Source organism: Felis catus, chromosome B4, assembly GCF_018350175.1.
Source record: "Felis catus isolate Fca126 chromosome B4, F.catus_Fca126_mat1.0, whole genome shotgun sequence".
In the NCBI taxonomy this organism is placed as follows: domain Eukaryota; kingdom Metazoa; phylum Chordata; class Mammalia; order Carnivora; family Felidae; genus Felis; species Felis catus.
Genome location: NC_058374.1, coordinates 42,210,472 through 42,275,614, shown reverse-complemented (window position 1 = coordinate 42,275,614; position 65,143 = coordinate 42,210,472). Strand labels below are relative to the sequence as shown.

At 46.1% G+C, this 65,143-nt stretch overlaps 2 protein-coding genes across 4 annotated transcripts; both read left to right on the top strand.

The window, feature by feature from the left end:
* Nucleotides 1-21,483: 21,483 nt before the first annotated feature.
* C1RL (complement C1r subcomponent like) lies at nt 21,484-35,037 on the top strand. 2 transcript variants are annotated; one of them, XM_045061322.1, is made up of 6 exons: nt 21,487-21,643; nt 22,146-22,374; nt 28,147-28,336; nt 30,273-30,386; nt 30,524-30,598; nt 33,989-35,037. In XM_045061322.1, exons 1-6 carry the CDS (start codon nt 21,561-21,563, stop codon nt 34,774-34,776), a joined length of 1,479 nt encoding a protein of 492 aa, XP_044917257.1. In that variant the 5' UTR covers nt 21,487-21,560; the 3' UTR covers nt 34,777-35,037. The 2 variants fall into 2 exon arrangements, with proteins under 2 accessions (XP_044917258.1, XP_044917257.1); XM_045061323.1 differs by lacking the exon at nt 28,147-28,336 and having other exon boundaries at nt 21,484-21,643; nt 22,146-22,384.
* Nucleotides 35,038-37,786: 2,749 nt separating this feature from the next.
* On the top strand, nt 37,787-47,915 carry C1R (complement C1r). Of its 2 annotated transcripts, none has more exons than XM_045061321.1 (11): nt 37,787-37,938; nt 38,671-38,899; nt 40,457-40,649; nt 40,974-41,120; nt 41,221-41,417; nt 41,706-41,853; nt 41,961-42,082; nt 44,040-44,118; nt 44,479-44,634; nt 46,471-46,545; nt 47,024-47,915. In XM_045061321.1, coding segments are annotated over exons 1-11 (2,127 nt in total). In that variant the 5' UTR covers nt 37,787-37,936; the 3' UTR covers nt 47,803-47,915. The 2 variants fall into 2 exon arrangements, with proteins under 2 accessions (XP_044917256.1, XP_019690013.3); XM_019834454.3 differs by lacking the exon at nt 37,787-37,938 and adding an exon at nt 38,422-38,576.
* The last annotated feature ends 17,228 nt before the right edge of the window (nt 47,916-65,143 follow it).

Below are 65,143 nucleotides of genomic sequence, written 5' to 3'. Positions count from 1 at the left end.
ACCCTTCTCTTTCCTTCACGCACACAATAGCTGTGGGTACTCATTGACCTAATCAGACCGCAAGGCAGAGCTAAAAGCACTGCCTGAGAAGTCATTATTTGTGCCTCGCTGCATGATCTCGGGGAAATTATGTCACTTCTCTGTGCCGCAGGACTGGTCCTGTTCAGCCTCAGTGTTCTATGACTGATCTATCTCGCCTTCCACACCCACACCCTCCCCTTGGATTCCTTTCTTTTCCGCCACTGTTTTTAGAAAAGCTTTGCTCCCTGCCCTTGACCCAGCAGTCAAGAAATTGTCATCCTTAATGTAACTGAAGTCTAGCCTGCAGCGTCCCCACTGGAGAGAGAACCCCAACGTGGGAAGGAACGGCTAGATCACAGAGCATTCTCTCTTTCCGTAAGGTGGCTCCCCTAATCTCTACTGCCACTCACCATCCTGTTTTGTTTCCCCTCCACTCATTTGTTACTGAGTAGCACAGACGGGACAAGGGTGCATCATTTGAACAAGGGTTTATTAAAGTCTTGGAGAAAGCAAAAGCCAAATAGAACAGAGAGTAATATAGGAGTCAATTACCTGAGGTCCAAATGCAGCCTCACCCATAAACTCATTGTGAATGGCAGGGATGGTGCAGGATATAGCAGAACTGCCTTCCTATTCACAAGCAAAGCACATACGCGGTATGTTTAAAGAGTTCTTTACTAGAGGACTTTATTTCAGGCTTGAAAGTCCACACAAAGCCCATCGGGTATGGGAGATTTCGGAACTGGAATCTCCAGCCTCTGAACTTGTCCTGTTAGACAATCTGCTGGTGTGGGACCATTGTCCTAGATTCTTAAGACTCGTGCTATGGTTACCCTCCCTTACGTTGGAAAAAGCATTCTATTTAGGGCTTCTCCTTGCTTCTCTTCCTTTATCCTTTTCAACAGCTTCTTGGTCCTTTTTTAACTCTTTGCTATCCTTCCAAAGCCTCACCTCCTCTGTGTTTGTTCTCCTGCAGGTCCTACTTTGATCTGTATGGTCCTGCTACTTGATGGGGACGAGTGAAGGAGCCCTTCAGATCTAAGCTGAAGGGGAGGGTCAGAAGCCCCCAAAGGCACTCTGGCTTTAGGGTAATGCATCTGAAATACAACCATGCCTAGCAAAAATAACATCTTACTAACTGATCTTCTGATTTATTGTACTAAAATAATATATGTCTATTTCTGTGATACCCAACCAACCTCCAAGGTGGCCCCCAATGATCCCTGCTTCTTGGCATTCCCTTCCTTGTGCATTCTCCTCCTACACTGTATCAGGGAAGGGTCCTGTGAAGAGGGTCACATGGAAGGAACTGAGGCCTCCTGCCCATAGTCCTGTAAGGGAGCCATCTTGGAAGCAGACCCTCCAGCCCCAGTCAAGCCTTCAGATGAATGCAGCCATGGCCAACACCTTGACTGAAGCCTTGTGAGAGACTTAGCCAAAATCACTCATCTAAGCTGCTTCTCACCTTCAGAAACTGTGTGAAGTGATACATATTTGCTGTTTTAAACAGCCAAATGTAAGAGTGACTTATTATACAACAGGTAACCAACACATATTCTCAGCTTTGAATTTCAGCACAAATGACCCTCCTCCTAGCACCATAGCCTTAGTATTTGCCAAGCTGGCAAAAGGATGTAGATGAGTGACTTAGGGCAGTATAAGCCTGTCCAGCCACAAAAAGATATGGCTGTACACCTAAGGGCGTTATAGGCCCTTCCATCCTAGCCCTAAGCCCAGACACCATCTGCGTGCCCAGCACCAGGGACCCACATCTCAGTGTCCCCCTGGAAGTCTAAAGAAATTGAAGTTCAGAGATAGGCAGGTGCCCCCTTTCCTTCCTCTCTTAGGCCCACCTGCCGGAGTACTTTCTGAGAACCCACCTTTTCCCTAGGTAATTGTTAAAAAGAATGCCCAAATCTTCAATAATACCCCCCCCCACTTTCACAGATGTATAAGTTTACCTTGTGGCTTTAATAGGACAAATGCAGCAGAATACAACTCAACAAATCTCATGTCAATAGAGAGAGTGCATATCCAGGGGCAGGGAGATTATCTCAGATAGCATCAGATCTTTACTGGCAGGAAGCTAATTGACAAATTCTATGATGGCAGAGCATCAGGGTCCTGAATACCAGCAGTAATGAGGGGAAGTTGGTGTCCAGACATGCAATGCAATGGAGAGCCACGCCTGCGTGGTAAGCTATCCCTCACAGAGTAAGAAATCTTTGGGGTTCTCCCCAGCCTTCCAAGGCCAGCACAGCAATACCAGAGCCAAAGATTTCTTTGTTGAAAAAGAGGGTGAAATGGAGGAACATAGATAGCAGAAGGCTCTGTGCAGAGGCCACCAGGTGTAGCCAAATCTGATGGCTAGAAAGAGGGGGACACCAGGGAAGGTGTTCTAATGGCTCTCTGCTCTGCTATACTCTCCCCAGCAATCATAGGCTATGGGCAGCCCCTGAGCCTGCCATATAATAACTTCTGCTTTCACCCAACACTCACCAGGCCCAGATCTACCACCACTGCCAGAAGCCCCATTACTTAGTGAAGATCAGAGCGGGTAGAAGCCAGGTCACCCAGGTTAGGACCAGCCAAGCCCTCTCAAGGGCATCTTGTATTCATACGCCTGCTTTCTCTACTCATATGCTCTCTTCCTCCCTGGGCACCTTCCTTGAAAACTCCAATACCTCGTCCATACTCTTCTTCTTTACCTCATCCCATGAATTCATCCTATGAATACATGTACCAGGCATCATGCTCAGTTCTGTGGATATTGAAACCTATAGAACAAGCCCTCCCTCAAGGAGCTCACAGTCTTAGAAGAAAGATAGCCAAGCGAACAGGTGGTTGTCATATATGAAGATAAGGGCTAATGTGCTGATAAGCACAGGAAAGTAATCTAACGCCGAGTCAAAGAGGGCTTCCCAGAGGAGGGGACACATGAGGAGAGAAGTCATAATATAATGGATGGCATCCATGGCATGATTACTGCATGCCAGACATTCACCTCTCAACTCATTTACTCCTCCCAAGAATCCTATGACATATTGCTATCCTTACTTTACAGGTAAGGAAACCGTATTGTCAGGATTCTCCAGAGATTAATTATAAGGTATTGGCTCAAGCGATTATAGAGGCTGAGAAGCCTCACAATCTGCCAGCTGCAAGCTAGAAATGCAGGGATGATGATGGTGTAATTGTAGTCCCAGTCTGAAAGCCTGAGAAGTAGGGGAGCTGATGGTGTAAATCCCAGTCCAAGGGCAGAAGACCAGCATCCCAACTAATCCTCCCTTCCTTTGCTTTTTGTTGTGTTCATGTCCTCAATGGATTGGATGATGCCTACCACAGCGGGGAGGCCCACCTGCTTTAGTCAGTCTACCAATTGAAATGTTAATATCTTCTGGAAACACCTCATGTACACACCAAGAAATAATGTTTAACTAGCTATCTGGACATCCCTTGGCCTGGTCAAGTTGACACATAAAGCTCACCATCACAAAAACTGAAGAACACAGAGTTCCTTAGTAATTTGCCAAAGGTCACATATCAGAGGCAGAGCCAGGATTTGAACCCAAACAAATTGGTTCCAGAATAACCTGGCCACCTAAGCCAGAGTTTCTCAACCTCAGCACTGTTGACATTTCAGGCCAGATAGTTTTTTGTTATGGGAGGTGATGTCTAAACATTATTGAATGTTTAGCCGCATCCTTGGCATCTCTCCACTAGATGCCAGTAGCATCCCTGCAGCTGTGAAAACCAAAAATTTCTAGATATTTTCAAATATCCCCTGGGGAGCAAAATTGCTTTTGGTTGAAAACCACTGACCTAACCATTTTGCTATTCTGCCTTTCTAAACAAGTAGTGATATTTATTGAGGGTTTACCAAAGGCTGGGCACTCTCCAAAGAAATTAAATGATTAGCTCACTTAATCTTCACAACACCCCTATGGAAGTGGGTACCACTGTCTTCATCTTTCTTCTATAGGTGAGGATCTTTATGGGCAAGGAGAAAGTGCATGAGCTGCCTGTGGTCCCAAACTTCTAAGAGGCAGTGCCTGGATTTGAACCTGGCGAGTCTGGTTTAGGAGCCCACTCCTTTAGCCACTGTGTTATGCTACCTTTTGGTCTCTGATGACTGAAAAACACAGAATTGGCCAAAGAGTCACATGTGCAAATGCAAGGTGTTGTTTAAGAAATAGCAAGATCACCAGTGAGGCTGGAATGCATATGAGAGGAGGAAACTGCGTGGAATAAGACAAGCAGAGCCCAATTACCAATGAAGAATCTGCCATGATGGCCAAGTAGCTTGGGCTCCATCTTGTGCATCAGAGGGTGCAGTTGTTAAAAGGTTTTAAGCTGGGGAGAAGCAAGATGCCATAGACAGATAGCTGGCAGAGTAGAGAAGGTAGACTGGAGGGCCAACAGAGGTGGCTGGCACTCCTTTGGCATTGATTTAGCCTCTGCCCAAATATCCCTAACCTATGGATATCAATGTCCTAACTTGCATACCTGAGATGACTTGGGGATAGTGGAGCTTGCAGGACAGACCCAACTCTTGATAGAGTCACTCTCATCCCCTAAATCTCTGTCCACATCTCTAGTGTCCATTAAGGATAGAAGCCCAGGATCCCAGCGCAACTGACTCAGGCCTCTTCCACTCCCTCTGCTCTCCACCTCTTTCCCGTATCTCTCCTTACCTGATGTGGGGCATAAAAGGCCCAATGTGTCCTAGCCCAGGGCAAGGTGTCTAAAGACAGGAAACTTCCCCCACTCTCTCAGCCCAGGGTCTCCCATGGCTCTTTGGATCCCAAGAGAGAGCAAACGCCTCTCTAAATTCTAGGGTCTAATGAAGGCTGCAGGAAAACCTCCCTGGTCTGGAAAACCCAGCACTATTCCTCACAGGCCCTTCCCAATGCTGGACAGCAGGTGGCATCACGAACAGGAATTTCAAAACTTAAAACTAAAACTCCAAACTGAAAATAGACTCCCGCACTCCTGCACTCACACCATGTATTCCCTCTGCTTTCTCTCGAATCCGTTCACAACTTTGTGGATTGCACCCCTCTCTGCTTCTGCGCTTTGCCCCTCCTCAGTTAAGGAGAAACAAAATTCAATGGACCCAGAAGCAGGTTCAGAAGATATAAGTGAGACAGAGATGCAGGAAGGTGTTGAGACTACAGGATATCAACCTGTGCTTAGACAGAAGCCCCCCAAGGTTGAAAGGATCTGTGCCTGGCCTGAGTTTGTATCCAAGGACAGAAAGTCCTTCTTCATTAATCACATGGATTAAAGATTCCCCCAGAGCCAGGGTCTAGCATCATCTTCAGGATCCATGGCCTCACTCTTCTAATTTTGCCTGGCCTAGAAAGAGCCATCCGGTCACAGCTATAACTCTAAATACATTTATTCTGTAATTATTAAAGTGGTTTAATAATGTTACAGAAATTTCACTACACAGAGAAACATTTCTTAAACTATCCACATCCCTCTACTCTAAGATGGCCACAGTTATGTTAGATTGTTCTTGTGAGTGTTTCCTACTTTTGTGCACATGGTGTGCTTATACTTTTGTAGCTTGCTTCCCTTCCTTCCTCTATCCTCTTACCTGTCAGGGGCCTACACATAGCACAGATGTGGTTTTGCTCTTCAGAGACTCACGTTTGGCCAAGGGAAAGGGGACAAAGTAGCTGATTGAAGGGCTAGAAATAACCAATTGTCCCAATTTGCATGGGGCTGAACCAGTTTTAGTTTTGAAAGTCCTGCATCCCAGGAAACCGCTTGGTCCCCGACCAACCAAAACGGTTTCTAATAGGTCACCCTGTTAGAAACAAGTCCTGCAAAGTAAGCCAGTTCAGAATCCAATTTCAATGTAACTGATAGATTGACCTTTAAGCTATACCTCTGTGTCTTTCTTTTTTAACAAACTATTATAGTGTGTGATAATATATTGTATTCGTTGTATTTATTGTAGAGTATTTTTAGGGGTTGGTTTAGAGAAGTTCCTCTTAAACTTTATCCCCTTAAAAATTGAGAACCCCAAAGAACTTTTGTTTATGTAGGTTATAGCTATTCATAGTCACTGTATTAGAAATTAAAACAGGGGCACCTGGGTGGCTCAGTCGGTTAAGCGTCTGATTTCGGCTCAGGTCATGATCTCGCAGTTTATGAGTCAGGCTCTGTACTGACAGCTCACAGAACCTGCTTAGGATTCTGTGTCTCCCTCTCTCTCTGCCCCCTCCCTGCTTGCCTCTGTCTCTCTCTCAAAAATAAACATTTTTTTTTAATTTTAAAGAATTTAAAACAGAACTTTTTTTATTAATTTATTTTCAAGTTAGTTAACATACAGTGTAGTCTTGGCTTCAGAAATAGAACCCAGTGGTTCATCTCTTACATATGACACCCAGTGCTCATCCCAACAAGTGCCCTCCTTAATGCTTGTCATCCATTTAACCCACCCCCCACCCCCACCCCAATCAACTCTGTTTTTTCCTCTGTATTTAAGAGTCTTGTGGTTTGCCTCCCTCTCTGTTTTCTTTCAATGTTTATTTATTTTTGAGAGAGACAGAGAGACAGCACAAGCGTAGGAGGGGCAGAGAGAAAGGGAGACACGGAACTCTAAGCAAGTTCCAGGCTCTGAGCTGTCAGCACAGTGCCCAATGTGGGGCTCAAACTCAGAAGCTGCGAGATCATGACCTGAGCTGAAGTCGGACGCTTAACCGACTGAGCCACCCAGGCGTCCTATCTCTTTTTATCTTATTTTTCCTTCCTTTCCCCTATGTTCATCTGTTGAGTTTCTCAAATTCCACATATGCATGAAATGTGAAATCATATGATATCTGTCTTTCTCTGACTGACTTATTTCGCTTAGCATAATACTCTCCAGTTCCATCCACGTTGTTGCAAACAGCAAGATTTCATTTTTTGTCATCGCCAAATAGTATTCCATTGTGTATATACACCACATCTTCTTAATCCATTCATCAGTTGATGGACATTTTGGGCTCTTTCCATAACTTGGCTATTATTGATAGAGCTTCTATAAACATGGGGGTACATGTGTCCCTTCGAATCGGCATTTTTGTCTCCTTTGGATAAATTCCTAGTAGTGTACTTGCTGGGTCATAGGGTAGTTCTATTCTTAACTTTTGGAGGAATCTCCATACTGTTTTCCAGAGTGGCTGCACCATTTGCCTTCCCACCAACAGTCCAAAAGGGTTCCTCTTTCTCCGCATCCTCTCCAATGTCTGTTGTTTCCTGAGTTGTTAATTTTAGCCATTCTGACTGGTGTGAGGTGGTAGCTCATTGTGGTTTTGATTTGTATTTCCCTGATGATGTGTGATGTTGAACATTTTTTCATGTGTCTGTTAGCCATCTGGATGTTTTCTTTGGAAAAATATATATTCATGTCTTCTGTCCATTTCTTCGCTGGATTATTTGGGGTTTTTTTTTGGGGGGGTGCTGAGTTTGGTAAGTTCTTTATAGATTTTGGATACTAACCCTTTATCCAATATGTCATTTGCAAATATCTTCTCCCATTCCATCAGTTGCCTTTTAGCTTTGTTCAAAGTTTCCTTTACTGTGCAGATGCTTTTTATCCCAATAGTTCATTTTTGCTTTTATTTCCCTTGCCTTTGGAGCCATGTCAAGTATGAAGTTGCTGTGGCCTAGGTCAAGAGGTTGCTGCCTGTTTTCTCCTGTAGGATTTTGATGGTTTCCTGTCTTACATTTAGGTCTTTTATCCACTTTGAGTTTAATTTTGTGTATGGTGTAAGAAAGGGGTCCAGGTTCATTCTTCTGCATGTTGCTGTCCCATTCTCCCAGCACCATTTGCTAAAGAGACTGTCTTTTTTTCCATTGGATACTTTTTCCTGCTTTGTCAAAGATTAGTTGGCCATATATTTGTGGATCCATTTCTGAGTTCTCTATTCTGTTCCATTGGTCTATGTGTCTGTTTTTGTGCCAATACCATACTGTCTTGATTACAGCTTTGCAGTACAGGTTAAAGTCCGAGATTGTGATGCCTCCAGCTTTGGTTTTCTTTTTCAACATTACTTTAACTATTTGGGATCTTTTGCAGTTCCATACAAATTTTAGGATTGTTTGTTCCAGCTCTGTGAAAAATGCTTGAGTTATATTGATCGGGATTGTCTTAAATGCGTAGATTACTTCGGGTAGTATCGACATTTTAACAACACTTGTTCTTTTCCAATCCATGAGCGTGGAATGTTTTTCCATTTCTTTGTGTCTTCTTCAATTTCTTTCATAAGCTTTCTGTAGTTTTCAGCATACAGGTGGTCTTTTACTTCTTTGGTAGGTTTATTCCTAGGTATTTTATGGGTTTGGGTGCAATTGTAAATGGGATCAATTCCTTGATATCGCTTTCTGTTGCTTCATTATTGGTATATAGAAATGCAAACAATTTCTGTACATTGATTTTACATCCTGCGACTTTGCTGAATTCATGTATCTGTTCTAGCAGTTTTTTGGGGTTTCCATGTGGAGTATCATATCATCTGTGAAGAGTGAAAGTTTGACTTCTTCTTTGCCAATTTGGGTGCCTTTTATTTCATTTTGTTGTCTGATTGCTGAGGCTAGGACTTCCAACACTATGTTGAACAGCAGTGGTGAGAGTGGACATCCCTGTCGTGTTCCTGATCTCAGGGGGAAAGCTCTCAGTTTTTCCCCACTGAGGATGATATTAGCTGTGGGCCTTTCATATATGGCTTTTATGATGTTAAGGGATGTTCCTTCTATCCCAACCTTCTTGGTTGGGATGCTGTATTTTGTCAAATGCTTTTTCTGCATCGATTGACAGGATCATATGGTTCTTATCCTTTCTTCTATTAATGTGATGTATCACACTGATTGATTTGTGAATATCGAACCAACCCTACAGTCCAGGAATGAATGTCACTTGATCATGGTGAATAATTCTTTTAATGTACTGTTGAATTCATTTTGCTAGTATCTTGTTGAGACTTTTTGCATCCAGATTCATCAGGGATATTGGCCTGTAATTCTCTTTTTAGTGGGGTCTCTGTCTGGTTTTGGAATCAAGGTAATGCTGGCTTCCTAGGATGAGTTTGGAAGCTTTCCTTCCATTTCTATTTTTGGAACCGTTTGAGAAGGATAAGTATTCACTATGCTTTAAATGTCTGGTAGAATTCCCCTGGGAAGTCGTCTGGCCCAGGACTCTTATTTGTTGAGATTTTTTTTTAAATTTTTTTTAAAGTTTATTTTTATTTTTGAGACAGAGAGAGACAGAGCATGAATGGGGGAGGGGCAGAGAGAGAGGGAGACACAGAATCAGAGCAGGCTCCAGGCTCTGAGCCATCAGCCCAGAGCCCGACTCGAGGCTCGAACTCACGGACCGTGAGATCGTGACCTGAGTTGAAGTCGGAGGCTTAACCGACTGAGCCACCCAGGCGCCCCTGTTGAGATATTTTTAATAACTGATTCAGCTTCTTTGCTAATTATGGATCTGTTCAAATTTTCTATTTCTTCACATTTGAATTGTGGTAGTGTGTGCGTGTCTAGGAATTTTCCCATTTCTTCCAGATTGTCCAGTTTGTTGGCAAATAATTTTTCATAGTATTCTCTAATAATTGTTGGTATTTCTGTGTTATTGGTTATGATCTCTCCTCTTTCATTTGTGATTTTATCTTTTTGGGTCCTCTCTCTTCTTTTTGCGAAGTCTGGCTAGGGGGTTATCAATTTTGTTTATTCTTTCAAAAAACAAGCTCTTAGTTTCATTGATCTGTTCTACTGGTTTTTTTTTTTTTTTTTTTTTGGATTCTGCATTATTTATTTCTGCTCTAATCTTTATTATTTCCCTTCTTCTACTGGCTTTAGGCTTTATTTTGCTGCTCCTTTTCTTTTGACTGTCGTGTTTCCATTTTCATTTGCTTCCATGTATTTTTAAATTTATTCTTTAATTTCCTGGTTAACACATTCATTCTTTAGTAGGATGTTCTTTAACCTCCATTTTTTCTTGTGGTTGATTTCAAGGTTCATAGCATTGTGATCTGAGAGTATGCATGGCATGATCTCAATCTTTTTGTACCTGTTGAAGGCTGTTTTGTGACCCAAAATGTGATCTATTTTGGACAACGTTCCATGTGCCCTTGAGAAGAATTGTATTCTGCTGCTTTAGGATGAAACGTTCTGAATATATCTATTAAGTACATCTACTCCAATGTGTCATTCAGAGCTGTTATTTCCTTACTTATTCTCTGCCTAGATAATCTGTCCATTGTTGTAAGTGGAGTATTAAAGTCTCCTACAATTACAGTTTATTATCAATAAGTTTGCTTATGTTTGTGATTAATTGATTTATATATTTGAGTGTTTCACGTTGGGGGCATAAATATTTACTATTGTTAGCTCTTTTTGATGGATAGACCCCTTAATTATTTTATAATGCCCTTCTTCATCTCTGGTTGTAGTTTTAATTTTTTTTTAGTTTATTTATTTATTTTTTGAGAGAGAGAGAGCATGAACAGGGGAGGGGCAGAGTGAGAGAAGACGACACAGAATCTGAAACAGGCTCCAGGCTCCAAGCTGTCAGCACAGAGCCCAATATGGAGCTCAAACCCATGAACCACGAGCTCATGACCTGAGCCAAAGTCGGATGCTTAACCGACTGAGCCACCCAGGTGCCCTAGTCTTTTTTTTAAGTCTAGTTTTCCGATAAAAGTATGGCTGCTCTGGCTTCTTTTTGATGTCCATTAGCATGATAGCTGGTTCTCCATCCCCTCACTTTTAATCTGCAGGTGTCCTCTGGTCTAAAATGAGTCTCTTGTGGCAGAAAATAGATGGTTCTTGGTTTTTTTATCCATTCTGATACCCTATGTCTTTTGATTGGGATATTTAGTCCACTTACATTCAGAGTGATTACTGAAAGGCATGGATTTAGTGTCATTGTGTTATTTGTAGGTTTCGTGTTTATGGTGATATCTCTGGTCCTTTGTAGTCTTTCCACTACAAAGTGCTGCTTTCCACTCAGAGTCCCCATTGGGATCTCCTGCAGGACTGGTTTAGTGGTCACGAACTCCTTTAGTTTTTGTTTGTCTGAGAAAGTCTATCTCTCTTTCTATTCTGAACGACAGCCTTGCTGGATAAGGGATTCTTGGCTGCATATTTTTCCTATTCTGCATATTGAGTATTTCCTGCCATCCCCTCTGGCTTGCCAAGTTTCAGTAAACAGGTCTGCTACTAACCTTATGTGTCTATCCTTGTAGGTTGAAGACCATTTGTCTGTAGCTGCTTTCAGAACTCTCTCTTTATCTTTGTATTTTTCCAGTTTCACTATGATATGTCATGGTGTTGACCTGTTACTGTTGATTTTAAACGGAGTGCTCTGTGTCTCTTGGACTTGGATGCCTGTTTCCTTCCCCAGATTAAGGAATTTCTCACGTATAATTTGTTCAAATAAGCCTTCCGCCCCTTTCTATCACTCTTCTTCTGGAATTCCTATGATATGGATGTTGTTTCATTTCATGGAATCACTTAGTTCTCTAATTCTCCTCTTGTGATCTAGTAGTTTCCTTTCCCTCTTTTTTTCAGCTTCATTATTTTCCATCATTTTTTCTTCTATTTCGCTTATTCTCTCCTCTGCTTCCTCTATCCTCTCTGTCACTGTATCTAGTTTATTTTGCATCTCAGTTATAGCAGTTTTTTTTTTAATTTTTTTTTCAACGTTTATTTATTTTTGGGACAGAGAAAGACAGAGCTTGAACGGGGGAGGGGCAGAGAGAGAGGGAGACACAGAATCAGAAACAGGCTCCAGGCTCTGAGCCATCAGCCCAGAGCCTGACGCGGGGCTCGAACTCACGGACCGTGAGATCGTGACCTGGCTGAAGTCGGACGCTTAACCGACTGCGCCACCCAGGCGCCCCTATAGCAGTTTTTAATTTATCGTCACTATTTCTTAGTTCCTTGATTTCTGCAGCAAGAGATTCTCTGGTGTCTTCTATGCTTTTTTCAAGCCCAACTATTAGTCTTATAACTGTTATTCTAAATTCTTGTTCAGATAGATTGTTTATATCTGTTTTGAGCAATTCAAAACAGAGAACATTGTAAAACACAAGGATACACAAATACATCTTCCTTTAGTTGTCAGGAGACGATGTCTCCACACCTCACGTGGCCTCTGCTAACTCCATGGTACTCCCATGAGAAAAAAGCAAATAATATCTTAGAATTATTATGAAAATAATTTTGATCTCACAACCACCCTGAAAGGATCTCAGGGACCCCCAGGGCTTGCCAGACAGTAGAGTAGAGAGCCACTGCCCCAGAGAGAATTTCTCCTCTACATCCTTAGCTTTTTCATCTCCTTAGAATTAATACTGCATGAAGAACTGTAGTCCAACTCTCTCCATTATGCTATGGTTTTCATGTATGTTACATCTACATATGTTATAAAACCCATGATACAATGTTATAATTTTTGCTTTCAACAGGTATATACATTTTTAACTTAAGAATAAAACATAGATGTTTATATTTAGCTACAAACTTACCATTTCTCTTTATGGCAACTGGCAGCTTCCTCTTCCACCTGGATTCCTTTCCCTTCTGCCCCAGGTGCTCTCACTTGCGCTCTCTCTCTCTCTCTCTCTCTCTCTTTCTGTCTCTTGCATTTCTCATCCTGTAGGTCTGCTGATGACAAAGTCTCCAAGATTTCTTTTATCTGAGAATGGTTTTATTTCATCTTCATTCTGGAAGATTTTCATCGGAAAGGCAATTCTGAGTTGACGATTTTTTTTCTTCCAGAATTTTAAAGATGTTGCTCCACTCACTTCCAGTCTGCGTTGTTTTTGATGAGAAAACAGGGACATTGAAAATGTTGTGCTCTGTGTGCAGTGTGGTTTTTTGGTGTTTTGTTTTGTTTTGTTTTGTTTTGTTTTGTTTTGTTTTCTCTGGGTGTGTTCAAGATTTTCTCTTTACCTTTGGTTTTTAGCAGTTTGACTATGACCTGCCTAGATGTGCCTTTTGTGTTTTTAATTTTCCATTCTGCTTTGAGTTTACCAAGCTTCTTGGATCTAAAAATGTTTGTTTTTTTTTTTTTTTTTTTCACCAGAGTTGGGAAATTTCCAGCATATTTCTTTGAATACTTTTTTCTGCCCCATTCTTTCCTCTCCTTCTGGTACTCAAGAACACATATAGTAGAGGGGTTTTTTTGTTTTCGTTTTTGTTTTTGTTTTTGTCCCACCGGTCCCTGAGTTTCTGCTCATTTTTAAAAATTTTTTCTTCTGATCTTCAGATTGGATCATTCCTATGTATCCATCTGCAAGGTCATTGACTCTTTCTTTTGCCATCTCCATTCTTCTGTTAAGCCCCTCCAATGATTTTTCTTTAATTTCATAGAGTATTGCATCTTTCAATTCTAAAATTTACACTTGGTTCTTCTTTAAAGTTTCTGTTTCTTTACTTATGTTTCCTTTTTTTTTTTTTTTTTTTTTTCCCTGTACCATGAGCATATTCCTCTTTGCATCTTTGGGTGCCAAAAGCCTGTGTACTGATTCCAACATCTGGGTCATCCTGGGAAATGCTCTCTGTTGTCTTTTCTCTTGAGTGTGGTTTGTGTTTTCCTGGTTCTTCATATTTGGAGTAATTTTGGATTGTATCCTGGACATGGTGATAATACATTATAAAGACTGTGGATTCTGTGATGTTCTTCCAAAGAGTATTGATTTTTTTTTTCAAGTAGGCAGTTAACTTGGCTTAACTCAAACTGCAGGCTTTCTTGACAGAGGAGTAGTTCAAATTTAAGTTGAATTCTTTCTGTCTTAGCTAGGCTGCCTGGAATCTGACCCATGCATTCGTTGTTTAGGGATACGAAGGTAGAAATCTCTGAGTCACTCAAGTAGCTGACAACCTGATTATGAGCCAGACGTCACAAAATGAGAGAACAACACATTGTCGAACCAGAAGCTCAGGGAGGTGGTTCAAAGGCTCAGGGCTATAGCCCCACAGCCAGTCCCAACACCTGTGCCCCTAGAGAGAGTAAGGGAAGCAAAAGTGTCTCATGATGACAAAATTAAGAAAATAGTGCTAGCTTTCCCTCAGACATGTTCCCCTCCCCAAGGCTCCTGAGCCCAAGTCGTCAACTCCTGGCATTCTTTCTGTGTCCCTACTCCCAGACGCGAACAAGGGAGCATCCCACATGGCACCAGCCCTGAAGAGCCCCTGTACCTGTGTTAATGCCGTAATTCCTTGGTAGCCACTTCTGCTCCTCCTGCCAGGCTACAACCTGCAGAGCAACATCACTTCTATCTCTCTCTTCCAGCCAGAGAGGGAGCCCCAGTGCAGGAGAGATGGTCCTGAAAGCAGGATGGGGGCATAGCTACCCAATCCCAGCTCCACATGGGCCTGCATCAACCAGCTGCACAGAGAACCATCAGGCCCCTTCTCCAGTCCCACGTCCCTGGAGGCTTTGTCCTCTGACCCCAATGCTCACTGCAGCCACACCACCTATATGGGACCAAGGCAAGCCTTTATAGTCAAAGTGTCAGATTTTTCACAACAGGGACCACGTCTGGGCTCAAGACCACTCAAGGCATCAGCTGCAGTGTGGCCACTGCCTCTTCACACTCTTAGCTCCCTGCCTCTTTCCCATCCAGCCTCCACCCAGCACTTGAACCCCTGTCCGTTAGTGGAAATTATCCTGGTTCCCTCAGAACTTGCCTAGTGTTAAAACTGAAAGGCCCCCATCCCAGGAAAGCCCTCAGTCCCAGGCAAGTCTGAACAGTTGGTCATCTGATGTGCCCCGGAGTTTTCTTCTAAGGCTCTTCTCTTCCTCTCCTCCAGATCATCTCAAGAAAGTCTTCTCTGATGGGCTAACCTAGGGACTCTGGTATGTGCCCCTCTTAGAATGGAGTACGAGCTTAGGGGCACAGTACAATCCTACCCATCACAGACTATCAAAGAGAATAGGGAATGATGTTCTGAAGGGAAACGAGGGTGGACTCCCAGGTCTGGCTGCAGACTTATCTGATTTCTTCCCACCAGGTGGGTCATAGACTAGGACCGCTGTTCACTCCTATGGATGTGTCTCTGGCTTCTCAGATGTTCCATGTGATCCTAACGGTTATTATATAAGAGGGCAGGTGTCAGTGCTCCCAGGAATGGGGAGAAATCCTGGCCAAAGGGGCCTACTCCTCAACATATGGATATGGGAGATTGTTCCCAGGTGTGGTAGGTGTTGGGTATGGAAGACAGGTAGACTGATACCAGGACTGTGTCTGGGAAATTGTGTATGACTTGGCCATCTCCCTTCTGTCATCCCTTTCAGAACCATGAACCATAGTTCTCCTGAAACTTTCCAACTTGGGAAAGCCAAAGATCCAGAACATACCCTGTTTGGGTCTATAACTTACTACATTTGTGAGGATTCACATTACTGCTTGCAAAATGGAAGAAACAATGGAGTCTTCTATGAAATAGTGTGTGTGTGTGTGTGTGTGTGTGTGTGTCTACAATGTAGGACCAAATGGAATGTAAGAGTTTCCATACATTCCACATACTTACACCTGGCACATAGCAGACATTCAAGAAACATTGGTTGAATAAATGAACGTGTTTACATGTGCATGTCTCAGGGTCTGAATGGTAAGTTCTTTTTTTTTTTTTAATGTTTATTTTAAGCAGAAGCAGGGGAGGGACAGAAAGGGAGGGAGAGAGAGAGAATCCCAAGCAGTCTCCATGCTGTCAGCTCAGAACCCAACGAGGGTTTTGAACTCACGAATCATGAGATCATGACCTGAGCCAAAACCAAAAGTTGGATGCTTAACCGACTGAGCCACCCAGGCATCCCTGAATGGTAAGTTCTTCTTAGGCCTGATATTCTCCCATCCATGAAGAATTCCTTCTACAACAATCCCCAAATTCCACATGAATTATTTCACTGAGTAATCTGTGGGCGAAAGGCTTCAGCCTCAAACCCCCACTCTCCGATGACTGTTTTGGACAGGGCAGCCTATACTGCCCCCGACAGGCAGAATGAAGCACAACACTACTTCACCACATTGGACCTCACTCCAAACACATTGAAAATCTCTTCCATGATCTTTTTTTTTTTCTGTTTTGAGGACTCCCCCCACCCCCCGCCCTTCCTTCCAGCCACCTTGGCAGGGTGGAAATAGAAGAGTCCTTTGGGGGATATTCCCAGCCTCTTTCTCATGATGAGTTCTTAGGGGCTAGTAGACAGACCTCAGAACTTTGGGACAAACCCATCCACAAACACCTTTCAGGCCTGAGTACATTAAGATGACATTTTTTTAAGTATTCAAAAAAAAAAAAAAAAAGGAAGGCTCTGATTTTGGTGGAGAAGGAGAGAGCAGAGATATGTTACTGAGCACATTTCCCACATGTTATTCCAGGAGAGTATCGTGTTGCTCATGAAAGCATGCTGACCGATGCAGTGGGCGTGGAGCTGCCAGAAAGTGCTTCAGGTACCCAGAGCTCAGCCTGGGGTAGTGACCACAGTGACAAGTGACCACAATGACAAGGGCTGGAGAGAGGAAGGAAGGTCTCATGCAGCATACTGAAGTAGCTGCAAAGCACTTTGCACAAGGATGACGATATAGCTTATTGTCCAAACCAGGACTCCTTTGAAAGAGAAGGAGGGTGCTATTAATAATTACCCCAGGACAGCCAGCGTGAACTGGGACTGTTCCAACCAAACGGGGACATATGCTCTCCCAATGGGTGACCCTAAAGAGTGTTCTGGAAGATTGGATAAAGTTGGTCCACCAAAGCTACAAAGAGAGAGAGAGAGAGAGTTAATACCCTGGTGGGTAAAGCACTAACAATCTTATTAGGCCTATCAGACTCACTCAGGTTGCTGATGACCATCGTGGGGAGGTAGGAACACTCTTGCCTCAAATTCTTAGAGGCAATAAAGTGAATCAGGGCGGGTGAAAACAAGTGCTAAAGTGGCCAATATTGTTAGGGCTGATAGGTGGTTAGATGGGTGTATGAGGAAGGACTGGTATAGTGAAGCATGACCAAAGAACGTCAGAGATAAAGAACACAGTACCCAGCCCGTAAGCCTTGTGATCCAGCGGCTGGTTGGGTACCCCTTCCTTCCAGGGCAGATCCCTGGGGGCTCAGGCCATGGTCCCCTTCCTCCCAGAGGAGGTCTCTTGGGGCTCATGCCATAGTCCCTCTTATTCATGGGCAGCTGCTGCAGGTCCCAGCTTTACCTGCAGAGGGCAGTAGAAGGCTTCCTCTTCTGTGGCTCCATTTGCCTCCTCCTGCTGCCATTGGCACCAAGTGACCCAATCTGGACGTCCAAGGCCCATCATGCTTCCTGCCCATGGGCCAAGCAGGCCACAGTCAGCTGCCTTACATACTCTGACATCCAATGAGAAGGCAGGACCTCAGACAGTGGCTGTATCTCAAAATTTCCTCTTCAAGGCCAGGTGGAAGGAAGAGTACAGGCCAGGATCTGAGGAGGAGTCCACGGAGGTGAATTCTGCTCACTTCCACCAGAGTCTTCCTTTCTCCACTGTGAGGTGGCATCCTGGGGCCTCCACATGGCCATTGCTCTTCTCCCCAGAGCACCCGGTATGGAAAGAAAGGGCACAGAGAGAGACAACCACAGTCTGGGGAGTGATTAACAGAGAACCAGGAGCATAAAGAAATAGAAATAGTCTTTGAAATAGAGAAGCTTTTAAAAGTGAACACCTGGCATCATCCCCACAGAACTTTCCTTCAGCTTCTCCTTCAAGTCAAGTCTGGGTGTTGGTGGATAAGAGGTCTTCTCAATCTCAGAGACACCAAGCCTCAATTTGGGCAAAAACTATCTCCAATATTTTAGCCATTCCTGAGCCAGGTAGTAAGTTGTGTCTACTCTAGAGATTTTTTTTAACAGTCATTCTGGGAATTACTATATTTCCAGTGATCTTCTGTTCTTCCTGCTTCTCCAGGCCACAGCCCTCACTTGGGCCAAACCTTCTCACTTGACCTGGAGTAAGATGGACCTGTCTTCCAATTGTAGATGAAAACCAGAAAGTATTTCATATTCCATTTGTCAACTTTCTCTTTTGTACATTTTAAGCTTCTCAGGCCTGCCTTTTTTACCCTCTAAATACCCTAAAATGAAATTCTGGTGCCTGGTTTTAAAAAGCAAGCCCCAAAAATACTAACAAAATAAATCTCGGCAAGATGAGGAGACTATATTCCCTCTTATCCTAGAGTTGCAGAAAATCAGACACGACTCTGCCTCATAGAGTTGATTCTGATAAAGTGGTAAATCAAGAACATTCAGTCCCACTGGTGTGAAAACATGCAATCCTGTTCTATGTTATATTTATATCATCTTTGGAAGTGTAATTTGTGCAAAGGAATCTTTAAGACATTCAGCTATCAGCGATGATTGCTATATGACCAATACAATGTAATCTATAAATCTTGAAAGTCTGCAACTCTGGTTGGCCGTTGATAACTTATTACTCTGAAAACAATAGTTAAATTAACCTCTTCGGTTTTCAAAGGCATAAATACTTGTGAGATTGATGTTTGTTTGTTTGTTTGTTTGTTAGACCTTTGGGACTCTCTTGTCCTTTCAAGCATAAAGGTAAAATCCCATTTCTCTGTTTCAATTTCTTTTTCAAAGAGTTTTAGAGTCTGTGACAATTTGACAAGCACCTGGGTGGCTCAGCTGGTTGAGCATCTGACTCATGATTTCGGCTCAGGTCATGACGTTGCAGTTCTTGGGTTCGAGCTCCAAGTTGGGCTCTGTACTGATGGTGTGACACCTGCTTGGGATTCTCTCTCTCTCTACCTCTCTCTCTCTCTCTCTGACCCTCTCCTCTCATGTTCTCTCTGTCTCTCTCAAAATAAATAAACTTTAAAAAAAAAACTTTTTTTAAAGGTCTGTGATGGAGGCGCCTGGGTGTCTCAGTCGGTTAAGCGTCCGACTTCAGCTGAGGTCACGATCTCACGGTCTGTGAGTTTGAGGCCCGCATCAGGCTCTGGGCTGATGGCTCAGAGCCTGGAGCCTGCATCTGGTTCTGTGTCTCCCTCTCTCTCTGCCCCTCCCCCGTTCATGCTCTGTCTCTCTCTGTCTCAAAAATAAATAAACGTTAAAAAAATAAAGATCTGTGATGATTTTTTTTAAGTTTATTTATTTATTTTGAAAGAGAACACAAGCAAGGGAAGGGCAAAGAGAAAGGGGGAGATAGAGAATCCCAAGCAGGCTCTGCACTGTTAGCATGGAGCCCGACACGGGGCTCAATCCCACAAACTGTGAGATCATGACCTGAGCTGAAATCAAGAACAAGATGCTTAATCAACTGAGCCACCCAGGTGCCCCAAGGGTCCGTGATCACTTGAAATAAGAAGAATCCTTGCCCAGTAAAGATAGGAATCAGCCTTGTGGGAAGAGGTGGAAAAAGAAACAGGGGGAAGTAGCTTAACCCCAAGTTCAATTAACTTGAGGGGATTTGGAATTTGTGGCCCACAGCACCCCTTCCCTGGGGGTGATATAAGGAAGACAAATGCTCTGGCCATGATATTTGGGGGCACCATCTCCACTGCACCCCGATTACTTGGGAGCAATACAGCTTCCCAACTTCAATAGGAAGTTAGTTGCCTTCTCAAGCCAGAGGCTCCCCAGAAAGATGGGGTGATGTGAGGCTCAGAGGAGAGGAAGCTGTCAGAGCTAAAGCTTGGATGGGGGAGGAGGATCAAAGGCCTGGAGGAAGGGAGGGAAGCAGTGGGGGCGAGGGACAAATGAAGGAAGAAGTAATGAGAAGGAGAACACATGACCAGGGACCTGAGTGGTGTGCGTGGGCCCAGAGTAGACGTTCCTTCTGACATGGGGGTGAGAGGGATTGCCTCCCAAGCTCCCCCTTGGACTGAAGGTGGCAGAGGGATGCTCCAGGAGAGAGGGTAGCCCAGAGGGATGGCGCTCGAGAAGGAGCCTGGTCGTGTGGGATGACCCAGGGAGAGCCTGGAAGGAGCTGCTTGTTGCTATCACAGGATTGCAAAATATCACAGAGGTATACCATTTTTAGTATGTTTTGTCCCTTTAGATTTTTCTCACTCTCTTACTAGATGGCTGTGTTACAGCCCTGTGTGTTTTGTTGCCTGTGTGGGGTAAGGGAAGTATCCTGCAAAAGAAAGGGGAAGCAGGAAAAGTCAGGTCCCCAAGACTGGTAGCAGGAAAGCACTTGGCAAGGTGATAGTGGGGCTGGAAGAAGGGGAATTTGAGGGTTAATGTGGAAGGGGGAGAGAAGAAGCCGGCTAAGGGACCTTCTACCCACAGAGTCAAGTTTCAAGAACACGGGTAGGCGGTGTGTTAGCCATCAGGGACGGTGAGCCAAGTAGCCACAGTCCCTGCCTTAATGGAGCTAGTAGCTGGCCCAGTGCACGGCTTGGGAGTGTCCCTAAGGGTTTCTGGAGAGCGTCTGGAAAGCAGAGTGGACCAAGAGCACTGGAGTGAGTGAGGAACCATTCTCGGCATATGGCAGCCTTTGCGGCTAGCAGAATGGAGGGGGAAAGGGTAAGTCCAACTATTTGACAAAACCATCATGTTAGTTATAACTCTGAGCCCCAGAGGTGTGCGGGCGTGCCTAGACGGGGCACACACACACAGAGGTGTGCCCTCCACGGGGCTGGAGTCCACGCCCAGCATGGGACCCTGTGCCGGGGCTGCAGATTCACCCCACATCTGCCTGCCTCCCCCCCTCGACCCCTCCGCTTTGGGATCACAGCGGGGCTGCTCTGAGCTCGTTTTGAGGGCGGCAGGGCTCTCCACTGGGCGGCCCTCCCTGGTCAGAGGGAGTTGTGTCCTCCACATACTGGCCATCCACATACCTGCCTCCTTTGAGGACAGGAACATTGGCCTCCACATGGGCTTCCCGCCCCCTACCAAGCCATGGGTGAGTGTCCCTCTTGGAGGCGCAGGGAGGGCGGGCTCTGCCGCCAGCCATGGCCTCTGGCGTCTGTCGAAAGAAGCGTGAGTCTGGGCCTGACCCCAGACCTGCCCCAGCATGACCCCACTGGACAAGCAGCTCCCGGGGGTTGTGGGCAGAATTCAAAAGACAACCTCAGCAAGTGCCCCCACCCATCCTGGATGAGGAGAGAGGAGGAAGGAGTAGCTCCAGTTCATGGGCCACAAACTTTCATTTCTACAAGACGCAGTCTGGTAACATAAATGAGTGGAAAAATCAGGGAGGGAGACATATGGCCATTAAAGGTGACAGCCCTAACTCAGAGGGAGCGACGCTACCGTGTGATACATGCATGAGGCAAAAATTAGTTTTAAGTAGTACACAAGACTCAAGAGTCAGCACCTTCCCCAGCCCCCGATGTCTTCTGAGGGCAAATGTGGTTTTGGAGAGGTCTTTCCTCTAAATCGTGGTGGGCAAACTATTCCTGAATCAGACAGCAGGTGGCGCGCAACTCAGAGAATTGAAAAAAGAACTGCGGCGAATTACTTAACTCATTTCCAGTAACTTCTCCCTCCTCCCCCACAAGGCCTTCCCCAGCCCCACCTCCTGTTCCCCGGCGTGGGCCAAGCCTCCCAGATGTCCAGTTCCAGATGCCTGGTCTCAGAGTGGGGAAATTACCTCTGGAGAAGCCCCCACTCCACAAGCTGCCAAGGCAAGATGTGAGTGTGCCCTTGAAGAGGCCTGGAAGAAAGGGAAGTGGCCCTGGGGCGGGGGAGGGGGAGGCAGACCCAGGGACACACACAGACACACACACAGACACACACACACAGACACACACGCACACACACACACACACACACAGCCAATTAATGCCCAGGGAGCTGGAATTTGCCTGTAGCCTCTAGCAGCCTTCCCCAGCCTTCCTATCCGAGCCAGGAAACTAACATATTGAAATGTCCCTCCCTCCTACCACCATTGCTCCCTCAGATCCCGGGGGGGGGGGGGGGGGGGGTTGAAATTTGGTGAAGCAGGGAGCAGCCCCCTACTTTGATTGAGACTTGCCAGGGAGATGAACAATGGTGGAAAACTCACAGTCCAAGCTCAGGCTGGCTAGGAGGCTCAGGGTGAGGAGGGACGATGAGGGAGTGGCCAGCAGGTGCCGGGGCCCCAAGGACTGAGGCCACAGCTCTGTGGCCACATGTTGCTCTCACCCACACACAGGTGGTGGCTACTCCTCTGGGGAGTCCTCCAGGCTTGCCCCACACAGGGCTCCGTGCTCTTGGCCCAGCAGCTACCCCAGCAGCTGACATCCCCCGGGTATCCAGAGCCATATGTCAAAGGCCAAGAGATCAGCAGCGACATCGAGGCTCCAGAGGGCTTCGCCGTGAGACTTGTCTTCCAGGACTTTGACCTGGAGCCGTCCCAGGACTGCAGGCAGGACTCTGTCACCGTGAGCTGTGGTGGGGGTCCTGGAGGGACTCTGGGGAGGAAGGCTCCTGGCCTGGAGCCCAGAGGCAGGGGGGTGTGGCTGTGCCCTCAATGGCAAAAGATGGCTGACGAGTCCAAGTCAGGGGCTCAGGCAGCTTACCTGGGAGGCCAGGATCTGCCCCAGGGCACAGCCTTCAACCAGCGACCCTGCCCCTGCCCGCGTTACCGTGTGGGCCCCACAGAGCAAAAGAGCAAAAAAGACTTCCCTGCCTTTGGAAGTCGTACAGAGGGACACACAAGTACCGCCAAACCCTGGAGTAAAAGAGCGGGGACTCACATAGCAGTCGTTAAAGATCCATCGAGTATTGGTGGAGCTCAGGCTCTGTCAGATCAGGAGGCTGGGCGTAAATAATCACAAAAGACCAGGTGACAGTTCAAGTTGCAGAATAAGAACACTCTAGAAACGGCCCCTTATCTTGTCTCTTGGGTTAAATTTTATTCCCATCGAAATAATACCGTGCACATAGTTCTTTTTAAAAATGAGTATAGTCCAAGGCTTATCAGGAAAACAGCGTCTCCAGCCTTCTTCCCAGCCCCACTGCCCCTCCCAGGGAAGCACCTACAGTTCATGTAGCTGCTCCGTCTGGCATTTACGCCCATATGTATAAATAGCATGCTTATTATGTTACTTTTTTGCATCTGATCACTTAATATCTAACTATAGAAGATGAGGACTATTTACCTCTCTTAGACCTTCCACGTGTCCCCACCCCCCGTCATCCCTGTCAACCACCATTAGCATTTCTAGTTAACTCTGTACTCATTATTTGCATTCTCTTGACTTTAAAACATTCACTTCAGGGGTGCCTGGGTGGCTCAGTCGGTTAAGCATCCGACTTCAGCTCAGGTCATGATCTCATAGTTCATGAGTTTGAGCCCCACGTAGGGCTCTGTGCTGACATCTCGGAGCCTGGAGCCTGCTTCAGATTCTGTGTCTCCCTCTCTCTCTGCCCCTCCCCTGCTCCCGCTCTAACTCTCTCTCTCTCTCTCTCTCTCTCTCAAAAATAAAGAAAACATTAAAACAATTAAAATATTCACTTCTGAGCATATGGTGTACCATAATTCTATGTCCTTGTTTCTCCAACTTTTGGGTCTCCCAGGAGTCGGTAACCGCATGGAATTTTAGGGGTTTTCTGTTTGTTTTTGATTTGATTTTTAGTTTGTTTAGTTCTGTCTGTAACTAATCTCCCCAGACTCTTAGCCAGGACAGTAAATATCCTCTCTATATAATCAACACAATCAACCACACATCTCAATCTCTAGTCCTCCTTTGCACTGGTGACATCCCCGTGAAGAGCTCTTGGTGATTTATCTCCTCAGTCTGAGTCCCCTGCTGTCCAGAGCCTCAGGCATTCTGGGAGTTCCCTACCCTTCCTTCTGGGCATTTCCTTTACGTGTCCTGTGTTGGAACTGAATCCCGTATCATTCTCTTCTTGGTATAGTACCCCATTTGGGGGGAGAACATTCGCTCCAGAAAGAGCAAGAGAAAATAACTTGTAAAGGAGCGTACATACCCTGAATGTCCCAGCTCTACCCTCACCATTGATGGACAATTGTTGATATGAGTCTTTTTCTACTCATTGTACAGGTTTTTTTTTTAACCTAGAGAATTTTTATTATTTTTATTTGTGTTTGTTCACTTTATTTATTTAGTTAGTTAGTTTCAGGGGTGGTGGGAAAGGGTAGAGGGACAGAGAGAACCTGAAGCAGGCTTCATGCCCAGCATGGAACCCAACACGGAGCCCAATGCAGGACTCGATCTCACAACCGTGAGTTCATGACCTGAGCCAAAATCAAGAGTCAGTCACTTAACTGACTGAGCCACCCAGACACCCCTAATGTAGGGACTTTTTTTTCCTTTTTAAATGTTTATTTATTTTTGAGAGAGAGACAGAGACAGAGTGTGAACGGGGGAGGGGCAGAGAAAAGGGAGACACAGAATCCAAAGCAGGCTCCAGGCTCTGAGCTGTCAGCGCAGAGCCTAATGCGGAGCTCGAACTCACAAACCATGAGATCATGACCTGAGCTGAAGTCGGATACTTGTCTGAGCTACCCAGGCGCCCTCTAACGTAGACACTTTTTAAATCTAATCCTTCAATTCTGGGAATGTTCTTGTATTTTTTTTTTTTTTTTACTGAAGTATAGTTGTCATACAATGTTATCTTAGTTTCAATTGTACAAAATATTGAATACACAATTCTATACATTGCTCGCTGCTTACCGCAATAAGTGTAGTCACCATCTGTCACCATACAATGTTATTATAATATTATTGATTATTGATTACATTCCTTATGCTGTACTTTTCCTCTCCATCACTTAATCATTTTTTAAAGTTTTTACTTAAATTCCAGTTAGTCAACATGCAGTGTAATATTAGTTTCAGGTGTACAATATAGTGACTCAACACTCAACATGCAACACCCTGTGCTCATCACAACAAGTGCCCTCCTTAACCCCCATCACCTATCTCCCCACCCACCAGTCATGTATTATTTGTTAAATAAGTTCCAGATGTCTGCTTTCTGTATTTTCTCTTCCTGGAACTCCTGTGATTGAGTTGTAGATTCTGGACTGATTCTCTCGTTCTGTTAATCCATTCTGTTCTGTTTTCTGTCTCTTTTTCTTTTTGTTCCACTTTCTGGGAGATCTCTTCATTTTAAATAACATTTTAATCAATTTTTTTCTGCTAACATATTTTTTCACGTCTGAAAGGTCATTCTTCAAAACGTGCCTTTTTATAGAATACTGTTCTTGTCTCATTGAGGCCATATCTACTCCTTTCCCTCTACGGGGATTATTTTTCAAGGTTTCTTCGGTTCCTTGTATTATCTCTGCTCCACCCAAGTTCCCTTTTATTGTTCATTTGTTTTGGTCTCTGTTTTTTGTGTTAGAAACCATCCTATAATGTCTGATCATCCTTGGCTGTTTATATTTAAGGGTGAAATACTTGGCTGGCACTGGATTCTCTGTGTGGGTAGCTAAACCTTGTGCAGTGACAGGTTCGGAAATAGAGTTATCAACACGGTGACCTATTTGTGCTATTGGGCGCCTCCCAGATATTAGCTCGCAGAAGTATTTTCCTTGGGGACAGCCGACCTCAGAGCAGAATCCTCTGGCCTCCTGCTCAGGGTTGCTGACATTCTGGCAAACAAGCAGAGAAGGGAATCTCATTGTTTGACACGTGGACTTCCGCCTAATCCCTCTGCTCTCAGTCGTGGTTTTCACCTCCTCCGTCAAGTGTGCTGGCGGACCCCAAGTCCAGGCTGTCTGGCTCACGCTCAGGTCATCTGCCAGGATGAGCCAGAGGAGTTGCCCGGATGCACAGGGCGGGCAAAGGGATCCAGAGTTCTGAGGTCTCCCCGCGTAGGCTTTCCATCAGCCCTTCCTTCGCCCTCATCCTCAGGGGCTCCTGGTTACCCCAGTTTCTGGAACCTCCCTGGGTTGTGTGATGAGAATCTGCCGGCTCTGTGTTGGCTTCTATCCTTGCAGACTCATTGCCATGGCCCGTCTCCATTCTATCTTCCAAAGTGTGGACAGCTCTCATCCGCTGTCACGTCGTCCTCTCTCTTTTTTGTCCTTGCTCGCGTAATACCATTTTATCCCTTCGCTGTCACGTTGGTGGGATTTGAGGTGGGAGAGGAGATAAATGCGTGTGTGTAGGGCTTCAGATTTAACTGGCAGTCGCGACTATACTTTCTTCAATTCAGCCTTTGTCCGTTGAGCACCTACCGTGAGCCCCGCTCTTCTCAGTCACGGACAGTTGTGATCTTGGCCTGACTCTTCCCTTGTCAATGAGGGACTTTAAGCTCAGGAATAGGACTCTTCCCTCCTCTCTGCGTCCGGAGCAAAGCACACAGACACCTCAAATGCAGAATTCAACACCCTGTAGTTCAGTTCCGTTTTTACTTGTCGGTGTACTCAACCAGCTTGTGGGCTCCTTGGTAGCAGAACTGTGTGTTTGTATCTATACCCCCCCCCCAACACCTAACACGGTGTTCTATTGCCTAGCACATAGAACATAGCCAATAACTCTTTATTAAAGGAATAAATGAGGGGCGCCTGGGTGGCTCAGTTGGTTGAGCGTCCAACTCTAGATCAGCTCAGGTCATGATCTCACGGTTCATGAGATCGAGTGCCGCATCGGGCTCCATGCTGTCAGCGTGGAGCCTGCTTGGGATTCTCTCTCTCTTCCTCTCTCTGTCCCTCCCCAGCTCATGTTCTTTCCTTCAAAGTAAATAAATAAACTTAAAAAATAAATAAAGGACTAAACGAAAGAATGAGTGGAACCCAAGCCTCTGTAGAACACACAACAAAATGAATTTTGAACGAGCAGGTGGCTCTGCGTGAAGATGCTGGACAGCTATCATAGGGCGTGATGTTGTCCTGGCTAGAAGAGGCCTTACAGGCCATTTTATAAGAGGTCTTCCTCCTATAAGGAGGAAACTGAGAGCTGGGGTAGTTAAGAACCCCCCCCCCCCCGCCATGTCACACAGGGAGTCGGGGCAAAGTCTGGAATTTAACACAAGTCTGATGACTCGCAGCCGGGTGTTCATTCTACGTTGCTAGTTAGACTCTTAAGTGACTTTAGTTAGCCCACAGCTCGTAAGGAAGGGGAAGAAGAAAACTGGAGCATTTAACAACCAAGTATATCAGTAAAGGACCATTTTCTAGGGTAAAATGCTTCTTCCCCAAGAGGTAGGTCTCTGAAATAGGGAGATTAGTTTTGTTGATGTTCTAAGGAAGCAAAAGCATTGGGACAAAACTTTTCTTTGTGCCAACTTCCACCCAGCTGCTATGACCATGAAGAGACGGGCTGGATGGGGTCTTAAGGGAATTCGAGATTCGGAGAGAATGAGGAAGCAGAGAGCTAGCAAGAACCCAGAGTATGTGTGTCAACATGAAGGTTCAGAAATCAAATGAGCTGACCAGTGAGCAGTGCACCCAGAACAGAGATTAGGCACGAAGCATGGGCCGGGGGGACTCCTTCCAAGGTGCCCTTCCTTGGATTGGGGAACCCACAGGAAGGGATTTGAGCCGGGGGGAGGCAGCCAGAAGGGACAGAAACAGAGACAGCCTGTTCAACGAACATATTAAGCAACAATAGCCAACGTACACACACCGTGTTCATAGATTTCACCCTGTGTCAGTGGCCACAGTTAAGTTTATGGAGTATAGGCGGAGGAACATTCCAAAAGAAGAAGAACAGGAAAGCGAGGAACCCAAGGGGCTCAGTCTTTGCAAAGGGTCTTTGCCTCACAGACGTTGGTCCTAGGAAGTTACTCGAACTGGAAGGTGATGGGAGTGGAGGAGGCTGGATGGGAAGGACTTACGTCTGTATATTTGTGGATTCAAGGCTCTGGCGCTCTATGTACCATTTGGAGCCTCAGAGAGTCAGTGGTGAGCAAAATAGATGTAATTCCTGCCTTCTTAGAATTGAGAATCCAGTGGACTGTTTGGAGAAACCCTGGGGTTCCCAAGGAGCTTCTTGAAAGGAGGTGACTATGGTGGGCTTTGAGGTAATTATGGTAGGCGAAAGAAATGTGCGAGGCATCTGGTCATGGATGAAAGAAACCTGGGCATCAGTAATGCAACAGAAAGCTACTTGAGGAAATCTCCCCGAGGGACAGCTTCTGGGCCCCAGAGGTGGGCAGACCTTCTAGAATCTACGCCCAGGACGTGACCCTGTGGTGCAGATTCACCCCACACCTGCCTGCCCACCCTCCCCTTCCAGATCACAGCCAGTGGGATGGATCCGAACCGGTTCTGTGGGCAGCAGGGCTCCCCGCTGGGCAGCCCCCCTGGTCAGAGGGAGTTTGTGTCCCCAGGGAATCGATTGCGGCTGACTTTCCGAGCACCCGCCTCCTCTCAGGACAGGACTACTGGCCTCCACAGGGGCTTCCTGGCCCTCTACCAAGCTGTGGGTGAGTGTCTGTCCCGGGGGTGCAGGCTCCGCCCACGGCCATGGCCCCTAGTATCCTGAAGTGACATGTGGAAGCTTGAGTGACTACTGAGGCAGGGACCAGTGATCCCTCCCAGCCCCACCTGTGCCCCAATTCAAAGAGTAGCCGCTGCTCAGTTCCAGCACCCCTTTCCATGCAGACTTCTAGGCCAAATGCATACAGATCATCTCATCCTTCAAACGAAGCCAAAAATTCCAGATTTTTAAAAAATGTTTATTTATTATGGAGAGACAGAGAGAGACAGAGCACGAGCAGGGGAGGGGCAGAGAGAGGAGGAGACACAGAATCTGAAGCAGGCTCCAGGCTCCAAGCTGTCAGCACAGAGCCCGACGTGGGGCTCAAACTCACAAATTGTGAGGTCGTGACCTGAGCCAAAGTCGGACGCTTCACCAACTGAGTCACCCAGCCACCCCCAAAATTCCAGATTTTTAAGTGAAATTCTAGATTTTCAAATGGTAACTCGGATTTTTTTGGAAAGATAATGCTAGCACATGGTAATTTTTTAAAATAACATAATATGGTGAATAAAAATAATGTAATACGGTAATAATATATGAAGTAAGTCTTCCTCTGATCTCTGGCCCTTAGTCCCTGGCTACCCTGTCCAGAAATAACCCTGTTGTCCACTTCCTGGTATCTTTCCAAAGACATCTATGCCATTCAATTATACATATTCTTACAAGGAAGGAAAGGGTTGCCTGATGATGAAACGTCTTTTTTTTTTTTTTAATTTTTTTAACGTTTATTTATTTTTGAGACAGAGAGAGACAGAGCATGAACGGGAGAGGGGCAGAGAGAGAGGGAGACACAGAATCGGAAGCAGGCTCCAGGCTCTGAGCCATCAGCCCAGAGCCCGACTCGGGGCTCGAACTGATGGACCGCGAGATCGTGACCTGAGCTGAAGTCGGACGCTTAACCGACTGAGCCACCCAGGCGCCCCTGATGAAACGTCTTAAATGTAGTATTTTTCACACAATAATATGTCTTAAAGATCATCCCATGTACATGTGGCTAGCATTGCCTAATTCTTTTGAATGACCACACAATATTCCTTTGATTGATGCATGCAATGGATTTAACCAGCCCTCCACTGATACTTTGCTGCCACAAACATTGCTGCTAAGGGTATCCTTCCTTGTTTATACACCTTGAGCACGTGTATGAAGGTGAATTCTTAGATGTGTACATGTTAGGTGAAAAAAAAACGCTTGCAATTTAAATCTTGGTATTGCTAAATTTCCCTCCAAAGAAGTCTTGCTCATATATACTCACTAGCCATGTCTGAAACTACCTGTTTCCCTATGCCCTATTTATCATGGTTATTTTCAAAAGTTATCATTTTTTTTTAATTTTTTTTCAACGTTTATTTATTTTTGGGACAGAGAGAGAGACAGAGCATGAACGGGCGAGGGGCAGAGAGAGAGGGAGACACAGAATCGGAAACAGGCTCCAGGCTCTGAGCCATCAGCCCAGAGCCCGATGCGGGGCTCAAACTCACGGACCATGAGATCGTGACCTGGCTGAAGTCGGACGCTTAACCGACTGCGCCACCCAGGCGCCCCAAAAGTTATCATTTTTTATGTTCATTTCTTTTTGACAGAGACACATAGACCACGATCAGGGGAGCGGGAGGGGCAGACAGGGGGAGACACAGAATCCGAAGCAGGCTCCAGGCTCTGAGCTGTCAGCACAGAGCCCGACGTGGGGCTCGAACTCACGACCCGCGAGATCATGACCTGAGCAGAAGTCGGACGCTCAACCGACGGAGCCACCCAGGCGCCCCATTTCGGTTGTTCTAAACAAAAGATTGTGCAAGTCAGACTAAAATATGGCCGCGGGCCAGAATCGGTCCCGGGGTTGCCAGCTCTAGGTCCTTATGACCACTGTTTTCCTACAGGGGTGAACCACAGTCGGCCCAGTGGGGGCTCTGAGGCCATCAGCATAGCTGAAGACAACTCCTCCAAGATCCAGAACCACTGCCAGGAGCCCTACTATCAGGCAGTGCCGGCAGGTAAGCCCCCACCTGCTGGGGAACTGGCTCCTACTTGCCTCACTCCCACCAAGAGGCCTGAGGCCTTCTGGGCGCCCGCCACCCCCACCTCCCAAGGCTGAGCCTGTTTCTTTGCCTCCTGTCTTTTCACTCCTCAGGGGCACTCCCCTGCACAACCCAGGGCCTCTGGAAGGAGACACAGGATAGGGAGGAGCTTCCTCGCTGTGAACCTGGTGAGTAGTGACCTGCCAGCGCCCCTCCGGTGGCCACTTCCCAAAGAAGTCTCAGCTGCACATGGGGCCTGTGGGAGCAGGACACGGAGGTTTAAGCCTTGGGGTAGAAAGGGAGAGATAAAGGCCGAAGTACAGGGGGAAAGGGGAACCAGGAGGGCCCAGAAAAGGAGAGGCAAGGATCTTGTCTCTTTTTCTTCAGGATCAAGAGATAACTGAGAAAGGAGGGGCGGCCGTGTGGCTCAGTCGGTTGGGCCTTCGACTTCGGCTCAGGTCCTGATCTCACGGCTGGTGGGTTCGAGCCCCGTGTCAGGCTCTGTGCTGACAGCGCAGAGCCTGGAGCCTGCTTCGGATTCTGTGTCTCCCTCTCTCTCTGCCCCTCCCCCGTTCATGCTCGCTCACTCTCTCTCTCTCTCTCTCTCAAAAATAAAGAAAACATTAAACAAAATTAACGACAACAAAAGAGATAACTGAGGAAAAGCAGGAGGTTCATCAAGTGGGACAGCACAGGAGAAGAGGGGTCCGCAGAGTGGAAATAAGGGAAACCTGTCTCTTGGGATGGTCTGCTTGAAGCATACATAGACAGGCTCTCTGTCCCCAAAATATCTCCCTACCTAGATGTCACAGTGCCAGAAAGTCCACCATTTTTTTTAAAAGACGCTTTATTTAGATACAATTTATGTAACATAAGATTCACCATCTTCACTGTTTAAAAATGTCCAATGCAATCATTTTTTTTATTTTTTTTTTAACGTTTATTTATTTTTGAGACAGAGAGAGACAGAGCATGAACGGGGGAGGGTCAGAGAGAGGGAGACACAGAATCGGAAACAGGCTCCAGGCTCTGAGCTGTCAGCACAGAGCCCGACACGGGGCTCGAACTCACGGACCACGAGATCGTGACCTGAGCCAAAGTTGGCCGCCCAACCGACTGAGCCACCCAGGCGCCCCTGTCCAATGCAATCATTTTTAATACACTTGCAAGCTCGTGCCACCATTCCCACTAGTTCCAGAACATTTCCATCACCCCAAAAGGAAACCCCGTACCTCCATCTACCCTTCCCCGTCCCGTGGCAACCACTAATCTACTCTCTGTCTCCATGGATTTGCCTGTTCTGAACGTTTTCTATAATGGGAATCCTACAGTATGTGGCCTTTTGCGTGTGGCTTCTTTTACTTAGCGTCACGTTTTCAAGGCTCAGCCATGTGGGAACAGGCATCGGGATTCCATTCCTTTTGGTGGCTGGATGGGAGTCCGCTGTCGTGGGGATGCCCTGCCTTTTGCTCACCCGTGCATCACGTGAAAGACATTTGGGCTGTTTCCACATTTTGCCCTTTATGGATCGTGCTGCTATGAGCCTTCGTGGGCACGTTTCTGTGTGAACATATGCTTTCTGTTCCCTTGGGTCTATCCCTGTGAGTGGAATTGCTAGGTCCCATCACACTTGTATGTTTAACTCTTTGAGGACTTGCCAGACCGTGTTCTGCTGTGGCTGCCTCATTTTACACGCCCACCAGCAAATACAAGGGTTCAAGTTCACCGTTGTTGAAACCCACTTTTTTGAGTCCAGAGCATTGCCTTTCTAACCCAGTCGGAACAAACTTCTCAGGTCTCACTCCTGACCCTCAGAAGGCTCTCGGGCCAGCCTGAGCCCTGTTTTGGGGGGTGGGTGGGAGGGCCGGTAATAGTGGAAGATGTTAAAAATGAAGGAAGGTCGGGACGCCTGGCTGGTTCAGTCGGTTAAGGATCCGATTTTGGTTCAGGTCATGATCTCACAGTTGGTGAGTTGGAGTCCCACATCAGGCTGTGTGCTGTGACAGCTCAGAGCCTGGAGCCTGCATCGGACTCCGTGCGTCCCTCTCTCTTTCCCCTTCCCCCGCTTGCACTCTCTCAAAAACTAAATAAACATAAGAATTTTTAAAAAAATGAAAGAAGAATATGCTAACTAATTTGGATGTAAATTAAAAATATGGGGCACCTGGGTGGCGCAGTCGGTTAAGCGTCCGACTTCAGCCAGGTCATGATCTCGCGGTCTGTGAGTTCGAGCCCTGCGTCGGGCTCTGGGCTGATGGCTCAGAGCCTGGAGCCTGTTTCCGATTCTGTGTCTCCCTCTCTCTCTGCCCCTCCCCCGTTCATGCTCTGTCTCTCTCTGTCCCAAAAGTAAATAAACGTTGAAAAAAAAATTTTTTTTAATGTATATATAATTAAGTATCATGTTGAAAATAAATAAATAAAAATTACCAAAAAAAACCTGAAAAAAAATAAAATAAAAAAAATGAAGGAAGGGCACAGAAAACAAAGACAACAGACGCTGAGGACAACCTCGGCTTGCTGCATGATTGTGCTCAGGCTGGCCCCACCAAGAGTCTAGAGAAGTGGCTTTAAAATAGCTGAGGGACTTGTTGGGAAGAGCACTGGGTGTTGTATGGAAACCAATTTGACAATAAATTATATTTTTAAAATTTTTTTTAAAAAATAGCTGAGGAATGGGTGAAAGCGGTGAAGGGGATCAAGGGTACAGTTCACCCTGATGAGCACTGAGTAATGTGTAGAGTTGTTGGATCACTATATTGTACACGTGAAATTAATTACACTGGAATTAAAATTTTTAATCCCATTACTTTTTTTTTTTTAGCGTTTATTTATTTTTGAGACAGAGAGAGACAGAGCGTGAACGGGAGAGGGTCAGAGAGAGAGAGGGAGACACAGAATCTGAAACAGGCTCCAGGCTCTGAGCTGTCAGCACAGAGCCCGATGTGGGGCTTGAACTCACGAACCGCGAGATCATGACCTGAGCCGAAGTCAGACGCTTAACCGACTGAGCCACCCAGGCGCCCCTTTAATTCCATTATTAAGGTAAAATAAATAAGTGATATTTTTTTGAGAGAGAGAGACCAGGGGAGAGGGGCAGAGGGAGAGAGAGAATCCTACACAGGTTCCACACTGAGTGTGGAGCCCGACACAGGGCTCAATCCCATGACTCTGGGATCATGACCTGAGCCAAAATCAAGACTGGGATGCTCATCACCCCAAGAGTGATTTTTTTTTTTTTTTAAGTATCTGTGGAGACAGGAGAGAGAGCACTTCACAGAAGCAGGTCTTTCAGAAGTGTATCTTTTTTTTTTTTAACGTTTATTTATTTTTTGAGAGACAGAGACAGAGCATGAGCAGGGGAGGGGCAGAGAGAGGGAGTCACGGAATCCAAAGCAGGCTCCAAGCTCTGAGCTGTCAGCACAGAGCCCAACATGGGGCTCGAACTCACAAGCAGTGAGATCCTGACCTGAGCTGAAGTCGGACGGCTTAACCAACTAACTGAGCCACCCGGGCGCCCCGTTCAACAAATGTATCCTGATGCAGCTGCTGATGTCACCCGTACCCCTCTTCTCTTCCAGTCTGTGGCCGGCCACTCACCCCCATCGCCCAGAACCAGGAGGCCCTCGGTTCCTCCAAAGCCAAGTTGGGCAACTTCCCCTGGCAAGCTTTCACCAGTATCTACGGCCGTGGAGGGGGGGCCCTGCTGGGCGACAGGTGGATCCTCACCGCCGCCCACACCATCTATCCCAAGGACGGCGTCTTTCCCTGGAAGAACCGGAGGGTGGATGTCTTCCTGGGCCACACAAGCCTAGACGAGATGCTGCGGCTGGGAAGTCACCCTGTGCGCCGTGTGGTCGTGCACCCCGACTACCGCCAGAACGAGTCCCACGACTTCAACGGGGACATTGCCCTCCTGGAGCTCCAACACAGCGTCCCCCTCGGGCCCAGCCTCCTCCCGGTCTGTCTGCCCGACAGTGAGACCCTCTACCGCAGCGGCGTGTTGGGCTATGTCAGTGGGTTCGGCGTGGAGAGGGGCTGGTTAACCACCGAGCTGAAGTACTCCAGGCTGCCCGTCGCCCCGAGGGCGGCCTGCCAGGCCTGGCTCCAAGAGAGGCAGAGGTCTGAGGTGTTTTCGGACAACATGTTCTGCGCTGGGGATGAGATGAGGCACCAGAGCGTCTGCCAGGGGGACAGTGGTGGCGTCTATGTGGTATGGGATGAGCGCGCCCATCACTGGGTGGCCACGGGCATCGTATCCTGGGGCGTCGGGTGCGGCAAGGGCTATGGCTTCTACACCAAAGTGCTCAACTACCTGGACTGGATCAAAGGAGTGATGGGGGGAAGGACTGACCCTGGGGGCGCTTGAGCAGTGACCCTCAACTCTGGAGGCCCCCACCCCGAAAGGAGAGGGTTGGGAGCTCGGACTGGGCTCGGGGACGGGGATGGGGGCAGAGAATCTCTATTCGAGCTCCTGCTGCCCTATCCCTCGTGCGACAGAACTCCTCCTCCTCCTTCCCGAGGCCCCCTCCTCCTCATCCTCTCCCTTCCTTCCAGTTTGCGAGTTTGTGCTCCACCCAAGGAATCCCTGTACATCTCAGCCGGTTGCCTTTAAACTTCATCTTCTGGGCGCTTGGGTGGCTCAGTCTCTAAACTTCATCTTCTGGGCGCTTGGGTGGCTCAGTCTTTAAACTTCATCTTCTGGATGCCTGAGTGGCTCAGTCATTAAGTATTGGATTTCAGCTCAGGTCATCATCTCACGGGACTTCATGAGCTCCAGTCCCATATGGGGTAAGCTCTAGCCCCATCTCTCTCTCTCTCTCTCTCTCTCTCCCCCCCCCCCCCCCCTCCTGGGATTCTCTTTCTCTCTGTCTGCCCCTCGCTCACTTGCGCCCTCTCTTTCCCTCTCAAAAAATAAAATAAAGCCTGGGGAGACTCAGTCGGTTAAGCGTCCGACTTCCGCTCTGGTCATGATCTCACAGTCTGGGAGTTCGAGCCCCGTGTCGGGCTCTGTGCTGACAGCTCAGAGCCTGGAACCTGCTTCAGGTTCTGTGTCTCCCTCTCTCTCTGCCCCTTCCCTGCTTGCACTCTCTCTCTCTCAAAAATAAACACTAAGGCTATTATAAATGGGAATACATTTCTTTTTCAGGAACTAGAAAAAGAAGAATAGAGAGTTAGCAGAAGGAAGAAAATAACAAAGATTAAAGCAGAAATAAATGAAATACAGACCAAAACAACAATAAAAAAAAAAAAAGATCAGTGAAACTAACAGCAGGTTTTTTGAAAAGATAAACAAAATTGGGGCCCCTGGGGGGCTCAGTCGGTGAGGCGTCTGACTTCGGCTCAGCTCATGATCTCACGGTTCGTGGGTTCGAGCGCCGTGTTGGGCTTGCCAACTGTCAGTGAGGAGCCTGCTTCAGATCCTCTGTCCCCCCACCCCTGTCCCTCCCCTGCTCATGCTGTCTCTCTCTCAAAAATTAAAATAATTTTTAAAAGATTTTTGTAAAAAATGAGGTTTCTCCCAGCCAAGCCAAAAATTATATACCTATATCTATATAGAGTCATCTGTCTAGATCTAGATATATCCACAGAAGGAAACTTGCCATAACTTTAGGAGAGAAACTTTTTCCCCCCAGAATCAAATCCTGAGAGGAATGAACAATAAAATAGACCGTCTTCGATACCGGTTTTTAGGCCAGGGCAGAAGCAATCTTCATTTGGCTGTTTCTTTCTATCCTTGGTGTAAGTTAGTCAAGGGTTCCGTTCAGTGGTCGGGCAGTGGGGAGGCAGGGCTGGGACTGAGCTGATGCGCCCCAGGTTTGTCACTTTCCAGTCATGTCGTTTACATCAGGACAGAACTCAGGATCCCTGGGACGGATGGGAGAGCTTCAGCTAAGACTTACCTTCTTGGACCACCGCTCCTTAACCCGTAACCTCTGCTATTCTGCCTCCACTGTGAACACCACACGAGACATACGCGCAGCGCTGTCAGCCTGCTGACGCGCAATTTGCTAAGGAAGGTTCCCCGTCTTTCTTGTCTCCTGATCTGGTCCTTATCCCTCTCCTCTATTTTTTTGCCTTTCCTAACCTGACAAGGTCATGGGTCATGTCAGGGATTAAGTCATGGATCAGCCCCGCCATCAGATCCATTCCTCAGCTCTGACGTACAGGCCTGCTGGAGGAACCCTCCACAGCTTGGTTGACCTTGCGTCTTCCCTGTGCCAGCTCTCTAAGTACATTCAGTGACGACTTGGCCACTGCCTAATGGGAAACTGCCCCATCTTTGTGAGTCCTCGCTATCCGTTGCCTGGGAAAGTGCCTGGCACATTAAATAGGTAAGTCCCTACATGGAGGAATGAGTGGGTAGGTGGAGCGGGTAGGTGGAGGGATGGAGGGATTAATCTCATTGGAGAAACAAGCGGGATACACTCCGAAGGTCTAAAAACTCAGACGACTGCTCTGCCTGAGCTGCCCTATAAAATATGGTGCCATATTGGTATTTTGGTTTTGCCACATACGGTATTTGAGCCATGGCGAGTTGAGAAAGAAAGGCTTCCACAGGGAGCATACTTTTAAATTAGGAGACTATGCCCTGGAGCACAGGAAAGATAAGAGTCCCCCACCCCCACCCCAGGGCCTGGCTTTCTCTCAGAAAAGGCCAAGTCACTGTTGGTCCACAGCCACACTGTTGTTTGGCTAGCCCTAGGCAGCCATGACTCTCAAGGGCTCCAACACTTGACCAGATGCCCAGAAGAAGAGATGTCTCGACCCCGCTCAGCTTCCCTTGCCTCTCTAAAAGCCAACTTCACTGGCAGGCCTGAGCTCATTGAAGTGGGGAGGAAGCATCTTAAAAGAGTCCCTAGTGCTGCTTTAGGGTCACCCTGACACAACAAGCCCTGTTCAGTGTTTGTCATTCAAGGGTGAGTAGGCCGGGGCCCCAATGCAAACAAACTCCATTCTCTTCTTTCACTCCTGCAATGCCCTCTTCTACCTCGTTGTTCCTGGACATGAAAATCCTAGCCATTCCTGGACCAGGGCCGTTGGGTGACTAAGAGCAGGACGAACCAGATTGATGGAACAGGCGATGCAGAAAAGAGAGTCTCCCTCAACAGCGATTTCCACTGCCTTTGGTGTAGGAACCTTGTAAAGACAACGGCGGTCCCTGAAGAAAATGAAAATTCAGATCAGATTTAGAAACCGCGAGGTCTGGGTTTTCCAAACCAAAGGCTGTCTCCACTGGAGAAACTCAGGCCCGTCTCCCTAGCCCTTCCCCAGATCGGCCAGCAGGTGGCGCCACCATCAGGGATTTCAAAACCAAAACTCCAAACTGGAAACAGACTTTTTTTTCATTTTGTTTATGCAAATAGTTCATTCCCTACAACATTCCTCCGGGAATGGTTCCCACCCCCCCTCCCCTCCACGCTCATTCCCTCCCCCTTCCCTCCTCTGCATGACCGCTGTCTCCCTCAACACAGAGTGGATGAAGACGCTGTCAGGAGAGTCTAGGATCCAAAAACAGGCCTGGAGAAATGTGAGTAAGGCTGATGGGGACCCAGGGAGGGAGGGAGGGAGAAGCCAGAAGGGAGAACCCTGGGCAACTCTGCTCCCAAATTTATTCAGGGAGACAGGAACACCCTTCCCCTCCCCGTATATCTTTACCTTATGCCGGTATGCACACGCGGGCACACGCAAACACATACCTTCCATCCCTCCTCATGAGGACAAAAGGAGACCTTACACACGTGAGGTGATGGCCACGCTCTCTTCTTCCTCCCAGCTCATAGCAGGGGAGCAGCAAGATGGGGAGACCCACTCTGCCCAGGAGGGGTGCGCTCTGTGTGTGACTCCATATTCTATAGGCCGTTTCTCCCAGAGGCCTTTGCTGGCCCTTGGGAGCCATATCAGAGAGCCATGACTGGAAACCCTCACCCTCAGTTAACTGGTCACAAGCCAGCCCTATTCCGGGAAGGGGAGGGGAGTGTTGCGAGAGGGCAGGGGAGGAGGATGGGGAGAGAGGACAGGGACTGTGATGAACCTTTGGACTGCACATTGCCCCGGGGGAGGAATACCCAATGCAGCGGCTGCAGAGACCAGCCTCCCCTCTTCACCCACCCCCACCGAGAACATCTCTGTGAGGTCTAGAATGGCCAGAGTGGAAAATGCCGAGCGGTGTGACCATCCCAGCCCCCACCCCAGTCACGGCCCAAACGGCAAGGGTGCTGCACCCCTCCAGCCCTACAGACACCCACTTTCTTTTCGGCAGGTGGCTCTTGTACCTCCTGGTGATGATCCTGTTCTGTAGGGTGGAAGGCTCCATCCCCATTTCTCAGAAGCTCTTTGGGGAGGTGACTTCTCCTCTGTACCCCAAGCCTTACCCCAACAACTTTGAGAAAACCACGGTGATCACGGTGCCCACAGGATTCAGGGTGAAGCTCGTCTTCTGGCAGTTTGACCTGGAGCCTTCTGAAGGCTGTTTCTATGACTATGTCAAGGTATGGGATCGGGTTGGGAGGGCAGAGGGAGAGCTGGGTGTCTCTGGAAACTGAGGACTTGTGTTCTAACCACCCTGGATAGTATTCCTCACACATGGACAGAGCCCTAGCCCTTCAAGAGCTGATGGCCAAGTGGAGCTCTGAGAGTCAGGTGACACCCTGGATGTTGGGGGGGGGGGGTCCACTGGATTTAGAGGCCCTCAGTGAGCACTGAAGGGAGAAACATGGAGGAAGGAATGTACAGGTCCCACTTCCAGGAAATGTACTGTCCATAAGAGTCAGAAAAACCTTCCCCATCTGCTGACTTTCTGGGAGTCTTTGGAAAACAGCTGTGCCTCAGTTTCCCTATTTCCATGTAGAATATCACCATGGCTGCCTGCCTAAACAGGAACATGGGGAAGAGAAATGTATGCAGTAGTAGCTCAAACATAGCCCTCAGCAAAGTCAATGGGCTCAGTCTCCTCACCTTTGAAGCAACCAAGAAGGCCTTCCAAGTCTCAACTTTCTATATCCAATAAAAATGAGATTCAAGGTTCAGGATCCAAGTAGAGACTACACACATCCGATAAATACCATTCCCAGGAGGGTATACCCTCTGGAGGCTATGAGAGAATGATCGGAAAATGATACATCTTCCTAACTCAGAGGACTTGAGAAGTTTGCAGGGTTGGGGGGAAGGGTCTCCGGGGTAGGGATAGAGAGGGATGGGGTGGGGGCAGGATGTCTTCCACTTTTGAGGGGTTAAGGAACCTGTGAAGAAAGAGATAAAGTGGGGGGTTGGCGCCTGGGTGGCTCAGTCGGCTAAGCATCTGACTCAGTTTCGGCTCAGGTCATGATCTCATGGGTTCTTGAGATCAAGCCCCGAGTCGGGCTCTGCGTTGACAGCGTGGAGCCTGCTTGGAATTCTCTCTCCCGCTCTCTGCCCCTCCCCCACTTGTGTACACTCTCTCTCAATTTCTCTCTCTCTCTCAAAATAAATAAATAAACTTAAAAAAATTTTTTTACGAAAGGAAAGATAAGGGATTCTAGGCGATGCTTGCCGATATGAAGGCTGGAGAGGCTCACTCTCAGCTGAGTCTAACAGGAAGCATGACTGGATGTGAATGGTTTGCATAAGGTGAGGTGGAGTAACTAACTAGACAGAAAATAAAGCAGACCTGCCGGGCTCTCGGAATGAAGGAATGCTAAAGACTTGGGTAGAGACAACCAGGATTCCAGTGGAAGACGAGCACGGGAGGTGGTGGAAATGAAGAAAGGTCTGAAACGTGCTGGGGGACGTAGAACAAGGAAGAGAGGATGTACCAGGCACAGGGTGACATGCAAGGAGCTACCCACTGGGAGACTCAGATGCACCATGGAAGTCCCGCCAGGGTGGGGAGAAGTTCACAACAGCCAGAGCCCGGCAGGCAGAAACCAGGCAGAGGCTGTTCCACCAGTAGAGTGGAACTCTTTGGGACACTCGCTCTTTGGGACAAGAGGAGGACCTTCACTGACCTTCCTCATGGGACGTGTCTCCTCAACAGCTCCTCTTCCCGCCCCTTCTCCTTCCTCCACCAGATCTCTGCTGACAAGAAAACTCTGGGGAGGTTCTGTGGGCAACTGGGTTCTCCACTGGGCAACCCCCCAGAAGCAAAGGAATTTATGTCCGAAGGGAACAAGATGCTGCTGACCTTCCACACGGACTTCTCCAATGAGGAGAATGGCACCATTATGTTCTACAAGGGCTTCCTGGCCTACTACCAAGCTGTGGGTGAGTGGTCCCTGGGTGCCTTTTTTTCCGGCCTTAGTCATATGGACTAGGGACCAGAAAAGGGGAATCTTGAATCCAAAGGAGTAGGAAGCCTGTCCTTCCTTCCTTTTCCCCTCAAGAGAGCTTTGTCCAAAGGGGGCCTGCCAACCTGGGTTCTGTCACCATTGGGGGATTTCCAGAAGACATTATTAGACAGGCCTGGAAGTTCAGGTGGCCAAGAGATGACTTTGTCTTTCGGCTTCCGGTGAGTGATCTCTCTGAGAGCAGAGCCATTACAGAAATCCCCGGCAGGAATTTAACCTCTCCTTCTGGAATCTCTTCCAGACCTCGATGAATGTGCCGCCCAGCGCAACTCGGTTGAGGAGAATGTCCAGCCCCAGTGCCAGCACCTGTGTCATAACTATCCTGGTGGCTACTTCTGTTCCTGCCGTCCAGGCTATGAGCTTCAGAAGAATGGGCATTCCTGCCAGGGTGAGGTTGGGGCACTGTGGAAGGGAGGCAGGGATGGAGCAAGGGCTTGCTGGCCAGCCAGAGAGTCTCCGGTGACCCCCACCCGGCTCTGCTCCCACAGCCGAGTGCAGCAGTGAGCTGTACACGGAGCCATCGGGCTACGTCTCCAGCCTGGAGTACCCCAAGCCCTACCCCCCTGACCTGCGTTGCAACTATAGCATCCGGGTAGAGCGCGGCCTCACCCTCCACCTCAAGTTCCTGGAACCTTTCGAGATCGATGACCACCAGCAAGTGCACTGCCCCTATGACCAGCTACAGGTACAGCCGTCCTACTCCCTGAGAGACCCCCTTCCTCTCCTTCCCCTCTTCACCCGGCACCCCTCACCCCTGCTTCCCGCTAGATCCTCTGGCCAATCGGGACAGGAATGACCAACGTCACACATGGGCTAGGCAAGTTCCCACACAACTGGGTGTGGATCCTAGGGATCCCTTTCCCCCTCCAGCTGAAAGCATACACAAAAAGCAGACTTCCCACCACCGCCGCCCTCCTGGCTCAGTGGGGAAATGTCTGAATTAGAGAGATGGCCCTCACCTCTTCCCCACCAGATCTACGCCAGTGGGAGGAATATCGGCGAGTTCTGTGGGAAGCAAAGACCCGCTGACTTTGACAGCAGCAGCAATGCCGTGGATCTGCTGTTCTTCACGGATGACTCGGGGGACAGCCGAGGCTGGAAGCTGCATTATACGACTGAAAGTAAGATTTCCCGGGGGCCTCTCCCATTAGGCAGCACTGGGGCAGAATCAGATGGGTAGAAGAGACAGTGGCTCTGACATGAATATGTCCTCTGGTCTCCCCAACAGTCATCAAGTGCCCCCAGCCCAAGACCCTAGACAAGTTCACCATCATCCAGGACCTGCAGCCTCAATACCAGTTCCGTGACTATTTCATTGTCACCTGCAAACAGGGCTACCAGCTTGTGGAGGTAAGAGCCCGAGGCTGAGGGAAAACAGCTGGCCCAAACTTCCAGGGGCAATTCACACGGGTAGCTCAGCAACCCCATCAGATTTAGGCTCAGTCCTGATTGGACTCACAGATGCTTGAGCTGGAAGGGTCACCTGGTCTACCAGCTCTCAAACCTGACTATACACTGGGAACACTTGGAATTTTATGAATACTGATGTCTGGGTCCCCTGTAAGAGACTGATTCCATTGACCTGGAGATTGATTCCTCGGCCTGGCACCTAGGGCATCAGGATTACTCGAAGCTAATGTGCAGCCAAGTTTATGAACTACTAACCTTGGGCAGTAACGGTAGGATTAGGACCTGAAAAGGCAGGGTGGAGTACAAGGAGTGACTCGCTCAGCATCACAGATTTTGTACAGGAGGGACTGGAACCAAATCTCCCGCCTCTTGCCCCAGGGCTTTTTTATGTACGATGAGGTTCTCAGCCTGGGCCCACCACCCTGTTCTCAGCTTTGCGGGTGCAGTAAAGAACGTGGTTTTATTGGTTAATCTCACAGAATCCGGTAAAGTAAAATGCGGTTTTGAAAGACATGAAAGTTAGAGTGACCCCTGGGCAGGGGCATGGGACTGGACATCCCATCTTTGTTCAATAGATCCACTTGGAAGACCTCATCAGAATCAGAGAGAAGATCTTTGGTATGCCCTCAAATAGTAGTTAATTCATTCAGCAAACATTTTAAGTGTTTATCGAGGGTCAGGCGGTGTTCTAGATGCAGGAGGTGAGTAAAAAGAAACGCGCATATTCACGAGAGCCTTCATGCAGCCTACCTATGAATGTTGCATCAAGCTGAGCTAGCCAGACGAGTTGCTCTGTACCCCTGGATGTCTCCAGCTACATCATGAGGACTGGCTGTCCCAGGCCCAGAAGACTGGAGACTCCCGTACTCTTTGCTCACGTTACAACCCTCCCTGTCTTCTGCTGCCACCACCCTTACCTTGGCATGTGTGACTCACATCATAGAATTTAAAGCAAGCCACACAGCTTGTCTCCCGTTATTTGCATTTCACTCAAACATCCTTGTTCTCGTACGCACTCTCTTGCGATCTTTTCCAGGGCTAACTCTCTGGGATGGTTGTTGGCCTTAATAAAACTCATTCATAGGGTCCGGTTAATTTTCATCTCAGAGGGTGCCATTTTCTTGCTTTGTGCTTGCTATCTACTCAACTACTATAGCATTTGGCACGCATCAGTATCTCAAGCACCCTGGAAAGTGGCTGGGCCCTTGCCCTTCAGAAAACTGCGGTCTAGGGGCACCTGGGTGGCTCAGTGGGCTAAGCAACCGACTCTGGCTCAGGTCATGATCTCGCAGTTTGCGAGTTCAAGCCCCGCATCGGGCTCTATGCTGACAGCTCAGAGCCTGGACCCTACTTCAGATTCTGTGTCTCCCCCTCTTTCTACCCCTGCCCTGCTCACGCTCTGTGTCTCTCTGTCTCTCAATAATAAACATTAAAAAAAATTTTTTTTTAAAAAAAAGAAAGAAAACTGCGGTCTAGGAGAAAGGAAGTGATGCAGGCCAAGACCGGTGGGTACTCCAAAGGAGGAGAAACATGGTTCTACTTCAGGGCACGGTGTTTTGTTCCAACGCAGAAAACACCCAGCCAGTCTTGCTGTTTTTTTTAATCTAAACCTGTGGAGTCCAAATGGGCCTCCGTGGAAAAAGGCAAGAGTCTGGAGAGAGGATTATTGGGCCTGACAATGAGTCCTTGCTCTGACTTGCTGCTGTGTGACTCGGGGCTCCCCTCTGTAGCCCTGGTCTGAGAAGGACAAAGGAGCCGCACCCACAGAGGTTCTGAGGTCTGCGAGTTTGAGGTGTTCTTGCCCTGGCTGCTGCTCTGGGGTGGGAAAGGCGGGAAGGGAACCGCAGTGCCTTCTTGTACTAATGACACAGCTACCTCTGTCCCTCTTCTCACACAGGGAAACCAGGTGCTGCTCTCCTTCACGGCTGTCTGTCAGGACGACGGCACGTGGCACCGTGCCATGCCCAGATGCAAGAGTAAGTCACAACTCAGGATATCTGCCCCCACTCCCACCCCCTGGCCATGGGGACCTGGGATGTGAAAGGAAGAGGGGGCCTGGGCTAAGCCTCTCCCCAAAGGACTGTCCCTCCCTCCCCACTTGTCCTCTGAAGCCTATGGCCCACAGCAGGAACCAGTCGGCCCTCCGCTCAGCTGTGTTGGGGGGCTCTCCCCAGAACTGAATTTCACTCCATCCAGTTCCCATCCGTCATAAGTTCCCCCCACCGACCGTATTGCCCTGAGGTTCTCAGCTTGTTCTGTGGGCAGACAGCTCGTGGTCCCTCCGCTGAAGTTCCAGTACGTTCTCAGCTCTCATACGGCCCTGTGTTCTCTCCAAGTCAAGGACTGTGGGCAGCCCCAAAGCCTGACTAACGGGGACTTCAATTACACCACCGCAAAGGGGGTGAACACCTACCAGGCCCGTATCCAGTACTACTGCCGGGAGCCCTATTACAAGATGCAGACCAGAGGAGGCATCACTGAAACCGAGCGAGGTAGGGACCCATGCAAATGGCAGCCTCCTCCCTTCCATCTTCTCGGGACATCTTCCGAGATTTCTTCCAACATAACCCCTCGAGAATGGATGCATATTACGGTATCTTCCCAGGACACTGGCTTCAGGGGCCTAAAGTACGATGCCAAGAGGCGTCTAGTAGGGTTGAATAAGGAGGCACCGGAGCCGATACAAAGAAAATCTCAAATCTCATAAACGGTCCGCTCCTTCTCACCACAAGCATCATCATTCCCACCCCCGCAAGCAGCGTCATCATCCCGACCTCCGTCATCCCGACCTCTGTCACCATCCTTTCCACCACCACCATCCCCACCACCTCCAACACCCCCTCAGGCTACTATGTTGCAACTTTTTTGCATTTAGATTTACTAAATGACTCTCAAACTTATCTTCCAAACTTTTCTTTAAAATAAATCAGGAGTGGGGCGCCTGGGTGGCGCAGTCGGTTAAGCGTCCGACTTCAGCCAGGTCACGATCTCGCGGTCCGTGAGTTCGAGCCCCGCGTCGGGCTCTGGGCTGATGGCTCAGAGCCTGGAGCCTGTTTCCGATTCTGTGTCTCCCTCTCTCTCTGCCCCTCCCCTGTTCATGCTCTGTCTCTCTCTGTCCCAAAAATAAAAAAATAATAATAATAATAATAATAAAATAAAATAAAATAAATCAGGAGTGCCTGGGTGGCGCAGTCAGTTAAACATCCGACTTCTGCTCAGGTCATGATCTTCCAGTTTGTGAGTTCAAGCCCCATGTCAGGCTCTGGGATGACAGCTCAGAGCCTGGAGCCTGCTTGGGTTCGGGGTCTCCCTCTCTCCCTGCCCCTCCCTTGCTCACACTCTGTCTCTGTCTCTGTCTCTCTCTCAAAACTGAATAACCATTAAAATAAATAAAATAAAATAAAATAAAATAAAATAAAATAAAATAAATCACATCCTAGGAGCGCCTGGGTGGCTCAGTCAGTTAAGCGTCAAACTCTTGATTTTGGCTCAGGTCATGATCCACAGTTTGTGAGTTCCAGTCCCGCATTGGGCTCCGCACTATCAGCATGGAGCCTGCTAGGGATTCTCTCTCCCCCTCTCTCTCTCTCTGCTCCTCCCTCACTCGTTCTGTCTCTCTCTCTCTCAAAATAAATAAACTTTTTTAAAATAAAATAAAATAAAATAGAATAGAATAAAATAAAATAAAATAAATGACATGCTTTGTAGGTTAGAAACATCCAAAAAAAGAAACAATCTTACATTGAAATTATATAGTACTATTAAAGAGCTGGGCTTTGAAGTCAGACAATCCTTAGTTTGCATCTTGGTTCTGTAACCTAGAAATTATGTGACCTTGTGCAAACTATTTCAGCTCATTTTCCTCATCCAAAAAAAATGAGGATAGTAATGCATCCCCGAAAGTGTCACTGTGGTGCTTCAAGGAGATAATGTCAAGAAAGTGCTTAGCAACAGGTACGGTACTCCGTCAGCCATCAGAAAATGTAGCCACCATTATTATCTACAAACCCACTTCCAAGGTGCAGTCACTGACAAGATGTTCAAATGTTCCTTCCGGTTTTTATGTCTACCTTCACAAACAGGGAGCACATCAAACGTAGAGTTAATGTTCTGATTTTTTTCACCGAATGTCAACACCAAAAAAATATACGTAGAGGCCTCACAACACTTGTGATGTTCCATCCTTGTGTATTTCAACCTTCCCTTTGTCAGTGTTGGTTCCGGATCTCCCCTCTCCCCATCTAGCGCGCTCTGTGCTTACTGGCCTCTGCGAGCCGTTTCTCCTGCCCACCATCTCCCAGCCTGCTCATCGCCCCCTCTTTCCACAGGGGCCTATACCTGCACCGCTGAGGGCATTTGGAAGAATGAAAAGGAAGGACAAAAGATTCCTCGGTGTTTGCCAGGTGAGTGGAAGCCCTCTGGGGCCATCCCCAGTGCCTCCGGCAACCCTGCGGGGCCTCAGGAAGAGCCTGCACAGAGCGTGGAGACAAAGTGAATGGAGAGACACTCCAGCTTGAGGTCAAAAATAGACAGGAGGAGTAAAGGGGGAATCCGGTAAGGAGAAGGCCCAGGAGAAACGGACAGAGGGACCCAGACAACTGGACTCGGTCCTGACATTCCCGCTTTTTCCCTGAGCAGATGGGGAATTGGGGAGTAAAAAAGAGCAAGAAAACCCCCAGGAAGAAATAAACCAGAGCCAGGAGGAGAGGCTGACAAAGGCCAAAGACTCAGGGGGAGGGTGGGAATGGGAGAACAAAGAGGAAACGGGCCCCCGGGAGCCAGAAAAAAAGGCCTCAGGGGGGAACTGCCTGATCACAGAAGGAAAGAGGACTGGCCGGGCCGGACTGACTTGAACTTGCCTTCTCTGTCTCTCCTCTCCAGTGTGTGGGAAACCCGTCAATCCCGTGGAACAGAAGCAGCGCATCATTGGAGGGCAAAGAGCCAAGCTGGGCAACTTCCCCTGGCAGGCATACACCAACATCTACGGGCCAGGCGGGGGGGCCCTGCTGGGCGACCGCTGGATCCTCACAGCCGCCCACACCCTCTACCCCAAGGACTACAACGGGGAAAATAACGCCACCAGGGATGTGTTCCTGGGCCACGTAAACGTGGAAGAGATCACAAAACTAGCAAACCACCCTGTCCGCAGGGTCAGCATTCACCCAGACTACCGCCAGGACGAGTCTAACAATTTTGAGGCGGACATCGCCCTCTTGGAGCTGGAAAATAGTGTCACCCTGGGGCCCAACCTCCTCCCCATCTGCCTCCCTGACAACGAGACCTTCTATGACAGGGGCCTCATGGGCTACGTCAGTGGCTTTGGGATAATGGAGGAGAGGCTTTCCTATGACCTCAAGTTTATCCGTCTGCCCGTAGGTAGGCGAGAGGCGTGTGAGAGCTGGCTCCGGAAAAAAAATAGGAACGATGTGTTTTCTCAAAACATGTTCTGTGCCGGGGACCCGTCTCTAAAGCAGGATGCCTGTCAGGGCGATAGCGGAGGGGTCTTCGCAGTGAAGGATGAGGACAATGATCGCTGGGTGGCCACGGGCATCGTATCCTGGGGCATCGGGTGTGGCAGGGGCTATGGCTTCTACACCAAATTACTCAACTACGTGGACTGGATCAAGAAGGAGATGGGGGAGGAGGAGGGAGAGGGCTGAGCCCACAATTCACTAGGTCAAAATCCAGACAGCAGTGCGTTAAAAAAAAAAAAATGATCTGACCAGTTATTGATAACCACTAAGAATCCATATTAAAATCACTGATGCAGAAAGACACTGTGTGAAATAAATGCTCTTTTCTATAATCCCATCCCTGAAACAACCCAAAGGTCACCTTTATTTCCTCCAAGGATTGCAGAAGATGTATTCCACAATCTCTAGTTATCATTGTCATCTTCTGTCCTTATACTCTTGGGCAATTGAAACTCTTTCCAAAGAAAATTTTATGAGAAATGCCAGTGTGCAGAATGAGTTAAAAGCAGTATTTAACCAATATAAAAATATTTAATAGGATCATATTTAAAATACTTGAGCACCTCGGTGGCTCAGTCGGTTAAGCATCGGACTTCAGCTCAGGTCATGATCTCATGGTTCATGAGTTCGAGCCCCACGTCGGGCTCTGTGCTGACAGCTCGGAGCCTGGAGCCTGCTTCGGATTCCTGTGTCTCCCTCTCTCTCTGCCCCTCCCCTGCTCACACTCTGTCTCTCTGTCTCCCAAAAATAAATAAACAGTAAGAAAAAAATTTTTTAATACTTACTTAAGAAGACAATCAGAATCAAAAATGTTTATGCACACATTTACAATTAGGGTTGTAGATAACAATTTATTTCTAATTTTGTTTTGATTATATAAGAAGAAAATCCTGATTTCCCCACACATGTAGTTGCAAATATAACAGTTTTTTTTTTTTTTTAAAGCTCCCTTTCCAGGGGGCCCGGGTGGCTCCGGCGGTTGAGTGTCAGATTCCCGATTACAGCTCAGGTCACAATTCCAGGACCGTGGGATTGAGTCCTCCTTCGAGCTCCACATTGAGTCGGGCTCCCGGTGGAAGCGGAGCATGGAACCTGCTTGGGATTCTCACCCTCTCTCCTTCTGCCCCTCTCCCTCCCTCAAGTGTTTCTTTCCTCTCTCTCTCTCAAATAAAAAAAATAAAAATTAACAAATAAGAAACATTCTTTAAAAAATAAATTTAAAAAGTAAGCAAATAAAAGCTCCCTTTACAACTTCTACGTGTTTCTTTTTTTGTTTTTTTATTTATTTATTTTTAATGTTTATTTATTTTGAGAGAGAGAGAGAGCATGAGCGGGGGAGGAGCAGAGAGAGAGAGATACAGAATCTGAAGCAGGCTCCAGGCTCCGAGCTGTCAGCACAGAGCCCGACAGGGGTTTGAACCCACAAACCGTGAGATCATGACCTGAGCTAAAGTCAGATGCTTAACCGAGTGAGCTACCCAGGTGCCCGTTGGTTTTTTTAAAGATTTTATTTTTACATAATCTCTGCACACAATGTAGGGCTCGAACTCACAACTCTTGAGATCAAGAATCACATGCTCTACTGACCAAGCCCGTCCGACGCCCCTCTAAGTATCTCTTAAGGGAGGAGTGGTATGAGGGCCACCTGGGTGGCTCAGTTAGTTAAGTGTCAGTCCCACTTTAGCTCAGGTCATGACCCCACAGTTCGTGAGTTCAAGCCCCACCTTGGGCTCTGCTGAAAGTTCAGAACCTTGAGCCTGCTTCAGATTCTGTGTCTCCAACTCTCTCTGCCCCTCCCCTGCTCACGTCCTGTCTGTCAGTCTCTCTCTCTCTCTCTCTAAAATAAGTAAACATTTAAAAAATTTTTTTAATAAATAAACATTTAAAAAAATTTTTTAAAGAAGTGATATGACATTTTTGTTTCCAAGTTGAAAGATTAACAATATTTCTAGGGGTGCCTGGATGGCTCAGTTAAGCACCCAACTTCAGCTCAGGTCATGATCTCACAGTCCGTGAGTTCGAGCCCCACATCAGGCTCTGTGCCAACAGCTCAGAGGCTGGAGGTTGCTTCTGATTGTGTCACCCTCTCCCTCTGCCCCTCCCCCACTCCCACTCTCTCTCTCAAAAATAAAATAAAAACATAAAAAAGAAATTTTTTAAAAAAACAATATTTTTAGATAACTTGTATTACTTAAGACACATTTTTTTAACGTTTATTTATTTTTGAGAGAGAGAGAGCACAGGCGGTAGAGGGGCAGAGAGAAAGGGAGACACAGAATCGGAAGCAGGCTCCAGGCTCTGAGCTGTCAGCACAGATCCCAACGTGGGACTCAAACTCACAAACGGTGAGATCATGACCTGAGCCAAAGTCAGACGCTCAACCGACTGAGCCACCCAGGCATCCCAAGACACACTTAAAGGTCAGGGAAAAACCTGAAACTGAGAATAAGCATTGTAAGTATTCATAATAGAATGTTATCAGGATGTTATTGCACAACTGACTCTTCTGGACTTGTTTGAACAGCTTTACATGAACTGACACACACAGGCCTGAATTTTAAAAAACAGTGCAGAGTTAAAACTTTCCCAAGTAGTGAGAATTTTTTTTTTTTAACGTTTATTTATTTTTGAGACAGAGAAAGACAGAGCATGAATGGGGGAGGGTCAGAGAGAGGGAGACACAGAATCTGAAACAGGCTCCAGGCTCTGAGCTGTCAGCACAGAGCCCGACGCGGGGCTCGAACTCACGGACCTTGAGACCATGACCTGAGCTGAAGTCGGCCGTTTAACCGACTGAGCCACCCAGGCTCCCCAAGAATTTTTAAGTCCGAATGAAGGTCCACAATCCCTTATCTGACACCCTCAGAGCCAACTGCCTTTCAATATTCCAGATTTTACAGATTTCAGAAATGTAGCAGACTGTTACGTCATGCCCCCAGCAGGGTCTAGGGCAACAATCTGCAACAAGAAAAGGGACTCATTCTTCTGAAAAACATTTGAATATTGTCAGCCTATGAGATAGGCAAAGACTCTAAATAGCTACCCATCAGGTCAGGTTTTGCCACTAAATAACTTTTGGTGCCAAATTATTTAAACACTTTCAGGTTTTAAGAGCCCTTTAGAGGAGTGCGTGGGTGCCTCGGTGGGTTAAGCATCTGACTTCAGCTCAGGTCCTGATCTCACAGTTCATGAGTTCGAACCCCATGTTGAGCTCTATGCTGACAGCTCAGAGCTTGGCACCTGCCTCAGATTCCGTCTCCCTCTCTCTGCCCCTCCCCTGCACTCCCGCTCCCACACGCTCTCTCTCTCTCGCTCTCTCTCTCAAAAATAAATAAACATTTACAAAATATTTTTAAAAAAGAGCACCTTAGATGTCAGGATTGCAGACTTGTAGAGGCAGAAATGACAGGAAAACATGTTTTCACACCGTCTACACAAAAGCATACACGGGGTGGGGGGGGGAGGGTATGCAGTGTTTGAGGAGCACACGTTAATTGCAGTCACCCCGTATTTTTCAGAAGCCAAGTGCCTGCAGGATCCCAATGGAGATAGCAGTGGAGTGGGTGGGGTGGAAGAGGCGGAGGTAGTGAGAACAAAACCTGAAACAAAAATGAAAACATTGAACTGTATCATTCCTAAGGTTCCTGGCAAATGTAAGATTCTGAGTCCTTTGTCCTTACTGTAATCATCAAAGGTCGTCCCAGCAGAGTCCAGGGACTGCTCTGACCTTCCTGGTTCCCACTCCCCTCACCCAAAGTCAGGTGCGGCTTGTCCTTCAGGTGTGCAGAGTTAAAAAAATAAATGCATAAATAAGGATAAAAGCAATGTTCTATGAACAGACGTCAGAAAAGGAAATACAAATTAAGATTAAGCTGTGGGGCTTAAGCTAACTCATAAAAAGGAAAAACATTAAGACGCCATTTTTTAAATGTTCACTTATTTATTTGTTTATTTTGAGAGAGAGACAGAGGGACAGAGAGCAAGACCCAGCGGGGAGGGGCCGAGAGAGAGGGAGAGAGAATTCCAAGCAGGCTCGGCACTGTCAACACAGAGCCCAACTCGGGGCTCGAGCCCCCAAACCGTGAGATCACCAACTGAGCCTAAACCAAGAGCTGAACACGAAACCGACTGAGCCACCCAGGTGCCCCAACCCACCATATTTTTAGCTTTAAGCTTTTTAGAGATAATATACTATGTTGGTGAAGATGTGGAGATAACAGTCACTCATGCATTGCTTATTGGAATGTGGTCCACACCCTGTAAAGAACAACTTGGCAACATGTTATCAAAACCACAAGTGCACATGCCTTTGACCCAGCGATTCTACCTCTAGGAATTTTTCCCACAGATATGCTTACATGTGAGATACATGACATATGGACAAGGTTAGTCATTGCAGTGCTGTTTATGACAGCAAAGTATTAGAATCCTGGATTCTGAAAGGTCTAGCAGCAAAGTTCCAAGCATATCACGGAATATCCAAATAATGAAATACAATGTAGCCATTTGATCTCCAAGATAAATGAAAAAGTAAAAAGCAGGACAGGGTGTATAAAATACTATTTGTACAAAAAGAGGAGAGGGTATGTATCGCTTTTATACCTATAAAATATTGCCAGAAAGATATGCAAGAAACAATGGTGATCTCTCGGAGAGGACAGAAGTAAAAAGAAAAGTTTTCACTGTGTACTCTGATCTTTCCAATTTTGAGCCATGTAGATGCTTTAGTCAAAAAGTAAAGAGATGATGCTCTATTAAAATATTTTTTAATTAAAAAAAAACTTTTAAAGGGGTAACCTTCAGGGTGCCTGGGTGGCTCAGTCACTTAAGCGTCCAACTCTCGATCTCATCTCAGGTCTTGATCTCAGGGTTGTGAGTTCAAGCCTCACGCTGGGCACCATGCTGAGCGTGGAACCTCTTTAAAAAAAACGGCAGGGGTAACCTCATTGGGAAGGTGGACATTTGGCAAAGAATGAAGGAAGTTAGATATTCAGAGATCTAGGGAAAAAGTATTCCAGGAAGAGGAAAGAGCCAGTGCAAAGGTCCTGAGACAAGAACATGCTTGAACCATTAGAGAATTGCCGAGGCAGTCAATGCAGAGTAATACGAATTCATATTTTTTTTTAATTTTTTTTTCAACGTTTATTTATTTTTGGGACAGAGAGAGAGAGAGCATGAACGGGGGAGGGGCAGAGAGAGAGGGAGACACAGAATCCGAAACAGGCTCCAGGCTCTGAGCCATCAGCCCAGAGCCCGACGCGGGGCTCGAACCCACGGACCGCGAGATCGTGACCTGGCTGAAGTCGGACGCTTAACCGATTGCGCCACCCAGGCGCCCCTCGAATTCATATTTTCAAAAGCTTGCTCTGGCCGCTGAATTGAGATCAGATTCCAGGTAGGAAAGAGCATAAAAGGGAACCGGTTAGGAAGCAATTATGATAATCCAGGCAAGAAGTGAAGGTCGCTCAGACCAAGTGCTAGCAGCGGAGGTGATTTAAAGTCATCATATTATTGGGGAACCTGGGTGGCTCAGTCAGTTGAGTGTCTGACTTTGGCTCAGGTCAGGATCTCACGGTTCCTGAGTTCGAGCCCCACGTCGGGCCCTGCGCTGACAGCTCGGAGCCTGGATCCCGCTTCACATTCTGTTTCTCTCTCTCTCTGCCCCTCCCCCGCTCATGCTCTGTCCCTCTCTCCATCTCTCTCTGTCTCTCTCTCAAAAATAAATAAACATTAAAAAAATAAAAAATAAGTAAAGTCATCACATTACGGATAAAATTTACGGGAGGAGCCAGAAGATTTCCTGAAGGAGTAAATACTGGAGAAAGCTGGATGAGGAAAAGAAAGAAGTCAAAGAGATACAGAGGATTACAAGAGCAGGTCTGGTGAAAAACATGAGGAGATCCGTCTTGCACATGTCGACATCAGATGCCTATTGGATTAGGGTCAAAACGGAGTAACAGGGATTAAATTTACCCTCCTTCCTGAAACAAACAACAGCAACAATGGCAAAAAACATCAAATATATGACACGATAGTTCTCCAGACATTAAATTTCAGGGGACAAAAGACAATGATCCCTGAGAGACTGAGCCCTACCACTGCCCCAGCTTAGCTCTTGGAGAGAGTTTCCAAGCTGGGGTACTGGAAGGTGAAAACCAGGTCGTGCTTAGTTGACTCCCTGAGTTGAGCCAAAAGTGAAGGGAGACCAAGGCCACTCAAGTTCACAGAAGTGAGGATCAGAAAGGAGAAAGCCACAAAGAACGCCAGAGATCCGCGAAAGCTCCCTACCAGTATTCACCCATAAGTGAGGAAATTACTCAAGGATGGAGAATAAAGCTGTATGACGCGATCGGACGAAACAGTACCAGGCGATCAGCAGGGCTGGGAACAGTGCTGGATCCTGCCAGCCAAAATGAATTCACGGGGCATTGTGCAGGGCCCGTGAAAGGGTCTTGCCTCAGTGGTAGGGAACAATTAGCCTTTGATTAAATGCTGCTGCAGTCCTGTCTAACAAATGTTAAAAGCAAGACCCCAAAGGATCAAACTGTTTCCAAGTAACTTAACTGAGTCCCAGAGCAAAGCTCCAGAATATTTATAGAATTACAAAAATATCCAGCACCCAACAAGATAAAATTTACAAAGTCTGGCAACCAATCAAAGAATATGAGGCATACAAAGAAGCAGGAAAATATGACCCGTAATGAGAAGAAAAATCATCAAAACCAGGCAAAAACTGACAGCTGTAAGAATTAGCAGACTGGGAGGTTAAAACAATTGCTATGACTTCATCTTCTGTATTCAGCAAGTTAAATAAATGTCTGTTAGACACCCAACAAAATATGCGGAATACGCTGTTGGATGCATACATTTGGAGTTGAGGGAACAGCTCTAAACTAAAAATGTCAAGTCTGGAGTTACTGGGAGGTGTACAGATGGGTATTGAAAGCCACAAGGCTGAATGAAACCACCAAGGGAGTGAAGGTAGAGAAGAGAAAAGAACCAGTGCTTATGCCTTGAGGCATGTCATTATAAAAAGTCTGGGAGAACAGGAAAAATCAGCAAAGAAGGCTCAGAAGTTGTGACTGTTACAGAATAAATGTGAATCTCGAAGTTCACGTGTTGAAGCCCTAACTCCCAATATGTTGGTATTTGGAGGTGGGGCTCCTCGGAGGTAATTAGGTTTAGATAAGGTCATGAGGGTACGAAATGAAGAGGAAAATCTCTCTCTGCACATAGGCACCAAGAAAAAGCCATGTGAGCCCACAGTGTGGCGGCTGACTGCAAGCCAGGAGGAAGGACCTCACCAAAAGGGAATCTGCCAGCACCTTGATCTTGGACTTTCCAGCTGCCAGGACCGTGAGATAGAAACACTCATCGTTTAAGCCACCCAGTCTATAATATTTCGTCATAGCAGCCTGATTGAACTAAGATAGTGACCGCTGAAGTAGGAGGAAAACCGTAGAGCGCAGAATTTTGAACCCAAGGGAAGAAAGTGCATCCAGGCAAAGGGCTGATCAATTGATTGACTTAGCCAACGTCGTTTCTGGGTCAAGATGAAGACTGAGGATTGATCCTGGGATAGAGCAATGCCAAGGTCACTGGAGAGCCAGCAAAGCACAGTTTGGTGGAATGGTGGGGGGGGGGGGGGTGCGGGGCGGGAGGTCAAACTGGAGGTGGAGTTGGAAAGCGAGTGGAAGAGGAGGAACTGGAGACAAAGAGTATAATCAGTTGTTTTAAGAAATTTGCTGCAAAAGGGAACAAAGAAACAGGGCAAGCTATTGGAAGAACTGCAGTAAGAGAAGGGTGGCTTTTTTTTGATTAGAGAGAGAACAGCATGTCTATATGTTGATGGGAGTTACATGATAGAGGGAAAATGATGGTGATCAATGGAGGTAGGCGAGAGATGGAATCCGGTTGGAAGCATGGCTATGTTATCTATGCTAACAGGCAAGCAGAGTATAAGAAGCTGTATTTCAGTAGGTGTGGTGACAGAAATGTGTAGTTCTTCCAATTCTTCACTTGTCTTGGTGAAGTAGAAAACAGGGTCATCCGCTGAGAGTGTGAATGGGGGGTTGAGGAGAGAAAAGAAGGAATGAAAAGTCATCAAGGAGAGTGGGAGAGAGAACGGATTAGGGAATTTTGATTGCCGGGGAGCATTAAGGGTCCACCTGAGATTCATGGTCACGGATTAAAATGAGATAGCTGTTCTCACTGTTGTGAGACCATTGTATGAGTTCGGTTGTATGTCTTCGGCCGGCCACTATCAGCTGCACCAATACAAGGCATAGAGGGGTTCCTTTTTGCCACGTGAATATATTGAAACCACAGAAGGGCACGGGAGTCCAAGTTGCATGTGAAAGAGTTATTATATTGAATTTAAGCTGGGTAAAGAGGAGACTAAGTACGGAGCGGGTAATGGGCAGTAAATAGGCAGTAGGACTGCTGTATTAGTGTTCTGGTATTGTGGGATATAGGAATTGACCTGGAGAAATAGGAGGTGGTGGCAAAAGGATGGGATGTGTGAAGTCAGGATGATAGGAGAGGTGGCAGTTATTGGGAACGAAAAGGTCTATCTAGGCATGACCATGGGAATGTGTGGCTGAGATGAAGTGGAAGATAAAGGTGTGAGAGACGAAGATTTGTGGAACTACAAGGCTAAAGCTTTAGAGGCATCACCTATCTATAGACCGAAATTGATAAAAACTATGACAGGAATAGTGTTAGAAGGACAGTGAGTCAGTTACCACAGTGACTGAGAAATGAGGGGAATGGCCCAGGTTCCAGGAATGACCACAACAATGTGTAGGTGTAGATGATGCGGTCTGATGATACGGACATGAGCTTCAAAACTCAGAGGCCAGGAGAAGAGCATGGTCTGTACGTGATAAGGGGGGTCAAGGAAGGCAGTCACACAATGCCAGCCCTGGAACGGAGGCTGGGGAAGAAAAATGCAGTCACCAACTGAGTAAGCTGGAAGAGGTACAGTAGTTCAGGGAGTTCGCTCTTGTGTCAAGGGGGCTGGCCTCTTTCTACCCATGGTAACTTGACAGGTTTCTTAACCTCTCTCAGCCTCAGTTTCTTGGTCTAATAGTACCTCATGCCAATTTTATACAATAGTATCTCATACAAATATCGAACAGTTAAATGAGAAAATACAGGTAACAGGCCTAACACGGTGTCGGCCATATTGTAAGCTGTACTAGGAAGATGTCCTCCTGACGCTTTGCTGCTTTAACTTCCACAACCAGAGGGCGAGGTCTTTCTTTGTGACTGTGATCTTAGAATCGTGCTTTTTACCCCTTTACTTTCTCAACACAACTTTCACTCAGTCTGATGTAGTGCAACAAAAATTACTATCAGTAAAGGTACAGAAACAAGGATGTGGTATGATTTCTAGGGTCCCGGGAAACTTTTAAGCCCCCCAACTTCAAGTAATCCCTCCCATTTCTGACTGATGACTGAAATGTCATTAACAAGGAGCAAACGTCCTTCAACATTTAGATACAGGTCAACCTAATGAGGTGACTTGTATCTATTTGCACCAAAGGATGCTAGTGAGGACAGCATAGGATGACCAAAGGGGAACAAGCAGCCAAGGACCAGGAAAGGAGGTTGGAAAGGGCTCACAGCCACCCATGACAAACTAACAAAATGCCATAAATTGCTAAGGAATTTTTTTTTAAATTTTTAAAGTGTATTTATTTATTTTTGAGAGAGAGAGACAGAGAGAGTGAGAAGGGGAGGGGAAGAGAGACAGGGAGAGAAAGAGAATCCCAAGCAGGCTCTGCATTGTCAGCACAGACCCTGATGTGGGGCTCGAACTCCCAAACTGTGAGTTCATGACCTGAGCCGAAACCAAGAGTCGGATGCTTAACCGACTGAGCCACCCAGGCACCTCCCCCCCCAAAATTTTTTTTAATGTTTATTTATTTTTGAGAGAAAGAGAGAAAGAGAGACAGAGCACAAGCAGGGGAGGGCAGAGAGAGAGGAAGACACAGAATCCAAAGCAAGCTCCAGACTCCCAGCTGTCAGCCCAGAGCCCGGCACTTGGCTCGAACTCACGGACCGTGAGATCATGACCTGAACCGAAGTCGGATGCTTAACCAACTGAGCCACCCCAGCGCCCCCCCCCCCCAATTTTTTTTTCATTAATTTGTGTCACAAGTAGAGAACATCAATCACACACCCCCAAATTAGAAGCAGAGTTCACCTAGACCCAAGCTAAATGATTATTGTTTTCCGAAATCTCTCTTAGGGCATCTCTGGCCAGCCTCTAAGGTTCAGCTCTTCCCCACACTCACCACCTCTGCTTGGTTCCATGAGAAGACCAGAGTCTCTCCTTTGGGATTTCTTTGGGACATTGGCCTCTTGTGATCCCAAGATTCTCTTTCTCTTTTATTTTGTGTTTTCTCTCAAACATCTACTCAAGGAATTTTTGCTTTTTACCCTGGCTTCTATAAATTTTTATTCTAAAAATTCTTTTTTGTTTCCTGTTGGAAACCTTAGATTCTTCTTGGTTTGGGGGCACCTGGGTGGCTCAGTCGGTTAAGTGTCCAACTTCCACTCAGGTCATGATCTCGCAGTTCGTAAGTTCAAATCCCACGTCGGGCTCTGTGCTGACAGCTCGGAGCCTGGAGCCTGCTTCAGATTCTGTGTATCTCTCTCTCTCTGTTCCTTGCCCACTCGCACTTTCTGTCTCTCAAAAACAAATAAAGACTTTAAAAAAATTTTTTAAAAGATTCTTCTTGCTTTTTATCCAGGGAGATCAAGAAACATTTTTATTTTACTCATGAATAAATGGATACCCAGAAAAACCTGAGCATATTATGCCAAAAATATTTCACCAGTCAGTCCCAAGCAGTGAAGACAAAAGAAATAATTTGCTTCCACACTAAACATAAAGGGAGATAGAGATTGCAAACAGCCTATTTAGAGGTCAGACAGAATGAAGTGATTAAAATTAGAACCAGTGCCTTACTGGCAGTCATTGGTATTCTGTGTCCTTTGTATTCCCTTGTAGTAAAACAAGAGATTTTAAAAACAGAAACTACACCCCGGGAAATAAGACCCATTAGGGGACTCTCACTTTAAATTTATGCTCTCCCCTTTTGGGTGCTCCCACTGTGGTTCCTGTTGCCACAGTTCCACTGTCCCCCATCATTTATCTAGTCGCCCTCTTTCTCTGGCTGAAGGGTGGGCACCCCTGAAATTCAATTCCCTTGGCCCCCGGGCACAACTGAGAAAATCTGGATCTTTCAAAATTGTCTTTTTTTTTTTTTTCCATTGAAAAAGAAAAGAAAAAAGAAAAGAGTGTGACTATAAAGGGATAGCATAAAGGAATTCTTTGTGGTGATGGAATAGTTCTGTTATCTTGATTGCAGTGGTGATTATGAATCTCCACAAGTGACCACTTTATAATTTTATAACCTCACACAAGACCATCCACGCACATTGTACCAACAGAAGTTTCCTGGTTTTGACATTGTGCTATAGTTACATAGGATGTAACCATTAGAGGAAATCAATGGGGGGGGGGCACACAGGATCTCACTGGGTTACCTTTGCAACTTCCTGTGAATCTATATTTCAAACAAAAATGATTTTTTAAACATCATGTAAAAAAACGACAGAGTTCATGGATTTGAGCAAAATAAATAAAGTTTCTCTACCTGCTTTCAACAACAGATCATCCCTTCAGAAAATCAATAAGGAAATATTAGATCATATGGATCCAAAAAACATTTACGGAACAACCCTTAGAACAGCAGCAGAATACACATTCATCCCAAGCATACATGGAACATTCTCCAGGATAGGTCACACGTTAGGTCACAAAACAAGTCTTAATAAATTTAGGAAGATTAAAATCATATTAAGCATCTTTCCTGACCACAATGGTATGAAACTACAAATCAATGACAAGAAGAAAACTGGAAAATACATTGGTTCTTGAATATAACCAATGAGTCAAAGAATAAATCAAAACAGAAATCAAAAAACATCTTGAGACTAATGAAAACAGAAATACACTGGTGCCTGAGTGGCTCAATTAAGCCTCTGACTCAACTTCGGCTCAAGTCATGATCTCAGAGTACATGAAATCAAGCCCCCGTGTGGGGCTCTGTGCTGACAGCAGGAAGCCTGCTTGGGATTCTCTATCTCCCTCTCTCTCTGCGCCTCCCTCACGCTCTCTCTTTCTCAAAATTAATAAAGACACTTAAAAAATAAAACAAAATGGAAATACACCGTGCCAAAACTTATGGCATGTAACAAAAGCAGTTCTAAGAGGGAGTTCACAGTGATAAATACCTACATTAAGAAACAAGAAACATCTCAAATAAACAACCTAACTTTATACCTCAACGAACTAGAAAAAGAACAAACTAAGCCTGAAGTTAGTTGAAGGAAGAAAATAGCAAAGATTAGAGCAGAAGTAAATGGAGACTAAAAAGATAATGGAAAATGAAACTAAGGGGCGCCTGGGTGGCTCAGTCGGTTGGGCGTCCAACTTCAGCTCAGGTCATGATCTCACGGTCCATGAGTTCGAGCCCCACGTCGGGATCTGTGCTGACAGCTCAGAGCCTGGAGCCTGCTTCAGATATTGTGTCTCTCTCTCTCTCTGACCCTCCCCCGTTCATGATCTGTCTCTCTCTGTCTCAAAAATAAATAAACATTTAAAATTTTTTTCAAAAAGAAAATGAAACTAGGAGCTGGTTTTCTGAATGGATAAACAAAACAAACAAACCTTTAGTTAGATTTACCAAGAAAAAGAGAGAGAACTCAAATAAATAAAATTATAAATGAAAGAGGAAACATTACAACTGATACCACACAGATACAAAGGATCATAACAGACTACTGTGAACAACATATAGCAATAAATTGGACAACCTAAAAAGAAATGCATAAATTCCTACAAACATACAATCTACCAAGACTGAATCATGAATACAAAATGTGAGCAGACCGATTACTAGTAAAGAGATTGAATTGGCAATCAAAAACCTTCCAACAAACAAAAGTCCCAGGACCAGAAGGCTTCACCAATGAATTCTACCAAATATTTAAAGAAAATTAACACCAATACTTCTCAAACTTTTCCTTTTTGAGGGAACACTTTCAAACTCATTTTATGAAGCCAGCATCACCCTGATACCAAAGCCAGACAAGACCCTGCAAGAAAAGTTCAGACCAAAATCCCTGATGAAGAGAAATACAAAAATCCTCAAATAATCAACATTAAAAGGATTATACAGCATGATCAAGTGGGCTTCATTCCAAGGATGCAAGGATGGGTCAGCATCCACAAATCAGTGTAACACACCACATTAACAAAACAAAGGATAAAAATCATATAAGCATCTCAATAGGTTCAGAAAAAGCATTGACAAAATTCAACATCATTGCATGATAAATACCTCTCAAACTGGATATAGAGGGAATGTACCTCAAAACAAACAAGGCCATATGCAACAACTCCATAGCTAACATCATACTAAACAGTGAAAATCTGAAAATTTTTCCTGTTTTTTTATTTTTTTAATGTTTATTTGTTTCTTTGAGTATTATATATATTTTTTTATTTTATTTAAATCCAAGTTAGTTAATGTATAGTGTAACGATGATTTCAGGGGTAGAATTTAGCAATTCATCACTTACATATGACACCCAGTGCTCCCAACAAGTGCCCTCCTTAATGCCCAACACCCATTTAGCCCATCCCCCCCATCCATCACCTCTCCAGCAACCCTCAGTTTGTTGTCTGTATTTAAGAGTCTCTTATAGTTTGCTTTCGTCTCTTTTCATCTTATCTTTCTTCCCCTTCCCCTATGTTCATCTGTTTTGTTTCTTAAATTCCACATATGAGTGGAAATCATATGATATTTATCTTTCTCTGCCTGACTTTTTTTGCTTAGCATAATACACTCTAGTTCCATTCATGTTGTTGCAAAGGGCAAGATTTCATTCTTTTTGATCACTGAGTATTTTTCATTGTGTATATATATATATATATATATACACAACATTTTCTTTATCTATTCATCAGTCGATGGACATTTGGGCTCTTTCCATAACTTGGCTATTGTGGATAGTGCTGCTATAAACATTAGGGTGCATGTACCTCTTCAAAACAGCACTCCTGTATCCATTGGATAAATACCTAGTAGTGCAATTGCTGGGTTGTAGGGTAGTTCTATTTTTAATTTTTTAAGGAACCTCCATGCGGTTTTTCAGAGTGTCTGTACCAGTTTGCAGTCCCACTAGCAGTGTAAGAGGGGTCCCGTTTTCCACCTCCTCGCCAACATCTGTTGTTTCCTGAGTTGTTAATTTTAGTCATTCTGATAGGTGTGCGGTGGTATCTCACTGAGGTTTTGATTTGTATTTCCCTGATGATGAGTGATTTCAGCATCTTTTCATGTGTCTGTTAGCCATCTGGATGTTTTCTTTGGAAAACTATCTATTCATGTCTTCTGCCTATTTCTTCATGGGTTATTTGCTTTTTGGGTATTGAGTTTGATAAGTTCTTTATAGATTTTGGATACTAACCCTTAATCTGATATGTCATGTGCAAATATCTTCTCCCATTCTGTCAGTTGTCTTTTAGTTTTGTTGATTGTAGAGGTTTTTTTTGAGAGACAGAGAGAGAGCGTGTGAGCACATGCCCATGGGAGAGGGGCAGAGAGAAAGGGAGACAAAGGATCTGAAGCAGGCTCCCTGCTGACAGCAGAGAGCCCAACGCAGGGCTCAAACTCACAAACCATGAGATCATGACCTGAGCCAAAGTTGGATGCTTAACCAACTGAGCCACCCAGGCTCCCCTGAATGCTTTTCCTCTAAAATAAGGAACAAGACAAAGATGCCCACTCTCACCACTTTTATTCAACATAGTACCAGAAGTCCTAACCGGAGTGATTAGTCAAGAAAAAGATATAAAATGAATTCATATTGGAAAAGAAGTAAAATTGCCTCTATTTGCAGATGACATGAAAACATATAGAAAAACCCTTAAAATCCTACCAAAATAAAACTGTTAGAGCTAATAGATAAGTTCAGTAAAGTTGCAGGACATAAAATAAATACACAAAAATTACTCGTGTTTCTATACACTAACAACAAATTATCAGAAATTAAGAAAACAATCTTATTTACAGTAGCCTCAAAAAGAATAAAATATTTAGGAATAAATTTAACCAAGAAAGTGAGAGACCTATACACTGAAAACTATAAAACACTGATAAAAGAAAATGAAGAAGATACAATTAAATGGACTAGAAGAATTAATATTGTTAAAATGTTCCTACTACCTAAAGCCATCTATAGACTGAGTGCAATCCCTATCAAAATTCCAATGGCATTTTTCACAGAACAGAAAAAAAATCCTAAAATTTGTATGAAGCCACAAAAGACCCTGCATATCCAAAGCAATCTTGAGAAAGAAGGGCAAAGTTGGAGGCACCCAAGGAGGCAGTTCCTGGTTTCAAACTATATTACAAAGCTATAATAATTAAAACAGTATGGTATTGGCATAAACACAGACACACAGATCAATGGCAAAAAGTAGAGAACCTAAAAGTAAACCCACATGGATGGCCAACTAATCTTGTAAAAAGGAGCCAAAAATTGGGGTGCTTGCATGGCTCAGTCGGTTGGGCATCTGACTTCAGCTCAGGTCATGATCTCACGGTTCATGAGTTTGAGCCCTACATTGGGCTCTGTGCTGACAGCTCAGAGCCTGGAGCCTGCCTGGAATTCTGTGTCTCCCTCTCTCTCTGCCCCTCCCCTGCTCACACTGTATCTCTCTCTTTCCTTCAAAAATAAACATTAAAAAAATTGTTTTATAAATGAAATAAAATGGTGTTGGGAAAACTGGATTGCCATATGCAAAACAATAAAACTAGACCATTATCTTACACCATACACCAAAATTAACTGAAAAAAAAAAAAAGTCTTTAATCCTAAGGACTTAAACATGAGACCTAAAATCATAAACCACCTAGAAGAAAACATAGAAGGTTAGCTCTTTGACATTGGTCTTGGCAATGACTTTTTTTATTTGACAACAAAAGCAAAGGCAACAAAAGCAAAAATAAGCAAGGAGGACTACACCAAACTAAAAATCTTCTGCTCAGGAAAAGAATCCATCAATAAAATGAAAAAGAAAACTACAGAATGGAAGAAAGTATTTGCAAACCACATATCCAATAAGGGGTTAATATCCCAAAAACACAAGAACAGCTACAACTCAGTGGCAAAAAGGGAAATAACTCAATTTTAAAATGGGAAAAGGACCTGAATAGACATTTTTCAGAAGACATACCAATGACCAACAGGTGCATTAAAAAGTGCTCAGTGTCACTAATCATCAGGGAGATGCAAATCAAAACCACAATTAAATATCACCTCACATCTATTAGGATAGCTATTTAAAAAAAAAAAACAAGATAACATGCTGGCAAAGATGTGGAGAAAAGGGAACACTTGTACACTGTTGTTGAGAATGTAAACTGCTACAGTCACCATGGAAAACAGTATGGAGATTTCTCAGGGAATTAAAAATAAAAATACGGAGGTGCCTGCCTGACTCAGTCCGTAGACAGTGCATTTCTCGATCTCGGAGTGGTAAGTTCGAGCTCAACATGGGTGTAGAAATTACTTAAAAATAAACATATTTTTTAGCAAATAAAAAATAAAAATACATATGATCCAGCAATCCCTCCTCGGGATATATATTCAAGAGAAACCAAACTATTATCTCAAAGAGATGTCTGTACTCCAATGTTCTTTGCAACATTAACCACAATAACCAAGATATGGAACAACCTAAGTGTCAAGAGATGAATGGATCAAGAAAATATGGTGTCTATTACATACAATGGAATATTATTCAGCTTTTTAGAAAAAGGAAATCCTGTCATTTGTGACAACGTGGACAAATCTGGAGGGCATTATGCTAAGTGAAATAAGCCAGACAGAGAAAGGCAAATACTGCATGGTATGGCTTATATGTGGAATCTTAAAAAAATTAATTAATTAATTAATTAATTAAGTCAAACTCATAGAAACAGAATAGAAAAGTGGTCGCCAGGGGTGAGGTGTAGGGGAAAGAGGGAGAGTTTGGAAAAAGGTAAAAGCTTTCAGTTATAAGATGAATAAAGTCTGAGGATCTAATGTATAGCATGGTGACTATAGCTGGTGACACTATAGTGTATGATTGAAATGTGCTAAGAGAGTAGAACTTAAAGTGTTCTCACCACCCAAAAAATATTTATAAGGGTAAATATGTGAGGCGATGAATTAATTCATGTGACGGTGGGGGGGGGGGGGACCTTTCACAGCATACATGTATATGAAATCATCACATTGCATACCTTAAATATTTTACAATTTTGTCAATTATACCTCAATAAAGTTGAAAAAATAGTTTTCTCATATTTTTAGTTCAAAAAAACCCAGGTATGCAGGAAGTATAAAGTCACATCTCCACAGAAGAAATTGCTGATTCTAGGAATCATACTAAAAGCAAATT

Bases quoted from the DNA above. Each gene is read 5' to 3' on its own strand.
- C1R (XM_019834454.3), top strand. From the start codon at position 38,437: ATGAACCTTTGGACTGCACATTGCCCCGGGGGAGGAATACCCAATGCA. The intron at 38,900-40,456 runs GTATGGGATCGG...TTCCTCCACCAG, and splicing joins GTTTCTATGACTATGTCAAG to ATCTCTGCTGACAAGAAAAC. The intron at 41,854-41,960 runs GTAAGATTTCCC...TCTCCCCAACAG, and splicing joins GCTGCATTATACGACTGAAA to TCATCAAGTGCCCCCAGCCC.
- C1RL (XM_045061322.1), top strand. From the start codon at position 21,561: ATGTCCAGTTCCAGATGCCTGGTCTCAGAGTGGGGAAATTACCTCTGG. The intron at 21,644-22,145 runs GTGAGTGTGCCC...ACCCACACACAG, and splicing joins ACAAGCTGCCAAGGCAAGAT to GTGGTGGCTACTCCTCTGGG. The intron at 28,337-30,272 runs GTGAGTGTCTGT...GTTTTCCTACAG, and splicing joins GGCCCTCTACCAAGCTGTGG to GGGTGAACCACAGTCGGCCC.